Genomic DNA, 72,089 nt, shown 5'->3' with positions numbered 1-72,089 from the left:
ACCATGGCCAAATGTAGCCCTCAGCATAACAATCCACCTAGCTTCAAGTTCTTCAGTTCTTCCTCTGACGTCACTAAACCCATCACTGACAATAGCTTTTGATATTACCATGAACTTGAAGCTATGGTTGGTACCTTTCTCTATAGCATGTTTTGCTAGGGCATTAACCCTAGAGCCTTTGGCAATGTGATAAACATGCTCCCTGATTCTCTCCTTTAACATCCTATCTGTTTTTCCAACATAAAAACTTTGACACAGGGAGCACACCGCAAGATAAACAACATGCTTAGTATAGCAACTAGCATTAACCCTTATATCAAATATTCTTTTGGTGTCAGGATATTGAAAGGAAACTCCCTCTAAAATGTGAGTGCACTGGTTGCATTTACCACATGGTTTAGTACCACTAACTACATCATCCAACCCACATCTTTTAGGTATACACAACCTCCTCTTCAGATTTCTCTTGTTCTTAAAAGTAAACCGGGGCACTTCTATTATGTCTTTCAAAGCCGGATCTGTCAACAGTATATTCCAATGCTCATTAAACACATTGGTGTACTTCCTAACATCTCTAGTGTACGGAATACACATGGCAAGCTTAGTGTCACTACTCAATAAATTCTTCTTCCTCTTATCCCCCACCTGAGAAATAAGGTTTAGCTCTACTAGTTCTTAGTTGCCTAACCTCAGAACTCCTATCCTCCACCAACCTTCCTTCATAACCTCTGCCCCTTAATTCCTCACTGGTGGTTTTAATTTGTTGTTCAAAGTCACTATCCCTAACGTTCAGCCTAGAGGCTCTAAAAAATTGATTCTGTACAATACTGGTAAACACATGCCTCGGATGCATACTATTCCTGCTGAGCAGACTATTAACATAACATTCCTTCCTGTGTAATTTAGTGTAGATATCCCCAGATTCATTCTTCTCTACTAAGACATCAAGAAAACTAATGCTTGACTTAGAGTACCCCAAAGTAAATTTCAAGAAGGTGGTAGTCCCATTCAAATAATTAACAAAAGTTAACAATTCATCCTCAGTGCCTCCCCACAAAATAAAAAGATCATCAACAAATCGCCGATATAAAATAATGTTCTCTTCATATGGACTGGAGTGAATGAATTCCATCTCCCAAGCCAACATGACCCCATTAGCATAACTATTAGAACAGGAACTGCCCATAGCTGCACCATTTTTCTGATGGTATACTTTACCATCAAACATAAAAACATTATTCTCCAAAACAATGTTCAACAAATCCTGTATTAATGCTATATCTTCACCCCTATATAAATCACTAGAAGACAGTAACCTGCTCAAATATTCAAGACCTATAGAATTAGGGATGACAGTAAATAATGAAACCACATCTAGAGTGACTAAAAACACACTATCCATCCTATTAACATTCTCTGTACATACAAATAAATCATTTAAAAAATGTTCAGTGTCCCGTAGTAATGTTTGATGTTTCTCTAGTAGTGGTTTTAATTTAAAATCTAAATAGATTGAAATAGCTTCAGTACACCATCCACCCCCTGAGACAATTGGTCTCATAGGGGGCCTAACTAAATTCTTATGTAGCTTGGGCAGTCCCTGTATCTGAGGTATCACATAATTCTCAAACAAAAAATACTTCTGTAATTCACAATTTAAAAATCCATACTCCCCCATCAACTTCATTTCATTAGTAATAGAAAGTGCCATGGTCTTCACTTTCTGTAAAGTTGTGGGTTCATAAAAACTCACATCTGACAACATTTCTCCCATAAGCTCATTATAAAATTCAGCATCAAACACCACAATCCGGCCACCCTTATCAGCTGGTCGTATAACTAATTTGTCATTCGTCTCTAAATCACGCAAAGCACATGATTCTTGTTTATTAAGATTATTCCTACCAAAAGTTCTCTTATCACATTGTGAATTGTTATATACTTCATAGATGTCAGCGATACATATTTGTTCAAAAGCATTAATGATAGGCAAAAGTATAGGTGTATAGCAACTTGGTTTAACAAACTTAGAGAAGTCAGAAGGCTTATTACCAGCCGCCTGTCTATACATAATTTTTAGCATTATATTTCTCGTAAACAACTTAAAATCTAGAATCAAGTCAACTATATTCATATCTGAAACAGGGATAAAAGTTAGTCCCTTACTCAAAACACTATATTCAGATTCAGTCAAATAATGACTAGACAAATTTGTTACAAATGTCTTACTTGCTGTTGGAAGGCCTTCTTTATGGGCCAAATGTTGTCCATATTTTCTTCATTCTTCCTTTTGTAGCTCGTAGTGCTTCTTCCCCTGTTCTGAACATTCTCCTTCTTCATACCAGTTCTCCCGACGGACCTGTCTCGAACCTGTAAAGGAAAATTTAACTTGTGAATGAGCAGAGCATCAGCTCGCCCATCTGGCTTCCCTTCAATGCCACCTATATCAGCCAATAAGTGATTCGAACCATCACTATGAGGTTCCGAATGAACCTCAGCAACAGTTACCACAGTTCTCTTTTTAGGGATAGCGTCAGGTACCAAAACAACAGAAGGACCTGTTTTATTCAAATTATTCGCTGTATCACTTGGAACTTTCATGTTAACACCATCTCCTCACTTTGGTGAATGAACTCGCTCAAGACGCAGAGAACTGACGTCATTACGTTGTCGAACTGCGTCATTATGCTCATTAACCAGGTTGGAATCTGGTTCACTACCATTAGTTGTAGAAATACGGGGCCATGAGAAGATATGCCCTAATTGAAAATCCTTCCAGTCTCTATGTAATTTACTCATTTTCAATTGCATTAACTTCCGTTTATACGACGAAACATGTCCCATAGTTTCATTCAGTAATTGTTCAAAAATGTCACATTCATACTTAGCTGCCAACTGCTGAAATTTACTATCTATAATGCCAATAAGCGTAATTTCTCTCCTTCTTGCTGCTTCAATCAATAGGTTAAGGTAGCTCAAACTAGTAGAGATATTTAATTTCTGCCACTCAGTCAGTAGTATATCATACCTGAAGAACTTGAAGCTAGGTGGATTGTTATGCTGAGGGCTACATTTGGCCATGGTTTGAATGATAGTATGCCCATGAAGCCAACATTAAAGAAAAGGAAATTACGTAGGTAACTGTTTTTATTAGTTTTATTTATTATTTATTATTTTCTATGTATACTTATTTATGCACTTTATACATTTAGTTATATATATTTATGTGTGTTTTAAATGTATTTTTTGTATTTTATCCTTTAGGCAAGTTTTTTGTGACATGTTGCCTTTAAACTAATTGATCATGTGCTTAGTTGTGTGGTATTTAAACAGGTGCTATTTTAACTTTTTTCATACACCTGAAGAAGCAGCAGTGAAAGCGCTTGTGTTTGGTTCGAATAAAGCAGTGCTGTGTTTTATCAGAATTGAATGTTCCTGTTTCTCCTTGTGGAGCTGTTTTTGAAGACAGTTTTTGTGGATTATTCCTTGAACTACATTGGAAATTGCTGTTGTCTGCCTCCTGGAAGGACTTTTGTTCTCTGGTACTGTAAGTGTGTGTTTTTGGCTGAGGGGGGTTAGTGTGTGTGAGGACAATGTCCCTTTTGGCAACTAGGTGAACAGACTACAGGATACACATTCCCTTTCTAAACACTGTTCATCTGAAGGCCATGGCTCTGGCACAAGTTGTCTGTTTCTATGATGCCCCTTTGGAAGATGCTTGTGTCGGCTGGAGAGTCAATTATGGTGGCCAGTTCGCAGTCATCTGCATATTTGGTCAGCCACAGTCCGTCCGTGTTGGCCTGTACCTCCAATAAATATATACCAAACAAGAGAGGTCCCAGGACTCAGCCTTGTGGGACACAACTCGTAACTGGTTTGGAGTCTGGCATGGCTCCAGCAATTCTAACCATGTGGGTTCTGTCCTTGAGCCACTGTGCAATCCATCTAGTGACAGAGGGGCTTATATTTAAGCTGGTGAGCTTCTCTAGAATGCCTAAGTGGGGTATTGTTGTGAAGGCTTTTGCAAGGTCCAGGTAGGCTGTGTGAACCACCTTCCCCTCGTCAATGGCCTTGGTGACTGTTTCAAAGAAATCAACCAGTTTAAACCTGGTAGTGCTGGTGTGCTCTCAGTAGCCCTGAACCAGGCATCTGTTACTGCACAGATATTGATGTTCTCCATGCCAAGGAGTGTTTTGGGTGCATGCATCTGGAGGTTTAGACTTCTGGCGTTGGGTAGCATTACTCTTAGTTTCTTATCCCTTGTGATACCTATGAAGGTGGGTTTGTCATTTGAGCCTTGCCTAACATAGGCACTATGGGGGTAGCAAGAGCCTTTGCCAATATCTGAAAGCGCAGGGGTGACAGGTGCAGGCCGTCCCTAGTGAAGCAGGTAGTTCAACAGAAGATGAATATATGAAGGTGTAGTGCCTGTGATTAGTTAGCAGTAGCATACATGACTGCTCACGTGGACACATGCCAGGTAAGTCATATGCACTGTGTCACAGGCAATGTACATGTGAACAGGACAAACAGTGACATCCTGCCAAGTGGGACATGGACATACATATAGTAAGCTATGCAGATGGCACTAGGAGTCCACAGAAGCTCTATAACTATGCATTGCAGGTGGGATCAGTATTCCAGGGTAATTGTAAGCAAACATGCATGCAAACAAAGCTACAGTAAACAGGGCTGCATGTAGTCCATTGTACAACAAACAAGCTGTACCAGTTCCAGTAGGTAACACTGCAAATATGCAGGCACTATGCACATGTACATGGAAATACACGGGTCAGATGGCTAGGGTCCAGTCTCAGCGCACACAAGTGTACATACCATGTACTGTAAGGATGTACAATAACTGGATGGAAACCCATGTGCTCATACCTGCAGTAATACACATGTCAAATAACAGACACTGAGCCTTCACTCAGTGGTTCCATACATAGTAGGATGTATGCTACCTGGCCTGCCACCACAGTATCCCTGACATATATGGGGACTCTCCCTCCTGTGACAGTTAGTTATGTGTGTTGGGGCTGTCTAGCATGGTATGAGATGTGAGCATGCAGTGCTAGGGTGCTCCTGTGTGTCCTGTACCAGTCGTGTAGTACTGCACACATATCAACATCCTCAAACATCTGCATTGCAGAGTCCAGTGTGGGCAACATGCCACTTGCAATTTACATGTTCATCATTGTGTATTACTACATTCATTACCTTATCCCCTGTGCTACCTATGTATGTAGCCTTCTGTTGACATCATTACCACCAGTATGCCAACATGTGCAGATGATACACTATGGTACTTACCATGGGTGTAGACAACAGGACATGACAATCACACACTTACTGCATCAGGCATGCTGTGATATACCCACAATTAATTCAGCACACTGTACTGTTAACAACATGATACTATTACTACACATCTATGTGGTCACCCTGTGCATCAGCAACATGTTAACCTGTACCTGCACAGTTGTTACAGATTGCAGGAGGTGGCACAGTTTCATCATATGCATAGGATGTGAACTTGGTATGCCTGAGTCAGCCACCGATACCACCAATTGACATGTATGTGTATGTGTGTTGGTTAGGGACAGCAGTACTAGGTGGGGCAATGTTGATGCAGTGTGTGCGTGTATGCGGTAGCCCTAGGTGTTTTCAATTCGCATGTGTGTATGGATGCACACAGTTCCACCTCATGGCTGCCATATACTGGTGTTTGTGGACAGCCACAGACTGTACCTGCCAGGTCATACAGATCAGTGTCTCTGGCCATGGACACGGTACCTGTGCCTTGCAGGGGTGCTACGGACCATATCCAGTACCAACCCAGACTGGGTACTGTCATCAGAAGCAGGTGTTCGTTGACTGGACACAGATCCCTGTCGGGCCTGGCCAGAGCCACGTGCACGTGGTCTCCTGGGGCAGTCTGATGACAGCACAGACCCAGCATTGCTGGGGCTGCTGCTGGCACTACGGGGGTGGCCGCGGCCCTGCTGTCGTCTGCGACAACTGCCAGCTGCTGCTGTTGCTGGCATACGCCCATGTCGATGCCTCAACCACCCACCATTGCCCTGGCTCATGGACATGTAGTTGTGGAACCGGTCTAATATGTCCCCACAACGTCTGTCTATGACATCGGTGAAATCACGGATGGCAGCCGCAATGTCACGCATACTGTCAGTCATGGCTGTGCGACATGCTGTCAGCTCCCTCAGACCCTGTCTGGTGTACCGTTCCATATGTGACTGTAGCTGCATGACAGCCCGAAACATAGCTGAGGTTGTAAGACCTCTGTGGGCACATCTGACAGGGGCAGTATGCCCACGGATGCTCCCACGAGAACCCCTGGACATCTGTCTGTGTGGTACCATCTCTGGGCCATGCCCATGGCTGCTGTGTGGGGAGGCATGTGCCACAGATACCACATGACCCTGGTCAATGCCCACTGTATGCTGTCCATCACCTAGGGACATTGGTGACAAAGGGTGTATTGGCAGGATAACTGTGCGCATTGATGGGGTCGACAGCTGTGTACTGTCAATCGGCTGACCAATGGCAGACCCTGGCATACTTTCCTGTGCCATTACACAGATGTCATCATTATCAGTACCCACGGCACCTGATTCAGGTTCCCTGCTACATGACACCAGAGCAGCAACAGAACCTGTGGGAGGGAAACAGGAAACGCAGTTTACAATGTCTACACATTACCAGTGATGCACACATGCACAGGTGCACACATGCACAGGTGCACACATGCACACGTGCACACATGCACACGTGCACAGGTGCACACATGCACAGGTGCACACATGCACACATGCACACATGCACAGGTGCACACATGCACACATGCACAGGTGCACACATGCACACATGCACACATGCACAGGTGCACACATGCACAGGTGCACACATGCACACATGCACAGGTGCACACATGCACACATGCACATATGCACAGGTGCACACATGCACACATGCACACATGCACACATGCACAGGTGCACACATGCACACATGCACACATGTACACAGTTTCACACAATTGTACAGTACTCAGAATGCGTGATATCAACACACAGACACAGACACACCTATATGCATACAAAGAGCACTACTAAGTGTGCCAAATAGTACTATTACTATCAACACTATTACAGGAATTGTTAATACACACTCACCAGCATGGATAGGCTGCATTGCTGTTATACCAGAGGGTCTTGCAGACGTGAAGAAACTAATGTCAGTGGGCACAACTGTGCCAGTGTTACTGAGTATGATACAGGTCAGTAGTACAACAGTTGCCTTTCACAGGTCAGCTGCTAATATTGAGGATATCACACTTGCACATTAAATACTATGGTGACAGCTACAAACCAAGGACACACCTCACACATGCATTAACTGCCAGTGTACACAACAGTCAACTATACATATGGCATATTACCTGCACATTCACTGTCTTGCTGCTGCGTGACTCCAGCCTCCATCATAATGCATGTCTGCTGCTGTTGTTGTTGCTGGTGGACTGGAGCCACTACACTCATGAGTAGTCCCTCCAGTCTGGTGAGTGGGGGATGTGTAGCCACCCCACCACCTGTGGTGACCTGTTGTCTGTGGATATCCGATGCACACTGATGGACATGTCTGATTAAATCACTGCAGTGATGTCGTACCTGCTCATATGTCCTATTATGCGTGCCTATGTCATTTACCCGACGGACAAGGTCTTGCCACAGTGCAGCCCTCTCCTGCTGATTCTGGCTGGTGCAGGAAAAGAGTATTGCATAATCCCGCACCAGGCTCTGGTGTATCTCCTCATCCTCAGCTGTGGAGTAGGTGGGATTCCGCTGGTGGGCCATGTACCTGAGAAAGAAAATAACCTGGTATCAGCAATATATGTCAGCAGAATTTGGCACACATACTACACATGCTACTCGACTGTTATGATACAACATATCTCACATATGTAGCATCTGTCTGTCTATTGGTGGATACACATGTAGATGGCCAGGTATCAGTGCTCAGCCAGCAACTGTGCAACAGTACCTGGCACACTCCATACGACATACTACCAAACCCCAGCAGTCAGAACACTGATTCAGGTCAAGAGCACCTCCTCACTCTGGGGGTTTGTATCTAGGTACTGTATGGCCTACATCATCAACTACTGTGAGCTGACCACACACTGATTGTCCTGGATATACATATCCCACCTCCACCACCAGCACAAACAACTATAGTGCATAACATTACAGTTAAAAACGTTACACTTTGTAACAGTGACATGGTATCCTTTCAGCCCACTGGGCCAGTGGCAGATACAACCCACAATGCTGACCCCTACACAATTGCTTTCTACAGACATCTCCGAGAATGCATGGATCATGCAATCCCATATATGACCAAGACACTCTCCACAAAGGGACAGCATCCTGTCTGGTGGACCCCAGCCATAGACAGATTGTATTACAAAAGATGGAAGCTACTGCAAGACAGAGCAGAATTCCATAAAGCGAGGGCATGTCTGAGCAGCACTAGTAAGGATCTATTTTCCATCATACAAAATCCATGGGCAACTTTGAGAGGGAAATCAAGAGGGACACTACAGATAACCAGAAGGCCTTCTTCAGTTATGTTAGCAACCTGGTCAGGATCCATCCTCTATGCCCATAGTTAGTACACAACAACAAATATTTCACTGACACCACAGATATCAACAACATTGTGGCAGACAGGTTCAGTGCAGGTGTCACCCCGCCCTCTCCGCCAAAATAAGACATAGTTATCCCAGCTGACTGTAACCTCCCTGTCATCACAGATGTCCAGGTGAGAGCCACCCTCAGGACAGCAGAATACACAACATGAATGGGACCTGATGGTATCCCCAGTTGCATGCTACATAAACTCTGACAGGAGCTAAACACACATATAGAAGTGCTATGTAACACTAGCCTGACTACAGGATATGTACCTGTACACTGGCGCACAGCAGCAGTGGTTCCACTCCACGAAGGAGGCACCTCAACATACCAATACAATACAACACAATACATTACATTGCAATACAATACTATATAATATGCTATTGCCCCTGGGACTACAGCAGCGTACTGTTCTGCTACCCTGACCATTGTGACACATGTGGTGTGATGGTACCTGCTGCTGTCACACAGTTACACAGGGTGACTCATATGGCATATTACCTATCTGACTAACATTCAGCAGGGGTATGTGTGACATGTACTCATGGGGAGTCTTGCTTCTTAACACTGTGTGGTTTATTGCAGGGTATGTCTTATCTGTGGGTAGGAACTCTTACCTCCACATGTGCAATCTATTGCAGTGGCACGGACGACACACAGCAGACATTTAGGTTGTGGATGGTGTGAGGTGTTACTATGGTTGTTGGACATCTGTCATGGGTGTGACTTACATATGTAAATCCGGGAGTGGTAACCTCTATGTGGGTAGCATATGTGTACTATGTGGTGTTGTCAGTCACTGTGCATTGGTAATGTGTTTGAGTGCATTGTGACAGTGTTGTACATGTCACTGTGTCCTTCTCCATATCTGTAGCTGTCATGTGAGGTCCATACCATGGCATCCATTATGTGGTGTGGAGGGGTACACCGACCTACATGTCCATAGCTGACACACCATGTCCGCTGACATATACCATGTGCAGGTATTCCAGGGATAGTGTGCCACTGTGAATATCATTGGGGCCACTATTGTACACATTTATGACCCTGTTCACCCTTGACACATACAGTGGTGGGCAGCCAATCACATATCTGGTGGTTACTGGTGTAGGTGATCTGGAATGTGGTATGATACTCTGGTTTTGACACTGGTGTTCACTCCATGCCTTTGTCACCAGGCACCTGTTGCAATACATCTGTACACATGTGCCTCACTCAGAATTTATATACATCTCTCTCTCTCTCTCTCTATATATATATATATATATATATATATATATATGTGTGTGTGTGTGTGTGTGTGTGTGTATATAGATATACCTATATGTATAAATATATATATATATATATATATATATATAGATGTCCGTATACATATACACATATATATATTGATGTACATATATTGCTATAGATGTGGAGGGGACACAGAGGGGTGTGAGTGACAGAGGGGGTGGGACAGGCTGTGTTGCAGGTCGTCATATACAGTCATACCTGTAGATAGTCAGATCAGTCTCTCTATGTATATGTATCTACATATATCTATATCTGTATGTGTGCATTACATAGATATGTTTGTACAATATTCTATCTACATCTGTCTATGTATTCCTACATCTCTCTCTCTATGTATGTATACATATATGCATATCATATATATATATATATATATATATATATATATATATATATATATATATATATATATATATATATATATATATATATATATATATACACACACACACACATACATATGTTGACATACATACGTATCCATATGTTAGACAGGTATATCAACATATTTGTCTACCATACTGTATACACACACTAACATACTGCTAAACATACATAACTGTGAAACCTACTTTGTACATGGCACTACAACCTACAATCAACCAACATTGATATGTGCACATAGATGCTCTCACATACAAATGTATGTACAGCCTTCACTGATAGTTGCTGTATGTCCCCTGCCCTTTACACATCTTCATATACATATGGATACAGACCAATGACACATATGGAGGGTTCACAGTATGTAGACCTTTATAGTATTACTTTACATTACCTGTGTTTGTCACAGCTGCTTGTGTTGCTGTCTGGTTCTCTGTCCTGCTGCTCCACTTCCCAGTTGTCAGCTTTCAGGTAGCTGTTGCTGAACAATTTGTTTGTGTCGGCTTAATTGCAGTTTTCTCTGTCTCTGTCTCTCTCTCTCTCTCTGTCTGTCTCTCACGTCCTTCTCAGGGTGCAATGAAAGTATTGCATGTGTGGACTGGGAGTACAGCATACTTTTGTAGGTATCTGCATATGCTCATGTGATGGCCTCTGCACCAATTGTTAGCCAGCATTTGTTAATTGTATGCAGCCAGTTGTGTACTGATTGCAGTTCTCACTGTGATTTCAGAACAGTGCTATAAAAAGGTATGTGAGATAGACGTAGCCCTTTCAGATTTTAAGGGCAGGGACTATGCTGTTATGCTGTGGACAATGTTCTGTGAGTGTAAAGGTTGGTATCTCTCTCATATTTCCAGGTGTGTTGTAGATTAACATTCCTCCATTCATTTCTCCAGTTTCCTGTACTAACTGTGTATGTACACTGACACCTACAACTACTACTACTGTTAATGTGTGTGTGTGTGCTTTTCTTTCACTTTTGCTTGCACTTTGTTGCTAAGGCTTCAATAGTTGCCCTTTACAGTCACTACTTGTATGCCTGCTAGGTGTCTTGACTGTAGTGTGCTGCTGTAGCTTTCCTATTTTCCATGTACATTCACACCTTGGAATGCTTGCTATATCTGCTAGGGTGTTACAGCATGCAGTGTGGTCTGGCCATGGTTTGGGCCTTGACATCTATTAGGGTATTTGAGTATGCTGCTGAGCAGGCCCCATAGACTTTCAGGTTCATCTGTTATGTGCCTCATGGAATGGTACATATCAGTGGGGTACACCCATTAAAATGTCTGGTATGCTGCAGTTGTGACTGTGGGCTAGCATGAGCATATGTATTACTACACATTTTTTTCTGCCATGCAAGTGATGAATACTTTCAGGACTCCATAGTTACCATTGCATGTGTTACACCTTTCTGCCTACTGTTTGTACATTTCACATGGGATCTGTGGGGCATCCCTGTAAGTCATTCATTCACTGTTTCTATGTCTAGGCTCTTAACTATTCAGATATGGTGGTGTCAGACCCATCATGTGTACAGATATTTGCAGGTTGTCCACATTTCTGCCTCATATTTTGGTCAATATCTCATGCACACCTTTTTCTGGCAAGTCACTCTGGGCTCAAGTCAGAATATGGTGACAAACATTCAAGTTTCAGACTGCATACCCTTCCAAACATCCCACAAAGTGCAGACCCTGTTACTCTCTGAACTGTCTGCGTTTGTTGTAACATTATTTGTAATGTGTCCCTGGTTTTGGGCCTTTGCTCCACATATTTTATTACTTGGTCCAGATGTGTTCCTGTAAGAGGTTGTGGGGTATGGGCAGTGCTTATCCTGCTGTAAGTATGTGTGTGTGGCTTGCAAGGTGCTATAGTGACATTATTACCTACTAGCTTCCAACTAGCATGGCTGTTTCTGTTCACACACTACTATTATGGAAATCCACTAGTTTTGATAGTAATTCTAAATGGCATGCTTTGTGTACTACACATCTATATTCCCTTTACATTCATTCCTACTATTACATGAAATATTTATGTTAGCACAATGTTCTTGTATAAGAGTCATGGCTTAGTGGTAAGTCAGGCAGACTACTGTTTCCAAGGTCCTGGGTTCGGAACTCACAGTGGGATTTTATTTTGCTTTTGAACTGAGTACAGGACCTGTCAATCAAAGTGACTAAGGCACTTTTAAGCAGTTGTAACTAGGTTAGCGCTGGTTTGCGCGGAGCTCACGCATGCGCACTGGCGTTTAGCTCTGCACACACAAGCGCACACCCGCTTACAACCGCTTAAACGTGCTTACTCTTGCGCACACCCGCTCTATTTTCTTTGAAAGAAAAGAAAATGGGGAGACAGGAAAGTGGTGAAAAGGGGGTCACAAAGAGGGTAAGACAGTAGGGAAACAAGCTTGGGATGTGCAGGAGGGATGTAGGTAAGGCCCATAGCTGCCCATTTCTTCATCAGCAACAGCTGTGCATATGTATGTAATTTGGTGTGACATTTGAAACCTTCCATTCCTGAGAGAGGTGTCAGGACAACAATAATACTTGTTGTACAGCCAATTGTAATTGATAGGTTCCATGTCCAGTAGACATGTGTGCGGAATGTGCAGCTATGTATGGGGCATAATTTTTTTGTGGGTACAGAGTGCCCTTTTTTTTTCTTTTTTTTTCAGGTGAGAGTGGTATGTCAGGTGAAGGAAGTCGGTACAGCTGGGGAGGTAGGTTGGGTAGGTAAACAGACAAGACAAACAAGACGCATACAGGGGCGGTGTATGACATGTGTGGGGGGGTTACACAATTGACGGGGATGGAGGTTTGGATATCCAGAGCCCATGAGCCCACAAATGGCAACAGTGGAAATGATATCCCCACCCATAGGCAGTTGCCACTGTTCCTTCACTGCCCAGGACGGGCTGTGCTGGGGGCTGTGTAGGTGGGGCAACAGGCACATGCCCGTTAGTTGCGCCACCTGTGCCTTGAGCTGGCATAGGGGCTCGAGAACAGAGTCCCGAATCTCCTTACGCACCACAGTCCGGACGCTACGGAGGGTGAGTGGTGGTTCTCCTCCGGCCACACTTGCAGAGGGGGGGCAAGCCCCATCCCCTGCAGTGCTTCCACCTGCAGGTGGCACAGGGCCACCGGAGGAGGGTCCGGACTCGGCACTAGTGCCAGGTGTACTCGCCAGCTGAGGTGGGAGAGGTGGGTCCGCTGGAACCCGCCTTCCCTGTCGTACTATGTTTTGCATTATGTCATGACAGTTTGGGTTAGTGACATATAATACCATTCACAATTAGTTGTAACAGCATGCATTAGTATTCCCATTAACCAAACACCCAGATATTCACACCATTGAACAGCGTGCATAACACATGCATAATTTGAACAAAAATACACAGTCCAACAACATGCAGGGTTAATTGATGGCAACAGGCCATCAGGTGTGGATGTATGAACAGGGCAGATGCATCAACAGACATGCAAATATATATGACACAACAGGACAAACGTCCAGGGGTGTTAATTGTGATTGCACATACCATTTTCACGTGGAATGGGTTATATGTGGTTATAGGGTGGGGTGAAGAAAGTAATATTAACACCTTGAATAACAATACATATGCTGTACATTTCTAATAGCTACAGTTATATACACACTACTGTTCTAACTACAGTTTCCTATATGATAAGTATTTCAACTTGGTGATAGGACTGTTACTGCAACATCAATATACATTTTATGGTTCTTCATACACATTCATATCTAGCTTTGTTCAGCTACATCATCCTGCTACATTTGCTTTATATAGCTGTAGACAAGTGTGGATGTTTGGTATATCAGACAAACATCCTATCTGCATATTGCAGACTGAGAGCAACATATCCAGATTTTGGGATACACATTCCAGATGCAGCAACACTTTGAATAGATTTTGCTGTTTGGTTTTGAATCTCACATGCATTTCATTCTGTCTTGACTGCAGTATACTTTATTCAGGGGTTATTACTACTGTATTGCTGGATTCATGACACTTTCTCACACTCTCTCACTTGCTTTCATTTTACTATTCAGGATGGTACTTCTAGGCTTTATTGACATGTTTTACCAGTAGTTATTACAGTCCTTTCCAGCAGTCTCACTTCTGTCATGTTTCAGTATTTCCACAGGGATATATTTCACACATGTGATTTCATCATCTTCTGCAGCTATACTTTTCAGCCTGCTGTAGGTTGTGTACTATTTTCTTACAGGCAGGGCATTTTTATTTCAGAATATATGTTGGACAGTTTCATGTTTAGGTTAAACTTACAGGCTGAAACACACTTTTGTAATCAAGCAATACTTGCATACACTTTCACACTGTTACTTGCAGATTTTATTCCTTACTGACTACACTGCACTCTTTTGCTGACTGTCATACTTTTATATTTCTTTACAGTTACTGGTAGTGGATTACTGACCTGCCTGGTGGCACAACCGCACCAGCCTATCGCCATAGGTGCTGCAGTTCGCAGAACGGACACCTGCAGCTGTAATATAAATGAAGTAATATTGGAATACACATCTCCATAATATCAGCTAGTTTAATTTCTTACATACATAATTAAATGTTACTTACTCAGTAGTGGGGCGTTGGGTGTTTGCCGGGCCTCCTGGATCCAAAGGTTAAGTTGGTCCTGCTTGCGTCTCTTCAGGTCCGCATGGTGGTGACGGACCTGCTCACCAGTCCTTGGAATCCCTGTGGCACTGGTGAGATCATGAGCCAACCGGTCCCACGCCTCAGCCCTGTATGCTCCCCAGAGGACCTGGCCCTGCATGAGTTGGGCCTCATGATTATGGACTAGGAGTCAGAGCATGTACCTGGACTCCTCAACACCCCACCTCTGTGCTCAAAAGCGACTACCCTCTCCTACTCCTGTCATTCTGCCTGAAGGTCAGTTCTACAATCGTTTATGCTGTGTATTCCCGCCTATGGGGCTTATATAGTCAGTTTTTCCTGCACATATCTGTGATTGGCCATTTTGGAATTGTATCAACTTCAGTAAACCTGCATTGTCATGCTCTAGTTTGTATTCATTCCTATATATTAGCTATTATTGCATTTACAGGTACTGCTGTCATGGCTTAGTGGTTCTGTACCTTGACTATGGTGTATAGTATCCTGGGTTCGAACCTGGCCACTGCTTTTTATTTTCATGACTGTCTAGACATGCTGAGGGGTGTGTCTGTGTAAAGGCAGTTTTGATATGGCTTGCTCAACGTTGCCCATCGGTTAGCTTGTTTGCGCGCAGCTCCGCATAACGGGTACTGGTTTAAGCCTCATTTGGCTATCGGCACGCATATTACGCTCAGCTCAGTTAGGGGCACATAGATTTAGCGTGTTAAACCACTGCTCAGCTACAGGCACTCATTTTGCGCCAGTTAAACCACTGCTCATCTACGGGCACATGCACTCACTCTGTTAAACTGTAGCTCAGCTATGAGCACATCTGGCATTTTTTCTTCTTTTGTTACCTCACATGTCTTCACTATAAATGGGCTATTTCATTACATTTTACATATATTGGGGTTTTATGTGTACATATTTGTCAGGGACTTGTTTCCTGCTTATTTTGAAAAAAAAAAATTGGTGTTGTGGGGGCTCGAACCATGAATGCCTGCTCTTCAGCCAACATCTCTACCGCTACGCTATTGCTTCCTGGCTTATTTTGCATATTTAGTTCTTATATGCTTTCCCACTGACTGCTAACTGTAGCTGCGATACGGGCACACCCATGCAAACGAGCGCACTCACGGTTAAACATCTTTACAATTTAAAAAAAATATATAACATGTTCATTTATATATATTTTATGTTCATAGTCTGTGGGGGCATGTGTTGTGTTGTGTTTATTCACATTTCCGTGGACTCTGTTGTGGGTGTTTACTTTGGGCACTTTTACACTTCTGGGGGAGTGTCCGCTTGCAGGGCTCAGCCTACGGACACGCCCCCTACTGTCTTACACGGACCTTGTTAGACTTAGGTGTGATTCAGCATGCTCTCATGAATATGCAAAGCATGCTGACATCACTCCGTTTAACTGCAGCCTCCGTGTAAGAGTTATAACTCTTACACGGAGGCTTCGTGAATCCTGGGGAATGTCTTTGTATATCAGCGCCATATTGTTCTTCGATGGATGGTGGTATCCTGCTGCCTTGTTTTGATGTACTGTGCGTGCATATGGGACTTGCATTCCCACACATACCCAGTACATCAATCCTTTGAAAAGGAAGCAACAGTGAAAAGAAAGTCTCCTTTACTCTGTTTTTGTTTTCTTTTTTTTTATTAAAAAAAAAAGTTTCGGCTGCTTTTTGGGTAGGAGAGAGAGACAGAATGGAGGAAATGCAAAGAAAATCAGTAAAGTGTCTTCAGTTTTTAAATAACATACCTGATTTTCTTTGTATTTCCTCCATGCTGCCTCTCTGATATGTCCAGAGTTCGGACTACAGATTTTTTAAAATTTTTGTTAAAAAAAATAAATAAAAGTTATGGAATATATGAAAGAAAAGAAGTCCTAGTGACTGGACCTTTTTCCATTGATATATTCTGGGATTTACAACGGGCACGCTGGTTGGGCTGGACAATCAGCATGCTAATTTTCGAATATTAATAGCCAATCATTGTATAATGTACAATAACTCAGAAATAGTGAACATCTACTTGCCCAGAAATAGTATTATTTGTTGGGGACTACAGTATGGTCAATAGTATCTCTCAGAATGTATTTCTCCCAATTGTAATGCCCCAAATTGTGCACCCCTTGAATGTTTTTGCATTATGCACTGTTGTATAGGTTCATATGTTTATAGATTAGTACTAGGCTAACTGCCCTTATGGACCAGTTTAAGCCTAGCCAATTACCCTATGTGAGAATCAAACCCTGCACCTTGTATCTGTAAGGTAAACACCTTAACTGTTATCCCAACCTTATGAGAGTTTAGTAGTGCAAACATGTATTTTGAACCTTGTAGGGTGTTTCATTTTACTCATAGCCATGCAACTGTGGAGTTATTTTCTATATATATATTATATATATATATATATATATATATATATATATATATATATATATGTATATATATGGTTCCAGTTGAAAACATCGAAATTCATATATTAGAGACCATATCATTGAGTGTTTAGAACATTGATGTTGTCAAGGGGAAGAAAAAGGCAAGTAAAAAAGGGAAAAAGCTAGTGTTTCTGCAGGGCAGCAAGGTCCCCTGCACACTGTGTATGTTAATGTGCCATATCTGTGCTGGCACTGCAGACAGCGACGGAAATCTCCGTTAGTGCTTCTGCATATAGTGTTAAACGGAGATTTCCCTTTACCCCACTGTAGTGCGATCTCGAGTTGGTATATTAAAGTTGGAGTACACGGGGTGAAGCCCCTTGCATAAAATAGTTTTAGAGTTTTTTCTTTTTATGTTCCTTTGAATCTTTGATGGTTTGAAACTTGATATTCTGGTCTCGATGATCAGAATTTTGATGTTTCAAGCTTTCGATGATTCAAAATGGGTCTACTACACATGATCGAAATTTCATTTGACTGAAATTCATTTGACTGAGACCATAATATCGAAATTTCAAAAGGCTGAAAACTCACTTGACTGAAACTCATAAGACTGAAACCTTAACAATGCTATATTTCAGCATACTAAATTATAAACTATAGACATGCAAACTTACAACACCAATGACTAACACTTTCCAGAACTTAAAAACTACTTACGTACATTCTTAACAGAAGCTGGACGATATAAAACCAAACTATGGGGGGGGCTATGCCACCCCCCCCCAATGTGGGGGGTTGTGCCACCCACACACCCCCAATTATATATACTAACTCCATGATCGCAGTGCAGTGGGGAAAAGGGCATATACCTTTTACTTTCCTTACAGTAGTGTACACGCTGCCACTACTATGTTAACATTTAGCATTGCTAAGGTTTCAGTCTAATGAGTTTCAGTGAAGTGAGTTTTCAGTATTTTGAAATTTTGATATTATGGTCTCAGTCAAATGAATTTCAGTCAAATGAAATTTCAGTCATGTGTAGTAGACATATATATATATATATATATATATATATATATATGTTTGGGAGGTATTGTAGCAAAGCTCCCACTGGGTGATTAGAGAGTAGCATGTCCCCCTGCAAAAATGCTCTTGTCTCAGTCACCCATAATTTCAGGGTGTATGGTATTTAATGAGTTTTATTCATCTAGTTTTCTCTCAGTGTGTTATGTGTTGACTTCTCACATGAGATCCTATTTATTTGTAACATTTTGTTCTGGTAAAACAGTCTGTCATCATGCTATTTCATTTCCCAATGTTTACATGCTCTGTTTTGCAGTGAGGTCTATGTGGAATGGTCATGATACCAACAGCAGCAACTCTACAGACACATCTTGTGAGGGCTGGCAAACATTTCATTTTACTCATAACATCTCAGTCTTCCACATGCAGCATAATTTATTATTGTAACAACTCTTCATAATTTTCATTATTTTAATAAAAACGTTTATTCACTTTATTCTTCAGTATTTCCAAAAGATGAGCTTTACAATCCACTTGTATGTCTAGCTAGCTGACAGATTACTAGCTCAATGTGACAACATTCTGAGCAGTATTTTTTCATTTGTTGAAACACACTACATGGCTGAATGCATTTTGTGTCTTTCTGAACCAAGTACAAAGGAAATTATCTACAGATATTTTCAAGGGTGAATGTAGCAATCATTTACTTAATTTCTGAATGCAGTAGTTTTTTAGAAACACCTTGTTTGAGACAGACTGCATTTAATGTTTAGATTTGCCTTTCTGATTTGAATCAATCACATATTTCTTTTTCAGCCCTTAAACCAAAAAATATTTATTTACTAATTTTTTGAATTTGTTTACAGGGGATGAGATCTTATCAATTCTGACCAATTTCAGTCTCAGCCTGGGATCAAAAACTGACCACACATACAAACTAGGCAAGAGTACAGTAAGGTATGTGACAGTAAAACAGTAGCATGGTAGAGTAATGCTTTGGGTACATGGTAAATATAATGCAGTTTACAATATGTATAAAAGTGTCAGAACATATGAGAAATTAGAGTAGAATAGATTAGAAATGTGAACAAGAGCAAATGATCTCAGTGGTTGAGTTAAGATTGGAGAAGAAATAAAGCAGACTTAAGTGATGTGACCTGAGGAGTAACAGGTACATTCTGCTTGATTAACTAAATGTGATTTTAGTAGAGTCAGGAACTTGGAATAAGAGTGGAGTCTTTAATTTTAAATGAGAGGGACTCCCACAATTTGGGACCATGAAACGAGAATGCATGGTCAGAGATATGTAGTTTATATTCTAGGATTTGTGTTTAGGGCCTGAGTGGTTCAGATTTTCTTAGGTTGCATGTGGGTGTATTGTCAGAACAATTAGACTGAAATGTAATACTTTATATTACAACCAATGCATTTGTCTGAAATGTAATACTTTATATTACAGCCAATGCATTTGTCTGAAATGTAATACTTTATATTACAACCAATGCATTTGTCTGAAATGTAATACTTTATATTACAACCAATGCATTTGTCTGAAATGTAATACTTTATATTACAACCAATGCATTTGTATGAAATGTAATACTTTATATTACAACCAATGCATTTGTCTGAAATATAATACGTTATATTACAACCAATGCATTTGTCTGAAATGTAATACTTTGTATTACAACCAATGCATTTGTCTGAAATGTAATACTTTATATTACAACCAATGCATTTGTCTGAAATGTAATACTTTGTATTACAACCAATGCATTTGTCTGAAATGTAATACTTTATATTACAACCAATGCATTTGTCTGAAATGTAATACTTTGTATTACAACCAATGCATTTGTCTGAAATGTAATACTTTATATTACAACCAATGCATTTGTCTGAAATGTAATACTTTATATTACAACCAATGCATTTGTCTGAAATGTAATACTTTATATTACAACCAATGCATTTGTCTGAAATGTAATACTTTATATTACAACCAATGCATTTGTCTGAAATGTAATACTTTATATTACAACCAGTGCATTTGTCTGAAATGTAATACTTTATATTACAACCAATGCATTTGTCTGAAATGTAATACTTTATATTACAACCAATGCATTTGTCTGAAATGAAATACTTTATATTACAATGAATGCATTTGTCTGAAATGTAATACTTTATATTACAACCAATGCATTTGTCTGAAATGTAATACTTTATATTACAACCAATGCATTTGTCTATGGGTAAGAATATGCTAGCTCAACACTTATTTGTCCCCCTTTCCAAATCCTATTGTTCTTGGTTACAATCAAGCCAAAATTAAAACAGTTAACATACACCAAGTTGAATTTTATATAAAAATAAAATTTATTAGCACATAAGAAATGCAGTATGAACTTAATTTCAAGCAGCTTTCAGTCAATAAAAATCAACTTGCTGTACAGCATGAAAGTCATAAAAACATCACATTAGTTATATTAGTTCCTGGCAGTATGGTAAGGCATGCAATATATCAACAAGTCAGTGTTTAGTTTATACTTAAAAGTCTTTTGGTCCTCGAGGACACTGTGAAATAGTTCTGCATTCTCTATCTACTCTCTCTTTCAGAGATCCACAAAACCGTTAATTGCTTGCACTTGATGTTGACTTCATGTAGGCAAAAGTCCTATTCATTTGCAGGGAGTCCAGGTTAAATGCCCATGTCTGGCACACTCCACTTTCCCTCAATGGGAATGGGAATGGGTTTAGTTTTTGGATTTACCAGTCCTAGAATTGGCATGGTGCAATATCACAGTCTTTGGTTCCTTTTCCAGAGTGTGGAAGCTATGGCAGTCCTTCAAAAGGGCTCTTTCAATGTCTGTCTGCTTGCCAGCCATTGCCAGCCTTAGGCATAGGCCAACTAGGTGGCCAACTAGGGCACAGCTCTAGCAGGGGAGCTTTTCCAGTAATCTGGATAGTGTAGGTAGACCAGGACAGGGGCACCGTGTGGTGTTGGGGGCACTGTGGAGACCTTCTGCCTAGGGCACTAGTTGACCAAAGGATCAGCTGGCTGCAAACAGCCTTCCAAGAATGACTTGAGCAAGAATAATAAATAAAATCTGAAGTCTGAATTTTTGCAGATGTCTAAAGCCGCTGACTATTCTCAGTCTGACTCTGCCTTATAGGCCAAACGTCTGACTCAAAATGGCTGACTGAGTTCAGTTCCACTGCAGTATATATCTTTCCCAAGCAGAGAGGGTTTTGGAATTTTCTTGTTTCTGTCTTTGCAGTTCAGCTGTCCTAGTAGGATTTTCCTGACATTTACTCAGTTGCCTGCTACAGCAAAAGCCATGGTTCACTGAGAGCTTAAAAAGCATCAAAGGGATCTCATTATTGAACGGTATCAGTCAGGAGAAGTGTACAAAAACATTCCCACAGTATTGGATATACCATGGAACACAGTGAAGACAGTCATCAAAAAGCGGAGAAAATATGGGACAACAGTGATGTTGCAAAGAACTGGATATTCCTCCAAAACTGATGAAAACTGGTCAGGGAGGCTGCCAAGAGACCTACAGCAACACTGAAGGAGCTGCAGGAATTTCTGGTAAGAACTGGTTGTGTACTACATGTGGCAACAATCTCCCATATTCTCCATATTTCTGGACGGAAGCCTTTTCTTACACAGAAAAACATCCAGGCCCAGCTAAAATTTGCAAAACAATACATCATGTCTCCCAAAAGCATGTAAGAAAATGTGTTATGGTCTGATGAGACCAAGGTAGAACTTTTTGGCCACAATTCCAAAGGTATGTTTGGCACAAAAACAACACATCACCAAAACAATATCAACACCATGGTAAAGCATGGTGGTGGCAGTACCATGCTTTGGGGTTGCTTTTCTTCAGCTGGAACTGGGGCTTTAGTCAAGGTGGAGGGAATTATGAACAGTTCCAAATACCAGTCACTTTTGGCCCAAAACCTTCAGGTGTCTGCTAGAAAGCTGAAGATGAAGAGGAATTTCATCTTTCAGCAAGACAATGACTCCAAGCATGCATCCAAATCAACAAAAGAATGGCTTCACCAGAAGAAAATTAAAGTTTTGGAATGGCCCAGCCAGAGCCCAGACCTAAACCCAATGGAAAATCTGTGGGGTGGTCTGAAGAGGGCTGTGCACAAGAGATGCCCTCACAATCTGATAAGATTTGGAGTGCTTTTGCAAGGAAGAGTGGATAAATATTGCCAAGTCAACATGTGCCATGCTGATAGACTCCTACCTAAGACGACTGTTGTAATGAAATCAAAAGGTGCTTCAACAAAGTATTAGTTTAAGCATGTGCACACTTATGCAACCAGCTTATTGTATGTTTTTTTATTTTTTATATTTTCTCCTAACAGACTTGTTTGTTTTTCAATTGAATTGTACAGGTTATATATCACATTAAAGGTGGGAAATATTTTGAAATTATTTATTGTTGTCTCATTTTTTATATCACAAAAACCTGGCATTTTAACAGGGGTGTGTACACTTTTATATCCACTGTAGCTAAATTATGCAACTTTAGCCTAGATCATAAGAAATATACTTAGCCAACCCAACACGACTGAACAGTTGTCTGGAAATAACTGCAACAATAACTGGTATGCAGCAGGTCATAAAGGTGCTATTCTGAGCTAAGCAATTGTAGTTTAAATGCATCACATATTAAATTACTTGCTTCAAGAGATGGGTGCTGATTATTTAAATGTTAAAAGGAGTCAGTCAGAAGTAGCCACTAACCAAAGATATGAATGGTTGACTGAAGTAGGCTAAATTTATATAGCAAGTTCAGGAAAAGAACGGAAATCACCCTGTTCAGTATCAATGTTAAAGGCTGGCTGATACTTAGTAGAACAAATTAGTTTCAGTACGATTAGTAACAATACATCCTATGAATACTAAGCATGTAGATATTCTTGGGTCAGAACTAAAAGTGGTAATACAGTTAAAAGTGCAGCTAGAGGTTTAGCAAAGTTGGATCAAAGACAAATGGAGCTCTAGGTAGGGTAATAGACCAGCCCCCAGCCATTCTACTATCCTATTACTTGATTGCCTCTACCCAGTTACCTGTTCACACCTGTCAATGTGCATACTATTTTCTTTACTTTTGCAATGATTACAAAGAATTATATTTCATTTAAAAACTTATTTCAACTTTTAGAATACAAACATTGATAGCCAAAAGAGTCTCACACTGAAAACAGACCAAGCATGAGCAGCAGTAAATGTCTCTTCTATTGAAACCCTCATTCACTGAAACTAACATTCACTGAAAATGCATTTGGCCAGTGGTGGACTAAGTGTACCTTGGGCCCCGGGCTGTTTTCAAACCATGTCACCAGCGCACATTTTTAAGACCGTGTATAAATGCATGTTTTGCTTCTCCTTCCTGATTCTTGTTTAATATACCGACATTGTTTAATAAAATAATATTTGTTAGAGTGCTTTACATTTGTAGTTTTGAACATTTTTCCAGTAAGCAGTAAAACAAAATGAACCAATAATGACAAAAGTACCCATTTCAGAACACTACAACCATAAAAGGCCAATCAAATTGCTATAATTCTTAGTGAACAAACCAATGTAGACCACCACAATCCTTCGATAAAACACTAATTTAATATGACAAGGCAAAATTCAACAAGCAGTTTTTAACACAGATAAGCGCTTTTGGGCTATGCCCTTCTTCAGATGAAATAAAAACAATCTTAGTCACATTTAAATACCTAATTCAAAACAGTTTCCAACCAATCAAAATTTATACTGCACCCTCCTATCTTTGAGGGCGGGTTTCATAGGAACAAATTCATTTAGTCCTGGTGTCCTATGGGCTAAATGCTCAATTATCCACTTTGCTTCTTCTCTCTCAGAGGCATCTACTAGGCTACCCTTTCTTATACTAGTAAATACATTTGCAATAGCTCTAAATCTAAACTGATGGTCATTATTTACTTCTATATGTTTATAAAGTGCATTGTGCATATTTCTAGTTCTTATGCATGAAAGATGTTGCAGAATTCTAACTTTAAACATATTATTTGTTTTTCCTACGTAAAATGCTTTGCATTGCTGACACTCAGCTAAATAAATTATATTCTTTGTTCTACAATTGGCTTTTGCTTTAAAATGAAATAATTTCCCTGTTACTGGATGCTTAAAAACAATCTATTTATTAATACAGTGACATACTTTGCATAACCCACATGGTTTTGTACCTACTTGACAAATGGAACTTTTCTTGTGGTTACTCTTTTCTTGTGTTAAAATGTCTTTCAGATTTTTATTTCTTCTAAATCCAAATTTGGGTTCTATCCCTACTATTTCTTTTATTTTATCATCAGATAAAAGTATATGCCAATTTTTCTTAATAATGTCACATACACCATGTATATTACTACTATACGTGAATGTCATTCTATTAAATGTAAATTTATAGCCATGTTGCTCTTCTGATGAAATTGTCTTTAATGAAGATACAGACTTTCTATGTATATTACCCTGACTTAATTCACTTACTATCAACCTCTCATTATAACCTCTATTTTTAAAAATATGTTCCATATTCATCAATTTTTCCTCAAAATCACTATCTTTAGTACAAAGCCTTGAGGCTCTACTTACCTGACCCCTTATTATATTCTTATATGTATGTCTGGGGTGCATACTATCATAAGTAAATAAATTATTTTTCCAGCATTCTTTTCGAAACAAGGAAGTAACAAAGCCAGATCTTTCTTTTTTAATTCTGACATCCAGAAAATCTATAGCTTCATCTGAGCATGTGAGAGAAAATTTGAAAAAAGTTGTGGTATGTTCCAAATATTCTATGAAAAGTACTAGTTCTCTCTTTTCCCCTTCCCATAAAATAAAAACATCGTCCACAAAACGTCTATAAAAAAATAGATGCTTTTTCCATCTGTTTCGGCCCCCTAGCCCTTTGTACTAAAGGGCCACCGGAGGAGGGTCCGGATTCGGCACTAGTGCCAGGTGCACTCGCCAGCTGAGGTGGGAGAGGTGGGTCCGCTGGAACCCGCCTTCCCTGTCGTACTATGTTTTGCATTATGTCATGACAGTTTGGGTTAGTGACATATAATACCATTCACAATTAGTTGTAACAGCATGCATTAGTATTCCCATTAATCAAACACCCAGATATTCACACCATTGAACAGCGTGCATAACACATGCATAATTTGAACAGAAATACACAGTCCAACAACATGCAGGGTTAATTGGTGGCAACAGGCCATCAGGTGTGGATGTATGAACAGGGCAGATGCATCAACAGACATGCAAATATATATGACCCAACAGGACAAACGTCCAGGGGTGTTAATTGTGATTGCACATACCATTTTCACGTGGAATGGGTTTTATGTGGTTATAGGGTGGGGTGAAGAAAGTAATATTAACACCTTCGAATAACAATACATATGCTGTACATTTCTAATAGCTACAGTTATATACACACTGCTGTTCTAACTACAGTTTCCTATATGATAACTATTTCAACTTGGTGATAGGACTGTTACTGCAACATCAATATACATTTTATGGTTCTTCATACACATTCATATCTAGCTTTGTTCAGCTACATCATCCTGCTACATTTGCTTTATATAGCTGTATACAAGTGTGGATGTTTGGTATATCAGATAAACATCCTATCTGCATATTGCAGACTGAGAGCAACATATCCAGATTTTGGGATACACATTCCAGATGCAGAAACACTTTGAACAGATTTTGCTGTTTGGTTTTGAATCTCACATGCATTTCATTCTGTCTTGACTGCAGTATACTTTATTCAGGGGTTATTACTACTGTATTGCTGGATTCATGACACTTTCTCACACTCTCTCACTTGCTTTCATTTTACTATTCAGGATGGTACTTCTAGGCTTTATTGACATGTTTTACCAGTAGTTATTACATTCCTTTCCAGCAGTCTCACTTCTGTCATGTTTCAGTATTTCCACAGGGATATATTTCACACATGTGATTTCATCATCTTCTGCAGCTATACTTTTCAGCCTGCTGCAGGTTGTGTACTATTTTCTTACAGGCAGGGCATTTTTATTTCAGAATATATGTTGGACAGTTTCATGTTTAGGTTAAACTTACAGGCTGAAACACACTTTTGTAATCAAGCAATACTTGCATACACTTTCACACTGTTACTTGCAGATTTTATTCCTTACTGACTACACTGCACTCTTTTGCTGACTGTCATACTTTTATATTTCTTTACAGTTACTGGTAGTGGATTACTGACCTGCCTGGTAGCACAACCGCACCAGCCTATCGCCATAGGCGCTGCGGTTCGCAGAATGGACACCTGCAGCTGTAATATAAATGAAGTAATACTGGAATACACATCTCCATAATATCAGCTAGTTTAATTTCTTACATACATAATTAAATGTTACTTACTCAGTAGTGGGACATTGGGTGTTTGCCGGGCCTCCTGGATCCAAAGGTTAAGTTGGTCCTGCTTGCGTCTCTTCAGGTCCGCATGGTGGTGACGGACCTGCTCACCAGTCCTTGGAATCCCTGTGGCACTGATGAGATCATGAGCCAACCGGTCCCACGCCTCAGCCCTGTATGCTCCCCAGAGGACCTGGCCCTGCATGAGTTGGGCCTCATGATTATGGACTAGGAGCCAGACCATGTACCTGGACTCCTCAACACCCCACCTCTGTGCTCAAAAGTGACTACCCTCTCCTACTCCTGTCATTCTGCCTGCAGGTCAGTTCTACAATTGTTTATGCTGTGTATTCCCGCCTATGGGGCTTATATAGTCAGTTTTTCCTGCACATATCTGTGATTGGCCATTTTGGAATTGTATCAACTTCAGTAAACCTGCATTGTCATGCTCTAGTTTGTATTCATTCCTATATATTAGCTATTATTGCATTTACAGGTACTGCTGTCATGGCTTAGTGGTTCTATGCCTTGACTATGGTGTATAGTATCCGGGGTTCGAACCTGGCCACTGCTTTTTATTTTCATGACTGTCTAGACATGCTGAGGGGTGTGTCTGTGTAAAGGCAGTTTTGATATGGCTTGCTCAACGTTGCCCATCGGTTAGTTTGTTTGCGTGGTGCGCAGCTCCGCGCAAACGGGGTATGCTGGTTTAAGCCTCATTTGGCTATCGGCATGCATATTACGCTCAGCTCAGTTAGGGGCACATAGATTTAGCGTGTTAAACCACTGCTCAGCTACGGGCACTCATTTTGCGCCAGTTAAACCACTGCTCATCTATGGGCACATGCACTCACTCTGTTAAACTGTAGCTCAGCTATGAGCACATCTGGCATTTTTTCTTCTTTTGTTACCTCACATGTCTTCACTATAAATGGGCTATTTCATTACATTTTACATATATTGGGGTTTTATGTGTACATATTTGTCAGGGACTTGTTTCCTGCTTATTTTGAAAAAAAAAAATTGGTGTTGTGGGGGCTCGAACCATGAATGCCTGCTCTTCAGCCAACATCTCTACCGCTACGCTATTGCTTCCTGGCTTATTTTGCATATTTAGTTCTTATATGTTTTCCCACTGACTGCTAACTGTAGCTGCAATACGGGCATGCCCGTGCAAACGAGCGCACTCACGGTTAAACATCTTTACAATTTAAAAAAAATATATAACATGTTCATTTATATATATTTTATGTTCATAGTCTGTGGGGGCATGTGTTCTGTTGTGTTTATTCACATTTCCGTGGACTCTGTTGTGGGTGTTTACTTTGGGCACTTTTACACTTCTGGGGGAGTGTCCGCTTGCAGGGCTCAGCCTACGGACACGCCCCCTACTGTCTTACACGGACTGTGTTAGACTTAGGTGTGATTCAGCATGTTCTCATGAATATGCAAAGCATGCTGACATCACTCCGTTTAACTGCAGCCTCCGTGTAAGAGTTATAACTCTTACACAGAGGCTTCGTGAATCCTGGGGAATGTCTTTGTATATCAGCGCCATATTGTTCTTCGATGGATGGTGGTATCCTGCTGCCTTGTTTTGATGTACTGTGCATGCATATGGGACTTGCATTCCCACACATACCCAGTACATCAATCCTTTGAAAAGGAAGCAACAGAGAAAAGAAAGTCTCCTTTACTCTGTTTTTGTTTTCTTTTTTTTTTATTAAAAAAAAAAGTTTCGGCTGCTTTATGGGTAGGAGAGAGAGACAGAATGGAGGAAATGCAAAGAAAATCAGTAAAGTGTCTTCAGTTTTTAAATAACATACCTGATTTTCTTTGTATTTCCTCCATGCTGCCTCTCTGATATGTCCAGAGTTCGGACTACAGATTTTTTAAAATTTTTGTTAAAAAAAATAAATAAAAGTTATGGAATATATGAAAGAAAAGACGTCCTAGTGATTGGACCTTTTTCCATTGATATATTCTGGGATTTACAATGGGCACGCTGGTTGGGCTGGACAATCAGCATGCTAATTTTCGAATATTAATAGCCAATCATTGTATAATCTACAATAACTCAGAAATAGTGAACATCTACTTGCCCAGAAATAGTATTATTTGTTGGGGACTACAGTTTAGTCAATAGTATCTCACAGAATGTATTTCTCCCAATTGTAATGCCCCAAATTGTGCACCCCTTGAATGTTTTTGCATTATGCACTGTTGTATAGGTTCATATGTTTATAGATTAGTACTAGGCTAACTGCCCTTGTGGACCAGTTTAAGCCTAGCCAATTACCCTATGTGAGAATCAAACCCTGCACCTTGTATCTGTAAGGTAAACACCTTAACTGTTATCCCAACCTTATGAGAGTGTAGTAGTGCAAACATGTGTTTTGAACCTCGTAGGGTGTTTCATTTTACTCATAGCCATGCAACTGTGGAGTTATTTTCTATATATATATTATATATATATATATATATATATATATATATATATATATATATAGATATATATGTATATATATGGTTCCAGTTGAAAACATCGAAATTCATATATTAGAGACCATATCATTGAGTGTTTAGAACATTGATGTTGTCAAGGGGAAGAAAAAGGCAAGTAAAAAAGGGAAAAAGCTAGTGTTTCTGCAGGGCAGCAAGGTGCCCTGCACACTGTGTCTGTGAATGTGCCATTTCTGTGATGGCACTGCAGACAGCGTACGGGAAATCTCCCGTTTAGTGCTTCTGCATATAGTGTTAAAACGGAGATTTCCCTTTACCCCACTGTAGTGCGATCTCGGAGTTGGTATATTAAAGTTGGGAGTACACGGGGGTGAAGCCCCCCCCTTGCATAAAATAGTTTTTAGAGTTTTTTTTTCTTTTTTTATGTTCCCTTTGAATCTTTGATGGTTTGAAACTTGATATTCTGGTCTCGATGATCAGAATTTTGATGTTTCAAGCTTTCGATGATTCAAAATGGGTCTACTACACATGATCGAAATTTCATTTGACTGAAATTCATTTGACTGAGACCATAATATCGAAATTTCAAAAGGCTGAAAACTCACTTGACTGAAACTCATAAGACTGAAACCTTAACAATGCTATATTTCAGCATACTAAATTATAAACTATAGACATGCAAACTTACAACACCAATGACTAACACTTTCCAGAACTTAAAAACTACTTACGTACATTCTTAACAGAAGCTGGACAATATAAAACCAAACTGGGGGGGGGGGGGCTATGCCACTCCCCCCAATGTGGGGGGTTGTGCCACCCACACACCGCCAATTATATATACTAACTCCATGATCGCAGTGCAGTGGGGAAAAGGGCATATACCTTTTACTTTCCTTACAGTAGTGTACACGCTGCCACTACTATGCTAACATTTAGCATTGCTAAGGTTTCAGTCTTATGAGTTTCAGTGAAGTGAGTTTTCAGTATTTTGAAATTTTGATATTACGGTCTCAGTCAAATGAAATTTCAGTCAAATGAAATTTCAGTCATGTGTAGTAGACCTATATATATATATATATATATATATATATATATATATATGTTTAGGAGGTATTGTAGCAAAGCTCCCAATGGGTGATTAGAGAGGAGCATGTCCCCCTGCAAAAATGCTCTTGTCTCAGTCACCCATAATTTCAGGGTGTATGGTATTTAATGAGTTTTATTCATCTAGTTTTCTCTCAGTGTGTTATGTGTTGACTTCTCACATGAGATCCTATTTATTTGTAACATTTTGTTCTGGTAAAACAGTCTGTCATCATGCTATTTCATTTCCCAATGTTTACATGCTCTGTTTTGCAGTGAGTTCTATGTGGAATGGTCATGATACCAACAGCAGCAACTCTACAGACACATCTTGTGAGGGTTGGCAAGCATTTCATTTTACTCATAACATCTCAGTCTTCCACATTCAGCATAATTTATTATTGTAACAACTCTTCATAATTTTCATTATTTTAATAAAAACGTTTATTCACTTTATTCTTCAGTATTTCCAAAAGATGAGCTTTACAATCCACTTGTATGTCTAGCTAGCTGACAGATTACTAGCTCAATGTGACAACATTCTGAGCAGTATTTTTTCATTTGTTGAAACACACTACATGGCTGAATGCATTTTGTGTCTTTCTGAACCAAGTACAAAGGAAATTATCTGCAGATATTTTCAAGGGTGAATGTAGCAATCATTTACTTAATTTCTGAATGCAGTAGTTTTTTAGAAACACCTTGTTTGAGACAGACTGCATTTAATGTTTAGATTTGCCTTTCTGATTTGAATCAATCAAATATTTATTTTTCAGCCCTTAAACCAAAAAATATTTATTTACTAATTTTTTGAATTTGTTTACAGGGGATGAGATCTTATCAATTCTGACCAATTTCAGTCTCGGCCTGGGATCAAAAACTGACCACACATACAAACTAGGCAAGAGTACAGTAAAGTATGTGACAGTAAAACAGTAGCATGGTAGAGTAATGCTTTGGGTACATGGTAAATATAATGCAGTTTACAATATGTATAAAAGTGTCAGAACATATGAGAAATTAGAGTAGAATAGATTAGAAATGTGAACAAGAGCAAATGATCTCAGTGGTTGAGTTAAGATTGGAGAAGAAATAAAGCAGACTTAAGTGATGTGACCTGAGGGGTAACAGGTACATTCTGCTTGATTAACTAAATGTGATTTTAGTAGAGTCAGGAACTTGGAATAAGAGTGGAGTCTTTAATTTTAAATGAGAGGGACTCCCACAATTTGGGACCATGAAACGAGGATGCATGGTCAGAGATATGCAGTTTGTATTCTAGGATTTGTGTTTAGGGCCTGAGTGGTTCAGATTTTCTTAGGTTGTATGTGGGTGTATTGTCAGAACAATTAGACTGAAATGTAATACTTTATATTACAACCAATGCATTTGTCTGAAATGTAATACTTTATATTACAGCCAATGCATTTGTCTGAAATGTAATATAAAGTATTACAACCAATGCATTTGTCTGAAATGTAATACTTTATATTACAACCAATGCATTTGTCTGAAATGTAATACTTTATATTACAACCAATGCATTTGTCTGAAATGTAATACTTTATATTACAACCAATGCATTTGTCTGAAATATAATACTTTATATTACAACCAATGCATTTGTCTGAAATGTAATACTTTATATTACAACCAATGCATTTGTCTGAAATGTAATACTTTATATTACAACCAATGCATTTGTCTGAAATTTAATTCTTTGTATTACAACCAATGCATTTGTCTGAAATGAAATACTTTATATTACAACCAATGCATTTGTCTGAAATGTAATACTTTGTATTACAACCAATGCATTTGTCTGAAATGTAATACTTTATATTACAACCAATGCATTTGTCTGAAATGTAATACTTTATATTACAACCAATGCATTTGTCTGAAATGTAATACTTTATATTACAACCAATGCATTTGTCTGAAATGTAATACTTTATATTACAACCAATGCATTTGTCTGAAATGTAATACTTTATATTACAACCAATGCATTTGTCCAAAATGTAATACTTTATATTACAACCAATGCATTTGTCTGAAATGTAATACTTTATATTACAACCAATGCGTTTGTCTGAAATGTTATACTTTATATTACAACCAATGCGTTTGTCTGAAATGTAATACTTTATATTACAACCAATGCATTTGTCTGAAATGTAATACTTTATATTACAACCAATGCATTTGTCTGAAATGTAATACTTTATATTACAACCAATGCATTTGTCTATGGGTGAGAATAAGCTAGCTCAACACTTATTTGTCCCCCTTTCCAAATCCTATTGTTCTTGGTTACAATCAAGCCAAAATTAAAACAGTTAACATACACCAAGTTGAATTTTATATAAAAATAAAATTTATTAGCACATAAGAAATGCAGTATGAACTTAATTTCAAGCAGCTTTCAGTCAATAAAAATCAACTTGCTGTACAGCATGAAAGTCATAAAAACATCACATTAGTTATATTAGTTCCTGGCAGTATGGTAAGGCATGCAATATATCAACAAGTCAGTGTTTAGTTTATACTTAAAAGTCTTTTGGTCCTCGAGGACACTGTGAAATAGTTCTGCATTCTCTATCTACTCTCTCTTTCAGAGATCCACAAAACCGTTAATTGCTTGCACTTGATGTTGACTTCATGTAGGCAAAAGTCCAATTCATTTGCAGGGAGTCCAGGTTAAATGCCCATGTCTGGCACACTCCACTTTCCCTCAATGGGAATGGGAATGGGTTTAGTTTTTGGATTTACCAGTCCTAGAATTGGCATGGTGCAATATCACAGTCTTTGGTTCCTTTTCCAGAGTGTGGAAGCTATGGCAGTCCTTCAAAAGGGCTCTTTCAATGCCTGTCTGCTTGCCAGCCATTGCCAGCCTTAGGCATAGGCCAACTAGGTGGCCAACTAGGGCACAGCTCTAGCAGGGGAGCTTTTCCAGTAATCTGGATAGTGTAGGAAGACCAGGACAGGGGCACCATGTGGTGTTGGGGGCACTGTGGAGACCTTCTGCCTAGGGCACCAGTTGACCAAAGGATCAGCTGGCTGCAAACAGCCTTCCAAGAATGACTTGAGCAAGAATAATAAATGAAATCTGAAGTCTGAATTTTTGCAGATGTCTAAAGCCGCTGACTATTCTCAGTCTGACTCTGCCTTATAGGCCAAAAGTCTGACTGAGTTCAGTTCCACTGCAGTATATATCTTTCCCAAGCAGAGAGGGTTTTGGAATTTTCTTGTTTCTGTCTTTGCAGTTCAGCTGTCCTAGTAGGATTTTCCTGACATTTACTCAGTTGCCTGCTACAGCAAAAGCCATGGTTCACTGAGAGCTTAAAAAGCATCAAAGGGATCTCATTATTGAACGGTATCAGTCAGGAGAAGTGTACAAAAAAATTCCCACAGTATTGGATATACCATGGAACACAGTGAAGACAGTCATCAAAAAGTGGAGAAAATATGGGACAACAGTGATGTTGCAAAGAACTGGATATTCCTCCAAAACTGATGAAAACTGGTCAGGGAGGCTGCCAAGAGACCTACAGCAACACTGAAGGAGCTGCAGGAATTTCTGGTAAGAACTGGTTGTGAACTACATGTGGCAACAATCTCCCATATTCTCCATATTTCTGGACGGAAGCCTTTTCTTACACAGAAAAACATCCAGGCCCAGCTAAAATTTGCAAAACAATACATCAAGTCTCCCAAAAGCATGTAAGAAAACGTGTTATGGTCTGATGAGACCAAGGTAGAACTTTTTGGCCACAATTCCAAAGGTATGTTTGGCACAAAAACAACACATCACCAAAACAACATCAACACCATGGTAAAGCATGGTGGTGGCAGTACCATGCTTTGGGGTTGCTTTTCTTCAGCTGGAACTGGGGCTTTAGTCAAGGTGGAGGGAATTATGAACAGTTCCAAATACCAGTCACTTTTGGCCCAAAACCTTCAGGTGTCTGCTAGAAAGCTGAAGATGAAGAGGAATTTCATCTTTCAATAAGACAATGACTCCAAGCATGTATCCAAATCAACAAAAGAATGGCTTCACCAGCAGAAAATTAAAGTTTTGGAATGGCCCAGCCAGAGCCCAGACCTAAACCCAATGGAAAATCTGTGGGGTGGTCTGAAGAGGGCTGTGCACAAGAGATGCCCTCACAATCTGATAAGATTTGGAGTGCTTTTGCAAGGAAGAGTGGATAAATATTGCCAAGTCAACATGTGCCATGCTGATAGACTCCTACCTAAGACGACTGTTGTAATGAAATCAAAAGGTGCTTCAACAAAGTATTAGTTTAAGCATGTGCACACTTATGCAACCAGCTTATTGTATGTTTTTTTATTTTTTATATTTTCTCCTAACAGACTTGTTTGTTTTTCAATTGAATTGTACAGGTTATATATCACATTAAAGGTGGGAAATATTTTGAAATTATTTATTGTTGTCTCATTTTTTATATCACAAAAACCTGGCATTTTAACAGGGGTGTGTACACTTTTATATCCACTGTAGCTAAATTATGCAACTTTAGCCTAGATCATAAGAAATATACTTAGCCAACCCAACACGACTGAACAGTTGTCTGGAAATAACTGCAACAATAACTGGTATGCAGCAGGTCATAAAGGTGCTATTCTGAGCTAAGCAATTGTAGTTTAAATGCATCACATATTAAATTACTTGCTTCAAGAGATGGGTGCTGATTATTTAAATGTTAAAAGGAGTCAGTCAGAAGTAGCCACTAACCAAAGATATGAATGGTTGACTGAAGTAGGCTAAATTTATATAGCAAGTTCAGGAAAAGAACGGAAATCACCCTGTTCAGTATCAATGTTAAAGGCTGGCTGATATTTAGTAGAACAAATTAGTTTCAGTACGATTAGTAACAATACATCCTATGAATACTAAGCATGTAGATATTCTTGGGTCAGAACTAAAAGTGGTAATACAGTTAAAAGTGCAGCTAGAGGTTTAGCAAAGTTGGATCAAAGACAAATGGAGCTCTAGGTAGGGTAATAGATCAGCCCCCAGCCATTCTACTATCCTATTACTTGATTGCCTCTACCCAGTTACCTGTTCACACCTGTCAATGTGCATACTATTTTCTTTACTTTTGCAATGATTACAAAGAATTATATTTCATTTAAAAACTTATTTCAACTTTTAGAATACAAACATTGATAGCCAAAAGAGTCTCACACTGAAAACAGACCAAGCATGAGCAACAGTAAATGTCTCTTCCATTGAAACCCTTATTCACTGAAACTAACATTCACTGAAAATGCATTTGGCCAGTGGGGGAAGTGTACCTTGGGCCCCGGGCTGTTTTCAAACCATGTCACCAGCGCACATTTTTAAGACTGTGCATAAATGCATGTTTTGCTTCTCCTTCCTGATTCTTGTTTAATATACCGACATTGTTTAATAAAATAATATTTGTTAGAGTGCTTTACATTTGTAGTTTTGAACATTTTTCCAGTAAGCAGTAAAACAAAATGAACCAATAATGACAAAAGTACCCATTTCAGAACATTACAACCATAAAAGGCCAATCAAATTGCTATAATTCTTAGTGAACAAACCAATGTAGACCACCACAATCCTTCGATAAAACACTAATTTAATATGACAAGGCAAAATTCAACAAGCAGTTTTTAACACAGATAAGCGCTTTCGGGCTATGCCCTTCTTCAGATGAAATAAAAACAATCTTAGTCACATTTAAATACCTAATTCAAAACAGTTTCCAACAAATCAAAATTTATACTGCACCCTCCTATCTTTGAGGGTGGGTTTCATAGGAACAAATTCATTTAGTCCTGGTGTCCTATGGGCTAAAAGCTCAATTATCCACTTTGCTTCTTCTCTCTCAGTGGCATCTACTAGGCTACCCTTTCTTATACTAGGAAATACATTTGCAGTAGCTCTAAATCTAAACTGATGGTCATTATTTACTTCTATATGTTTATAAAGTGCATTGTGCATATTTCTAGTTCTTATGCATGAAAGATGTTGCAGAATTCTAACTTTAAACATATTATTTGTTTTCCCACGTAAAATGCTTTGCATTGCTGACACTCAGCTAAATAAATTATATTCTTTGTTCTACAATTGGCTTTTGCTTTAAAATGAAATAATTTCCCTGTTACTGGATGCTTAAAAACAATCTCTTTATTAATACAGTGACATGCTTTGCATAGCCCACATGGTTTTGTACCTACTTGACAAATGGAACTTTTCTTGTGGTTACTCTTTTCTTGTGTTAAAATGTCTTTCAGATTTGTATTTCTTCTAAATCCAAATTTGGGTTCTATCCCTACTATTTCTTTTATTTTATCATCAGATAAAAGTATATGCCAATTTTTCTTAATAATGTCACATACACCATGTATATTACTACTATACGTGAATGTCATTCTATTAAATGTAAATTTATAGCCATGTTGCTCTTCTGATGAAATTGTCTTTAATGAAGATACAGATTTTCTATGTATATTACCCTGACTTAATTCACTTACTATCAACCTCTCATTATAACCTCTATTTTTAAAAATATGTTCCATATTCATCAATTCTTCCTCAAAATCACTATCTTTAGTACAAAGCCTTGAGGCTCTACTTACCTGACCCCTTATTATATTCTTATATGTATATCTGGGGTGCATACTATCATAAGTAAGTAAATTATTTTTCCAGCATTCTTTTCGAAACAAGGAAGTAACAAAGGCAGATCTTTCTTTTTTAATTCTGACATCCAGAAAATCTATAGCTTCATCTGAGCATGTGAGAGAAAATTTGAAAAAAGTTGTGGTATGTTCCAAATATTCTATGAAAAGTACTAGTTCTCTCTTTTTCCCTTCCAATAAAATAAAAACATCGTCCACAAAATGTCTATAAAGAAATAGTTGCTTTTTCCATCTGTTTCAGCCCCCTAGCCCTTTGTACTAAAGATAGTGATTTTGAGGTAGAATTGATGAATATGGAACATATTTTTAAAAATAGAGATTATAATGAGAGGTTGATAGTAAGTGAATTAAGTCAGGGTAATATACATAGAAAATCTGTATCTTCATTAAAGACAATTTCATCAGAAGAGCAACATGGCCATAAATTTGCATTTAATAGAATGACATTCACGTATAGTAGTAATATACATGGTGTATGTGACATTATTAAGAAAAATTGGCATATACTTTTATCTGATGATAAAATAAAAGAAATAGTAGGGATAGAACCCAAATTTGGATTTAGAAGAAATACAAATCTGAAAGACATTTTAACACAAGAAAAGAGTAACCACAAGAAAAGTTCCATTTGTCAAGTAGGTACAAAACCATGTGGGCTATGCAAAGCATGTCACTGTATTAATAAAGAGATTGTTTTTAAGCATCCAGTAACAGGGAAATTATTTCATTTTAGAACAAATAATTTAATTTTTTTAGCTGAGTGTCAGCAATGCAAAGCATTTTACGTGGGAAAACAAATAATATGTTTAAAGTTAGAATTCTGCAACATCTTTCATGCATAAGAACTAGAAATATGCACAATGCACTTTATAAACATATAGAAGTAAATAATGACCATCAGTTTAGATTTAGAGCTATTGCAAATGTATTTCCTAGTATAAGAAAGGGTAGCCTAGTAGATGCCACTGAGAGAGAAGAAGCAAAGTGGATAATTGAGCGTTTAGCCCATAGGACACCAGGACTAAATTAATTTGTTCTTATGAAACCCACCCTCAAAGATAGGAGGGTGCAGTATAAATTTTGATTGGTTGGAAACTGTTTTGAATTAGGTATTTAAATGTGACTAAGATTGTTTTTATTTCATCTGAAGAAGGGCATAGCCCAAAACCGCTTATCTGAGTTAAAAACTGCTTGTTGAATTTTGCCTTGTCATATTAAATTAGTGTTTTATCGAAGGATTGTGGTGGTCTACATTGGTTTGTTCGCTAAAGTTTTTTTGTACTCTGTGGACCTTCAGTCAGTTTTCTCAATTTGTTTTCTTTGCTGCTGCCTTTGTATTTGGGGAACTGATACACAATGGAACATTCAGAAACTGTTATAAGGGAAGAATCTGGTGCTTCACCTGCTAAATCCATGGGAATGAGAACCTTTTCTATAAAGAGAGACCTAACTAATCAAGGAAATCCGTTGCTGAATTTAGAACTACATGTAGCACCTGAGAGATGTACATTGCATCAAGTGAGTACAAGTAATGATTTAAAATTTGAAGAAATCATAAGAGACTTTACATTTAAAGTTAATAAGTTAAAAAAGTTACAATGGCAGAGAAATCATTTTGAAGCCTGTTTAAAATTTGGCATAGTATCAAGAGGAATGAGGGTGTTTTGTATGCCCTCACAAGGTGAACACTATCCAGAGTTACTAGCCAAATGGCAGCGTATCAACATAAATACAGGCTTTTCATATATGAAATTACTTCTGGAATTTTTTGCACCAGAGGAAGAGAAACTCACAGCAAAAGTGGGTGTTTTACAAATGCAATTAGAGACTGAATTTAAAGGAGAAAGATTCACTAAAAAACTAGACGAGCTATACTGTGCTTTTTCAATGACTGACCAGAGGTTACAACAAACAAAAGTAAAAAAGCTACAGCGCGACTATAAAGATTTCACGACCAGTAACATCTTCATATGGCCGAGAGAGGAAAGAGAAGAAATCCATTCCAATGTCTCTTTAACTGAGACCAACATGTCATATGCGGAAGTGATGCAAGGTAGAACCACGCTGAATAGCGCTCGAAGAGCGCAAGAGACTTTTTGTTTGAACAACAGTAATGAACAATTAGTTAGGTCTAAACAAAGTAACTCGGTGGAAATAGTGAGTTCAAATTTAACTACGGAACCTCTGGGAGAGAGGACTATACAACGTTCTGAATCAGAAGAAACAACAAACGTTTCTTTAGTAACTGCTGTTCCAAATGCAGTAGTTACCCAATCTAAGGACTTGGTTGCAAGGCCCAAGACAAATGAAGCAGTGCAGCAGGGTGAGCGTTTTTTAGCCCAACTGCCAGCTCCAATGAAGAAAAAAGGAGAATGGAAGAGAGCCAGCAGCGAAGGCAGAGGGGCAAAAAAGAGAAGGACATCAAATTGACTGGTGATAATATTGTTTATAATTTATCTAACTATGTTCTTAATGATGATGAATTATTTGTTTTAAACAAAGGTATGTCCTTCGTACCAAGTAAAGAAAGCTGTTTTAATGAAATAGTCATGGATATGATGTTTTATGGTAGAAAAGTAATGTTGCAAAGTTTATTTAACCAACAAAATAGACAGCATATGTTGAGACAACCTAGTACAATCATGCCACCACTCAATTCTACCATGCAACTGTTTCTTAAGGTATGTGAAGCTGATTTATATAAATATTTGGAAGATGGTAAAAATCAGAAATATTTTAATTTAACAAATACACAAAAACAAGCATTAATAAATTTACAGAACAATGATAATATCATAATAAAACAGGCAGATAAAGGTGGAGCGGTTGTTATATTAAATAAGGATGATTATTATTCTAAATTAAATAATTTATTAATAGAAGTTAATACCTACTTGAAAATTAGTCCATTAGAACTTAACAACATCATAATAGGAGTTCATAACAGTATTAAATGTATGTTGGATAACAATACTATAGACCAAGATCTTAGTGAATTTCTATTAATAGAATATCCGGTAACACCTATTTTCAAAGCACTACCCAAGTTACATAAAAATTATAAAGATCCCCCACTGAGACCGATAGTCTCAGGTAGAAAATGGGTAACTGAAAATTATCTATTTGGTTAGAATATACTTTAAAACCATACACAACAAGAATAATAGAAATTTTGAAAGATACACAACAATTTTTGGAAGCCATAAAAATGTTGATATATGTGAAAAAGAAGTATTAATGGTCACCTTAGACATTGTAAATTTGTTTACAGTGATAAAAAATGAATATGGCATGAATGCTGTTTGTGAACTATGCAAAGAAATGGGTGAATCAGATGATAGGAAATTATTTACAATAAGAAAATGCTTGAATTTGGTTTTATCTAACAATGTATTTATATGCAATGACAATGTATATAGACAAACACAGGGGGTAGCCATGGGCACCCCCTGTGCTAATACATATGCAAATTTGGTTTTGTCATTTTGGGAGAGATGTTTTGTGCTAGGGGGCCAAAACAGATGGAAAAAGCATCTATTTCTTTATAGACGTTTTGTGGACAATGTTTTTATTTTATGGGAAGGGGAAAAGAGAGAACTAGTACTTTTCATAGAATATTTGGAACATACCACAACTTTTTTCAAATTTTCTCTCACATGCTCAGATGAAGCTATAGATTTTCTGGATGTCAGAATTAAAAAAGAAAGATCTGGCTTTGTTACTTCCTTGTTTCGAAAAGAATGCTGGAAAAATAATTTACTTACTTATGATAGTATGCACCCCAGACATACATATAAGAATATAATAAGGGGTCAGGTAAGTAGAACATCAAGGCTTTGTACTAAAGATAGTGATTTTGAGGAAGAATTGATGAATATGGAACATATTTTTAAAAATAGAGGTTATAATGAGAGGTTGATAGTAAGTGAATTAAGTCAGGGTAATATACATAGAAAATCTGTATCTTCATTAAAGACAATTTCATCAGAAGAGCAACATGGCCATAAATTTGCATTTAATAGAATGACATTCATGTATAGTAGTAATATACATGGTTTATGTGACATTATTAAGAAAAGTTGGCATATACTTTTATCTGATGATAAAATAAAAGAAATAGTAGGGATAGAACCCAAATTTGGATTTAGAAGAAATAAAAATCTGAAAGACATTTTAACACAAGAAAAGAGTAACCACAAGAAAAGTTCCATTTGTCAAGTAGGTACAAAACCATGTGGGCTATGCAAAGCATGTCACTGTATTAATAAAGAGATTGTTTTTAAGCATCCAGTAACAGGGAAATTATTTCATTTTAAAGCAAAAGCCAATTGTAGAACAAAGAATATAATTTATTTAGCTGAGTGTCAGCAATGCAAAGCATTTTACGTGGGAAAAACAAATAATATGTTTAAAGTTAGAATTCTGCAACATCTTTCATGCATAAGAACTAGAAATATGCACAATGCACTTTATAAACATATAGAAGTAAATAATGACCATCAGTTTAGATTTAGAGCTATTGCAAATGTATTTCCTAGTATAGGAAAGGGTAGCCTAGTAGATGCCACTGAGAGAGAAGAAGCAAAGTGGATAATTGAGCTTTTAGCCCATAGGACACCAGGGCTAAATGAATTTGTTCCTATGAAACCCGCCCTCAAAGATAGGAAGGTGCAGTATAAATTTTGATTGGTTGGAAACTGTTTTGAATTAGGTGTTTAAATGTGACTAAGATTGTTTTTATTTCATCTGAAGAAGGGCATAGCCCGAAAGCGCTTATCTGTGTTAAAAACTGCTTGTTAAATTTTGCCTTGTCATATTAAATTAGTGTTTAATCGAAGGATTGTGGTGGTCTACATTGGTTTGTTCGCTAAAGATTTCTTTGTACTCTGTGGACCTTCAGTCAGTTTTCTCAATTTGTTTTCTTTGAAATTGCTGTAATTGTAATCCAATATCTGAACACAGTAATTAAAGCCACTTTATTAAATGTCAACAAATGTCACTTGTCTAATTGTAATAAAAATGGCCACAATAAAAATATTTCAATTTGCTTTACACAAATGCACACTGCTCCTGCAAAGACAGTGTAATGACAGCTTTTATCAGCTCAGCAGGGTCAGTCAATTTTATGCAAAGATATTCCCCAAACCTAGCAATTATGGCTACATTTTTAATGTCTGTGTAAAAAAAAAAATATAATAATGACCAAAGTCAAATATTTCAAATTTGTTTTAAGTAAACAAACAGTAGCCAAGGTATTCCTACTTAATTCTGATACACACACAGACATTAAAGACCACTTCAAAAATTACCAGATAAGAGCACACAGTACTTTCAACCAGCAGTTATAGCCACTCTGTTGACTATGGATACCTCTTATTTTTATGAAGAAATAAAGTTGTTAGTTTATTGCTATCTTTGGATGAACTACATGAAATTGTATAATGATCACTAACATCATACCATAAGACTCAGCCACGTGCAGCCCAGTTTAAATAGAAGAGCATTTATTAACAAAGAAGAATACATTCTTCTATTATTATTATTATTTTTTATTTAATAATAGACTATAAGAAATATTAACCACCCAATAAAATATGCTAATCCAATGTGCACAACTTCTACAGAAGTAAATGTCTTCTGAATTCACCATTAAAGGAAATTATTATTAATTCAAAGGCTGATACTGGCAAAACATTTTTATTTCAGTGACTCATCCACAAATGTAGTGCTTGCTGCCCTTGAAGAATAAATTGTCTATGTTGCAATAAAACATGGTATACTGGTGATAATGCCATAACATTTCCTGAGCTAGATCAGCAATGCACTAGGGAATGGCTGGCAATGACAAGTTCATAGTTACTAGGCATAGTCCTGGATACCTTTAAGGAGCCTAGCCCAAATTTCCAATTCTTCCAAAGCACTGTCTATGTGACTTGTTCAATGTCACGTAGTAGGTAAAAACCCTACACCCTTGGCAAGTCAGAGCATTAGTTCTCTGTGTCACTTACCAGAGTAACAGTTTTAAATGAACTGTAGAAACTCTTTACAATCTGATCTTGTAGAAAAGACCGTATCACAGTAATATGTGAAGATGATAATGGATGCTGAAGATCAGATGGTTCTGAATAATGTAGACTATCTATGCCTGTCAACTCCTTTGCAGTTACTGGGTGCTATGAAGAAGGCAGTACAAAGCATATTGATAAAATGAAATGTTTAGACTATTAAAATTCAACATGTTTGGAATATATTACACACTCGAGTCCTATTAATGAATTCATTCTTTAGTGAAATAAATAAAGCAAAACAATTAGAGACAATATAAATGCAGCAGCAGCTTTTGTTCAATAACCCACATTGTGGGATTCATATTCAAATACCATAAAGTGAAGTACTAATTAGCACCTAAATGAAGGGTGCAGGAACCTAAAAGCCTGGGACACTCCACTGGACACAAGTGGGCATTTTCAACAGCAGCCCAGGAATACTGTCTGGTGAAGTAACTTGGCTGTATCATCCAGAAAACAAATGAAGGCTGAGGGTATTAAAACATGTACTACAGGAACCAGCCCTTTAACAGCGCATAGCTGTCCTCATCTACTCCAAGTACTAAACAAACTGTTGTAATCCAAACACAGTGCATTTCACACCTGTGTGCATGCAAATAAAAACAAGCCAAGTTGAAATGTGTTCATACTTAAAAATACTAACATTAAAGTTGTAGACTTCATGCTATCCAATTTATTTACAGCTAAATAATAAACACACTGTCAGCATTCAACAGAACAAGGAACTCAATGATGACATCCAACGAACTTGCCATACCAACAAATGGCTGACAATAATCCTCAGTTATTCAAAAAGGAAGTCTGGCAGTTGGTGTGGAGAATTAAGGCTCTTCCCACCAGTACCTAAGGTATAGGGCTTGACTCCACCTATTTGTAATAGTTAGCACCTAGACTGGTGCATTACACACACACACACACACACACACACACACACACACACACACACACACACACACACACACTTGAGTCAGCATGTTAATAATGCAGTAACATCGCCTGTTTGAGAGATAGCAGTACCTCTCTGGTTTCATTGGTGCACCCAATAAAACAAAGACATTTCTCCTGTTTGAGGCTGCAGTATGTTTGAAGAAATATACTCTCCCATTGCAGAGAAATAAACAACTCCCAGTTTAGGACAGTGCTTCCTGCTGCTGCCCCACTTTCAATACTGCAAGAGTTCAAAAGCTTGTGACAATCCCAGATATTTATCCTTTGCTCAGCATGCAGACTAGGATGCACACAGAGCAGAAAATAGTTTATTTTAGAGTGCAGCAGGAAAATTAGTTTTTGAGATCCTATAGATTGGACTTTTTTAATTAATGTTATATAACCAGGCTGGGCCCTCTAGCCACACCTGGTTCTAGGCAGCTGCCTAGGTCACCTAGTGCTGGATCTGGCCCTGGAGGCTAGAAAATCACAAGCTATTTCAAGCTAGAGCTTCAACTTCTTTTTGGTATGATTAATTTAGAATATTTTGTAGTTTTCCTAAATCAAACTAACCAGGGTATTAGGTGTCATAGCTGTATAACAATACTCATGGAGACATACCAACAACCCCAGCTGCTACAGTGAATATGCTCAACACACAGAGCACAAAACTTAAAAGCCTTTGCTTCTTTAAATGACGGTCATGCACGTCTGCTCACTCACTGTCACCCATAGTGAGCAGCTTAAATTAACTGACCAAAAATGACTATGCAGAATCAAATTGGGCTGGCAGCCCAACAGTTCTTTATCTAAACAAGCCTGCTTAAATCATTAAAAATAAAATTGATGTATGTGATTTAAAATGTCTTGAATGTATGGGCAGTGATTTAAAATGTCCTGAATGTATGGGCAATTCCTATTATAAACTGACCCCTTTTCTGAATAATTACAGAAGCCTACCCGAACAGTTAACTGAAAATAATATATTAGGGGTGGTATTCACAGACATTGCATATATACAATGGCTATGTATGTTAGATTGACAGAAGAGCAAGTAAGATGCAATTCAGAGAGATACACTATGCATATGAGGAGTATTTGGAAAGCTACAGAGAACATCATATGCAAAAGACTAGATAATGGAATTTATATGAGAAATGCCATGTGAATGTTACACCTATGGTATTATGATAAGGTGTCCTTCCTGCCTTTTGTGATTTAGGAGATGCAATTTGCTACGCAAATGGAGAGTGTAAACATAGGTCATAACTAGAGAAGCCATGACTTTTCTTCTCACTTTTCAATCAGCAAAGATGCTTGATTTTTCTACTAGCACTGCTATATCCCACTTTCAGCTGCTTGATTCTGCTCTATCACACCCACTGCATGGAGCAGCACTTGGTGGCCTTGGAATAGGAGATATAGGCAAATGGTGACTCATTAAACCGACCATTTTAGAGTGAACATGACATTATAAGGATTTTGGTGAACTGGCATTGCCTTCTTATTCTTCTGTATGCAAAGATATGTGTATATATATATATATATATATATATATATATATGAGAGAGAGAGCAATACATGCAAAGTTATTTATAGCACTCAATATACTTATCACGAGGATCTTTCAGACTGAGGGCACATTTGGTATCTCAGACTTAGGCCTTCAGGATACTGCAGCAACTCCTTTTGGCCCATGTGTATCAGCATAGCTATTTCCCAGCATCACCACAGAACTAAGTCAGTACTATGTGTGCCTTCTGTGGAATGGCACATTTTCCTGCATATTGCATCCATGGTGTTATTAGGGTCCCACCTAGACCACAAGAAAAGAGAAGTACCAAAACAGGAAGAATTACTATTCCATCATCTGCTGGATAGTAGGATGGTAGGAGACCATGTGGACATTAAGTAGCTAAGTGCAACCTAAATAACTTTGTTCCTTAGCTATTCCTCTAAATATTGAATAACCCCCACATCTTCATGTGTCCCATCCCCATTATGTTTTTCAGGTGAAGCAGGCTAACCACTTGAACTTTAACTAATGACACCAGTCCATGATCAGCAGGGAATTGCAGAGGATCGCTTTAGTACTGCCGTATTCCACACAAGAATAGTCACTGAGTGAGTGTTCAACCTGCTGAAAGCCCATTTTTTCTGATTGATTGTGTTGGGAGGGCTGTCAGGATGACCCTGCTGCTGCTTGTAAAATCTTCAGAGTTTGTGGCATTCTGCATAATATTATTCTATGTTACTCTGGAATGCAACTGCCACAATCAGTGACTGATGCTGGGAGTGTATCTCTCACCTTCATCTGATCCACAATTGATGATAATGATGGTTGCCAGCCAACAGCAGCAACATCAGCACAACAGTCATTCAGGCTGTCTCGTACAGAGTGCATAGTAGCACAGGCAAAGTGGCAGCATTTGGTCCACAACTATGTGTCATGACATTCACTATATGACAGTATAAAGTTACAAAGATAACAGTGCATGCAGTATTACCTGCACTTCAGGGATTCCTATACGAGCATAATATCTCATCAAATGTAATTTTGATGAACACAAAAGCAGTGAGTGCTCTCTTCCCTAATTACTTTCATCGACAGTGGAGTTTGCTTTTTTTCTCCACTGTTATGCTTCTTGGAGTTAGTATACATAAGTCCAGGGGGTTGTGGGTGGTGTCTCCCACATGGTTGGTGCCGGGCGGCTTGTCCCACAGCAAAAACAAAATGGTTGAGTTGTTCATCAAAGGTGGTTTTGGTGAACAGTTTTCATTTTTTTTTCTGTTTGCCGAAATTGTCTTTGATGACCAGACAAATCCATTCCTACATACTCCATACATATATGTATAGCTACTGTGGTCATAATTCTCATAATTTTCAGAGTATCCAGTGGGTACCAATGCTAAGTAAACCAGCATGACGTGTAGGGGGTTGTTTTGTAAAAAATGGGCAGGGATATGAGGCAGTGTATACAACCTACCAGAAGCCTTCCTCTGCAGATGAGTGCTGAAGTTTAATGTTGTGATGATGTCATAATAAAGTAAATATGATTTGATCATTACTTATCTTCATTATTTTGGTTTGTTTTGCTTTCATTTTTGTTTATTTTTTTCTTTACCATGGCAGGTAAATGTAAATGTCCTCATTCCTCATCAAGTATATCATATACTGGGTTACTTTAGGTCTGTTTTTTTTTTTTTTTTTTTTTTTTTAGTTGTTTTGCTGCTTGGTGTTAAGATATAAAAAAAAAACGTGAATTTATATTGCGTCATACACAGGGCCGGTAGCATTTTGGGGGCCCCCAGCAAGGTTCAGGTTGGTGGCCCTACTCAAGAGGACATCAAGCGTGACCGCATTGCCATTGCACCTCCTTCCCTGTCAAGCTCATCCAGCATCATTTAACCACTATTGTCACTACATTCAGATCATTAAGAATTGATGTGCCAAGCCAGACTGGCATTTAGTACCAAGGTTATATTACGATAAACTTCTGTACTACAGTATGGTAGCTACTACCAGGTATACACACTGACTGACACTTAATACCAATGTTGCATTAAGACAATCCCCTGTACCACAGCAAGGTAGCTACTCACAGGTGTGCACACACTGACTAGCATTTAGTGCCAATGTTACAATCCTGATAAACCCCTGTACCACAGCAAGGTAACGACTCACAGTTGCACATGATAAGGTAGCAACTCACAGGTGCACACACTGACTGGCATCGAGTACCAATGTGACATTATGAAACCCCTGTACCACAGCAAGGTTGCCACTTACAGATGCAGACACTAACTGCATACTCAAATGCCCAGATTTTCAAAGAATGTCCAGATGTGACTCTTGTTTGGTCTGTTCCTCAATTTAGAGTTTTCTGGATTTTTTGTGGCAAATCATTGATGACTGAATTCATTAAATGACAGGCATATCAGTTTAACTTCATATACCCTTCAGAACATGCATGGTAAGACCTTTTATTCTAATATTTTCAGTTTATAAGAGCAATATTTAAAATTTGCCCAGATCTTTGGGGTTGGAACCCTATTATCTGTGGCTTTGTCCAGATTTTGTGCCATGAGATAAAGAGCCACAACTGGCATTTAGTAGCAATGTTACATTATGACAAGCCTCTGTACCGCATCAAGGTAGCCAGTCCCAAAGAGGTACAGTAAAACACCTACACTGACTCCCCAAAGACACCCACACTGACTGGCATTTAGTAGCAATGTTGTTACATTACGACAGCCTCTGTACCACATCAAGGTAGCGAGTCCCACAGAGATACACAAAGACAGAGACAGAGACACACACAGAGAGACACACAGAGAGACAGACACACACAGAGAGACACACAGACAAACACATACAGAGAGACACACAGAGACAGAGACACAGACAGAGACACACAGAGACACAGAGACACACAGACAGAGACACACACAGAGACAGAAACACACAGACTGGAGACACACACAGAGACACACAGACAGAGAGACACACAGAGACAGAGACACACAGACAGAGAGACACAGAGAGAGAGACACAGACAGAGACACACAGAGAGAGGCACACAGACAGAGAGACACACAGAGACAGAGACACACAGAGACAGAGAGACACACAGAGACAGAGAGACACACAGAGTCACAGACACACACAGACACACACACATGATAAAGACTGCACTACAGCAAGACTGAACATGAACACCCCCACAATTACTGACATGCAGAACAGTCACACTGCAAATGTACACAACACAGCTATGGGACACAGAAAAGACTACAGACAACATACAAGAGAAAGCCATGGGGATTACAGAGCCTGAGGCAGACAGACTCAAACCCAAATAAACACACAAAGACATGGGGATTACTGATCCTGAGGCAGACTCAAACCCATGCAGAAAAGAGTAATGGGGATTAGTAAGTCTGACACAGGCAGACTCAAACCCAGAGAGAAAAAGGTGAAGACCAAAGTGCCATTCATCTTCCATATGCATTTACCTCTTCAGCTTCTGACTGCTGCCACTTGTCTGTTCTTCCTTCGCTTCTGTCCTAGCCCCTGATGAGTCTTGCTGCTCCCAACTGTCCTACCATCCTGATGAGTCCTGCCACTACCCTGCCACTCCACATGAGTCCTTCTGCTCCCGACAAGTCCTGCCACTCCCGACGAGTCCAGCCGCTCCTAGCTGCCTTTGCCTAACATCCTGCTAGTTCCATCATGGTCCTACCTGTTGGAGGTACACAAACAAAAAGTGAATACACAGCATACAAGCCACACTAAAGTACTATCTGAAATTACTGCCTGACAGCATTATAAAAGATTACTGGAAAGGAAATATGAGCACATACCTAATCTACAGTTTTACTGGGATCTTATGAATTTTCTTCCGGACAAAGTCTTCAGTGAGGCTGCCATGTGATACACTTCGTCCCCACTTCATGCTCAATTGAGAGCACAGCTAAGCCTGAAAGTCTTTCCCAACTCATTGACGAACCAGGTATGTCTTTATGAGTTTCAGCTTAGAAAAGCTGCATTCTGCAGTAGCCACTGTAATGGGTGCAGTCAAATAAATGCACAGTGAAACATAAGTATTTATATATATGTCTTGCAAGTGGTTGCGAATAAGGAAATTTAACAGTCAGTGGTGATGATTCATTATCAATCATTCGAGAAAGGCTTTTAAGTTCGTGTCCAAGGTCAGAGTCATCAATATCACAGTGGCCACTTATTCTGTCAGTCAGTTGTTCTTTCAGAGCCTTGCAGTGTTGCAGCAGTGTGTCTTCTGCAACATCACTCAAGGCTTTAATATTTGATAAAAGTCCAAAGGCCTTATCAAACTCGGAAAGCTTCTGAATCCGGTCAGTAAATGATTGGATTGTTGTGTCCAGCAGCACACTGAAGAACTCTACACGTAATTTTACCACTGGATCCTGTACAGTCCATCTTCTCCTTCATAGTCAAAGAACCGTTTTACTTTCCTCCGTCTCTTTTCTTGAAATGTGGTGCCAACATCCAGTTCTTCAACTATCTTGGAGGCTTCACCCATGGCATGTTGAAATCTCATTTCTCTGTAATTTTTTAGAAGGTCCATAGTGGATGCCAGCACTTTGACACATGTCGAAATATCAACAGATGGACTCTGCAGAACTTTGCTTGCATGATTTACCTCTGTCAGCACATCATACCAAACCACTAAACATACAATGAACTGGTATGACATAAGTTCTGATCACAGTCCTCTTGCTTGTTGATATGTTGCCGCATCATTTGTACGTACTGCTTGCCCTATCTCCTGTAATGCCTCAATGACTCCCTTAAACTGAAATCTTACTGCCTTGACAGAGTCTATCCTGCATTCCCAGCGAGTCTCCGACAGTGGCTTCACAGTGACATTTGTGTGCCGTTTTAAGATCTGCCATCGGCTTGTTGATGCTGAACAGAGTATATAAATGTTCTGCAGGCATCCAAAGAACGACACTGCCTATACTGATGAATGTGCTCCATCACCAACTATAAGATTTAAATTATGGCAGGCACACGGCACATAAAAAGCCCTTGAATTCATCTGTTTTATCCGGGCCTGCTGTCCAGCGCATTTCCCCTTCATGTTGCTGCCATTGTCGTATCCTTGTCCTCGACAGTCAATAATGTCCAGTTGATGATTTTGAAGAGTCTGAAGAAGAGCTTCTGCCAGTCCTGCCCCAGTTGTGTCATTCACAGGCACAAATCCCAGAATGTTCAACTGTGGCTGCAGTCTGTGAAATATCCACATACCTAACTACTACAGTCATTTGCTCTTGATTGCTGATGTCTGGCGTGCAATCAAGAATCACAGAAAAGTACCTAGTGTCCTTCACCTTCCCTCCAATGATCCTTAAAATAGCATTTGCAATCAGGTGGATAACTTCATTCTGTATGTCCTTCCCAAGATAGTGATCCATTATCTCCATTATGAATACGATGCAAATGTTCAGCCATGACAGGGTCAAACTGCAACAAAAGTTGCACTTGACCTAAGAAATTGCCATTACCACAGGTGTCCAGGGCATCAGTTGTACCACGGAATGCCATGTTCCATTCTGCCAAGTACTGGACAACAGCAATAATGTGTTCTAACACACCACGCCAGTGAGTTATCTCCTTTTCAACCACTGCTTGCCTCTTATCATCCATAGTCTGCCTACTCTTTATTCTGTTGTCCAGTTCCTTCCACTTCATCATGCATGCCATATGCTCTGGCGCTCTGTCATGGCTGTGTAAAGCTTTAGACATCTCTCTCCATGCTTTGTAACCACCTGACCTGAGAAGATGGTTAGAATGTCCAAACAATTTGCATGGAAAGCAAAACAGTGCATCCTTTGAGACCAATATGTCAGCCAAGTGCGTTTTGCTCTCGCTCCATTAGGCAGCACATGGAAATAGTTTTCAGATGTAAATCTTTTCTGCTCATTGACTGGGAACTGTGGTAACACCACTTGCACAGGTCCATGCTGAATGGCAGCTACCCTAAACTCATCCCTAATCAAGTCTGGCCAAGTCCCTAGATCCTCCAAAGATGTACCTGACACCCCCTGCAACTCATAGGCCACATCTGTCACTATGGAAGTATGGGCTCCTTCTGTATCAAAGTCTGGTGATCCAAGCAACACCTCAGGTGAATCTGCATTTGCTGCTGTGCTTTCACCCATGGTAATGGCTGTAGGTCCACAGGAAGTAGCCTGTGGTGTGACCGCAAGAGAGTGGTCACTTTCTAGTGAAAGGATACTGGCCTCACAGTGGTCAGACTGTAATGCAGAACCATTGTGTTGTACTGAAGGCAGACTTTTTCCTGAATCTCCCCTCTCCGATGAGTCACAGAAAAATTTCATAATGGAACCCTGTCTCTTTGCATCCTCATTCCTCTGCTGCTGAAGCTTTCTTTTTGCTGCTCCTGACAAATATGTGCGCTTCATCTCTAACTGGGAATGGAAGTAAAGCAGAATTACTACACATGCAGAGTCATTTTGTCATACTGTTATTAAAAATGCTTAATGACTTGCATTGACAGTCACTACTGCACTGCAGGCAGAAAGACTGAAAAATGACTAATCGTTAGCCACAAACAAGTAATGAGAGGCCCAGGTTACAGTTTCATGTTAAATATCTAACACTAGAGGTGATCTTCAGCTTTTTCTACACAATTCTTTCCCTGTCATCCCCCTAAACATGTAAAGAGGCCACAAATGATGCAAAAGATCGATATTACAAGCTCTCAGACTAAAGTCTGAAAGAACTAATGACTAGGAGAGGCACAAGTTTGAAGGGGAACACATCAAACTGAGGCAAGACAGATGTTATGGTACAATACAGACTACACATGCCCACTACCTCTCAATCTCTTAGCAGACTTGAACAAATCAAAATCATTGGTTGAACAAAGGAGTGAAATCATGGATTTGCTAGAAAACCTCATTTGTGAGGGATGTAGAAGTGGCACACAGATTGGGAGATGGACATTCCCACAACCCCTCTTAGCACAGGATCCGTGTACAAAAGCATAAATCCAGGGAATGTACCATGCATTACGTGGAGGGTATGAAACAAGAAGTCCATTTCTGTTAGTAGCCTCAGCCCTCGGCATTGTGCTATGCAATCATTTTGAGAGAGAACAGGCTAAAAACCAAAAAACATCTGGACACAATTCTCACAGGCCCCATCAACCTCCTAAAACTGTCAACTTAATTCAGACAGCCAAAAAACTTGGATAGCAGAGCAGTGTTTGCAGTAGTATGCATTAAAGACATCAGTACATTCTGTGGAATTCTTAACCCCTCCCCATCTCGGCACAATTTTGGATGAAGTGAAAAGAAATTACCAATGTGCTTACACAGTCTGTGACCCCCCCCCCCATTACAAAAAAAAAAACTCCAGAAAAACAATGGACACTGCAACATTCTCACAGGCCCTAACCACACTCCCAAACTTTCAATACAATAGCTATGGACCATAAAAATAAGTCATTGCAACAAGGCATATCAAGAACAGTTAGACAGCACTATAAACAGATAGCAGAACAGTGTTTGCATTAGCAGGCATTAAGATATCAGTACATTCTGCGGAATTCTTAAACCCCCCCCCCCCAAGTCTAGGCAGAATTCTGGATGAAGTGAAAACAAAAAGGCATACCATAAACAATGTGCTTACAGTCTGTGACCCCCTATTAAAAATACTCCAAGCAAACAATGGACACTGCAACATTCTCACAGGCCCTAACCACACTCCAAACCTTTCAACACAATAAGTATGGACAACGAAAAAAGTTAAGCCATTGCATCAGAAGTACATTGTTGGTAAACACAATAGTAGCATAACAGGGTTTGCATTAGTATACATTCAAACATCTACACCTTCTGCAACATTCTCACAGCTGCTAACTACCCTCCTGACATTAGGCATGGTAAACAATGCACAAGTCCTCTCAACCTCCAAAGAACAAGGCGTAACATCAGGGATAGTTAAACAGTACTATAAACCTAGACAGCTGAACAGTGTTTACATTAGCATGTATTAAGATATCAGGCCCGATCAACCTCCAAATAGTATAATTCAAACAGCCAAAAATAACTGCAGAACAAGCTGTAACATCTGGGATATTTAAACTGCACTATAAACCTAGACAGCAGAACAGTGCTAATGCATTAAGATATCAGTACATTCTGCGGAATTCTCACACCCCCCAACCAGCCGATGCACAATAATCCTGGATAAAGTGAAAACCAAAAACATAGGCGTAGTATTAACAATGTGCTTATAGTGTGTGTGGCCCCACACTAAAAAACTTCAGGCAAACATTGAACACTGCAACATTCTCACAGCCACTAACTACTCTCCCAACATTGGGCTTTTTAAACAATGTACAGGTGCCAGCATATTCCAAACAGCCAAAAATAACTCAGAACAAGCTGTAATACTAGGGATATTTAAACAGTACTGTAACCCTCGACAGAACAGTATTTGCATTAGCATGCATTAAGATATCAGTACATTCTGCAGAATCCCCCCAGCCGATGCGCAATAATCCTGGATAAAGTGAAAACCAAAAACATAGACGTAGCATTAACAATGTCCTTATACAGGACATGACCCCCATTAAAAAGGCTGCAGTCAAACATTGAACAGTGCAACATTCTCACAGGCCCTAACCACACTCCCAAACTTTCAACACATTAACTACAGACAACGAAAAAGTTGCAGTCATTGCATCAGTGAGTAGAACATTGCAGTTATATACAATAGTAGTGTAACAAGGCTTGCATTAGTATACATTCAAAACATCTATGCCTTCAGCAGCAACATTCTCACAGCTGCAAACTACCCTCCCAACATTATGCATTTTAAGCAACGTACATGCCCCATCAACCTCCTAACCTCTCAGCACAATTCAAACAGCCAGAAAAACTGCAGAACAAGGTGTAACATCAGGGATAGTGTAAAACAATACTATAAACCTAGACAGCAGAACAGTGTTTAACAAATGTGTAAAAAAAACTCAAAACCTACTGCAAATTCAGTTGACAATCTACCAATAGTTTAAAAAAATAGCAGTTGAAACCAGTTCTTATTCTGAATACTTAAAAGATCCATTACTGAGCAGTACACATCCCAACCATCTGGAAAATATACATTATACCCTTGCACAAAGGTGGAAGCTTGAGCAAACTTAAATTATAGGCCAAGAGCAATTTTTCCCCACTACCTAAACCCCTAGAGGAAAGCATTCATTCTCAACCAATAATTTACTTGCCAAATCCCAACACAGCTTCAGGCCTCATGCTGTAACTGCCCTCCTCAGTTATAATAACACAATTTACAAATGATGGTATCTGGCTTTCTCAATCTGTTAAAGACCTTTGTCAGAGTCTCTCAACAAACTACTAACTCTCTCACCAACCTTAATCAGATCCCCCTAGCCATCCACTGGCTCCAAAGCTACCCAAAGGTCATAAACAGCCATAAAATGTTTCCAGTTATTTAACCCCCCTACTTCCACTCACATTAGCAGTCTCACAAGGCTATATCCTTGATCCACTTAAATTTAGTGGATCAACCTCAATACCTCCATATCCCTAGCACTCACAATCCAATATGCTGACATCAATACACTTGTGTTACATCTACCATGCAACAGGTCATGTCCCAACCCAGGCTGAAATAAGCTAATCTTCACCACTTACCCCATACGCCTAAGACTATTGACTTAGACAGCAGCATCTCACAAGACTGCCCACCTATCCCTGATCTAGCCCACAAGACTGCCCACCTATCCCTGCTCTAACCAACTACAATATCCTTCTCTGCCCCATTATTTATCTCCCCTCCTTTTCATCATCCCTATCCCATTCTCTCTACTGTTTACATATACAGCATAGATACTGCCAAAACAAAATCCTCTTGCTCCAAATAACTTATACACTCTCCTAACCAATAGGCAATCAAAATTAAATGTATATTACACTTCACGTTCCCTTATGTTGTCCCTCATATAAACAGAAACCAAATTATTTTACATATTTCTAGCACATGTACTAAAAAGCATTTCGCCCTGGGCAGCCACTGAAAATGGGTTCTATCCCAGACTATCCAGAAAACAAATGTAAAATAAGTAAAGTAAAACTGGTATAACCACAGCCCCTCACCCCCCATCCTCTTACTACCAGCGCACGGACATAAAACAAAACTGGTACAACCACAACTTGACCCCCCCCACCCTCTTAGCACAAAAACTCTACACAAAACCAAAATAAAACTAATACAACCACAGCCCCAAAATAAAACTAGTACCACTACAGTCCTCACCCCCAAACCTCTTAGCACAAAAACTGTACACAAAACCAAAATAAAACTAATGCAACCACAGCCCACACTCCCCCAAACCTCTTAGCACAAGAAATATGCACAAAAAACAATCACCCACCCCCACAAAAAATAAAGTTAAAACTAAACCCAAAACTTACCTTTTTTGCTTTTTACAGAAGGCTGCTTCCAATTCTCTGCTCCCTCTTCACGACTGAAAGCTCACCTGCTCTGCTTGCCTTCCTCAGACCACTCAGTCCCTTTGAAGTTGCCCTTAAAAGGACAGTTTGTCAGACATTTTCAGAAGTTGCCCTTAGAAGGACAGTTTAAAAAGAGTATAATCCAAACACCACGGCCGCTGCAAAGGCTTGATCCACCGCTGATCCGTTCCTGCTGTCCATCCTCACACTGGTCCAAACCCCGCTCGATCACTCTGCTGCTGCTAAGGAACTCTCCTCTGTTGAAAAACAAGAGAAGTGATCCTTATTAGCTGCAGATGCCTTTTTAAAGGCAGTTTGCGCAGGAAGTGATTTGCAAGGACCAATCAGGTCCTTGCTTCATCACTTCCTACTTAAAAAAAAAAAACAAAACAAGGACTTAGTTCGCAGGCTGCTGCAGCCAATCAGATCCCTTGTTTCAGCGAGCGGACTTGATTGAGTGCAGCTTGCCAGCGAATCCAAAAACAAAACCGGAAATGCAGTTTGAATTTCCGTGATGACGGAGCAGCTAGACGTCCATGAGGAGCCAAGCCGAAGCAAAGTAACGCCGGTCGGACCATCGGAGTAACCCGCAGATGCTGAATGGGGGCCCTCATTTGCGGGTAAGTAATCGGGGGCTACCTGCGGCCGCGGGTTTTGCTGGTGCCTAACACCAGCTATGGTCATACACAATGTCCCTTAATGATACTGTTTGGGGATGGACCCATAGAGAGCAGGTGCTTCCATTTGAGCTTGATAATGAGTTCCTTACTACATGCAGGGAATGTTACTGACAGTGACTGAACAGTGCTGCATGATCCAGAGGCCTGCCACATAATATTGAAGCCTAACTTGCTTATTCTTGGGAGAATCCACAACCATGGATGTGGCACTTTCTTGGGACACCCATGGTGTGCAGCCTTCTCATAAACCATGCAAATGTACCTGCCCTCAGCCACATTCACCACTGTCACCAGTATGTGTCTGGTATAATTAAATAGTGGCTGACATGAATGCCTCCACTATTCCCATGTACTGGTGAATTTCCTCATGTATACCCTGCAGCAGACTAAGTATCTTCACCTGACTTGCAGTGGTAGTAACCTAGGCCTGAACTATTTCACAGCACATCTGTTGCTGGGAAGATAAGGCATTGTGTGTTTCTGAAGCCAGCAGTGATTTATGTTTGCCTGCACTCCTGTGTGCAGGCTGCACAGTGGGTGATTGAAACTCAGACGTATTTTTTTCCACAGGTTCAAAATGTCCATAAGAAAAAGGTGTTGAATTATGACAGGATTCCACCTCCATTTCTGCTCTCAACTGTTTTTTTCCATATCACTAGTGATTTCTACATCTCTATTTGAAGCTATTAATGTAAGAAAAGTAGTCATTGTTGCATTGAGTATTATGTTAATTTCTGTTAGTTCTGATGTAAATACTGTACTTTATTTTTATATTATTTTTTCATTTTAAATTCCTTTTGTAATTTTGTATCTTACTACTATTGTTCTGATGTAATTTTTGCATTTTATTATTATAATGTTTTGTAACTGGAGCATTTCTTCCCAGGTCTCCACTGAAAATGGGCAATCCAGCCCAGTCAGACACTACCCGCTAAACAAATGTTAAATAAATAAATCTGGTAATGGCATTTCCTCATAATGCACTATGTGTGAGTGTGCGTCACTAACTATGGAGTTATCAACCTATATGGGAAAGGGGGCCCTGCCAGCATACTTTAAGATTGTCTGCCTCTTTCCTCAGGCTGTGTCAAGATTGTGACTGTAGTAGGCATCATGATTGACAGCCATCCTGCTTCCAGTCTCGGCCTGCTGTGGTGTACCACAGCATAGCATTGGTATCAGTACTGTTACTGTATCTCTGAAAAAATAATATTTCAATAGTCTATGCCTAACTATTCACTAAACAACAAAATACAAAATAAAAATAAAAAAAACACACACAAAGCAAAAGACACCAACTGCAGAAGCATAAAATCCAATACTCCAGTGCCTCGGCTAGCAAGCCTTTCACAGAGTTAACATCACAGTAGCACAAGCTACACTTAAATACCAAATATCGCATCATTAATCAATTAACTAAAACAATTAAACACAAACTAATAATTAAGAGTTAGTGAAGAAAAGCCTCCACTCAAGTTCTTTGTTTAAACCATAAGGCACCAAAGTGCCAAACTTTAAAATACAGACTGCTTCTTTATATAACAGTTTGTTTTTAAGTGCAACATCATCTTTAATCAGAACTTGTTCTAAAATACATACTTTTAAAATGGTACAAGACCCCAAGTGTACTGCATGAAAATCTGATGCCACAGGGCTATCCAAATTTTGTTTCGTAATGTCTCTGACATGCTCTTGTACTCTGATTTTAAACATTCTTTTGGTTTCTCCTATATAGAAGAAACCACAGGGGCATGAGAGACAGTAACCCACTCCCTTAGACACTCAGGAGAAAATAGCCCTAGGCTGAAAAAAATGCCATTTATCTTATCAAAAGTCCTAACCACATGAATACAAATAGAGCATGTACCACAGGGAAATGCACCAGAATTTTGTAAAGGAATAGTTAATGTTTCAGTGGGCATAGAGAACAAATCATGAACAACCATGTCTTTTATATGACAGTCTCTCTTATAAGAGACAGTAAAGGAGTCAGGTAAATTCTTAATCCCAGACTTCCCCTTATGTAAGAATGGCCAGTAGTATCTTAAGATTTTTACTAACTCAGCACTATAGATATTATAAGTAGTGACAAAATATATCTTTTTATCACTAATATTCCCTGAATGACTCCTATATCTATTCACAGACTTCATATAATCTGGAAAATGAACCAAACAAGTGCTGTCCCTCCTCTAGCACAACAATTTATTCAAAGAATTAATAATGAATTCATTACTATAGCCCCTTTGTTTAAAGGCTATACAAGAATGCAGAATCTCTTCCTTGAGAGACTGGATGTGATTACACAGCCTATTTATTCTGAGTAACTCATTATAAGGCAAAGCCTTTAAAATATGAGGGGGTGGCAGCTGTTACTATCTAAAAAATGAGTACCATCATCAAAATTTTTGAGAATCTTTGTAATAATCATGTTATCAACAATATTTAGTATCAAATCTAAAAAAAAAAAAAAACAACAGAAATGCCTTTTTGTACACCATCAAATTGTAAGCCAAAACGGTTTTCCTGAAGAGAAGCTACAAAAGAATCCACTAGCCATGCACCGCCCTTACATAAAAAAATTAAATCATCAATAAATCTATTATAAAGAACAACATACTTATTAAAAAACTCTAACTTATAAAGAAACTCTAACTCAAATAAACCCATTGCCAAACAGATGCAAGAGGGGTTAGAACTAGTGAAGAGAGATAGAAAGGGAAAGGCTAGACCATGGTTCAAAGCCGGTGAGACACAAAGCCATGAGAACAACACAATGATACAAAAAAGTAATAAACATAGGCTTATGCTACAATACAGCAACAATATCAATTGGGTTTACGAAATAATTAAATAAAACTGGAAAATCCTGTTAAGTGAGGATAGACTCAAAAATATAGTGGATAAAGAACCAAGCTTTGGTTTTAGACTCAACAGTAACTTGAAAGACATGTTGTGTAAAGAACCAGGAATGAGACATAAAACTAGGTTAACATCAGGCAGAACAGGTACTTTTCCTTGCAGGCACTGTAATACTTGCTTCATGATTAGTGATAGGAATAGTTCTGTTCACCCCATAAATAAAAAGGAATATATATTTAAACTATATGCAGACTGCCACATGGAAAATATGGTATATTTAGCAATGTGTCAATCATGCCCCAGGAACTATGTAGGGAAAACCAACTGTAAACTGAAAATTAGAATACAACATCATTTGTATAGTATGCATACTGCTAAGAATCCAACACACACCTTTACATTTATGGTTATACAGGTTACTCATATGAGTACAGAGTGGGGGGACATAGTGAATGTCATTGAGTATAAAAAATTACACTGCATTATAGAGGTAACAGCAAATCATCCACCAGGGTTGAATACATGTATACCTTTAAGACCAGCCCTTAGGAAAAGGAGGGCAGTGAGATGATTGGTGGTTGTGTTTTCAAATGTATTTAAATAGACTTCAGGACTGCTGTTTCACTGTGTGATGAAGGGTTATCCCGAAAGCGCTCACATTTTTATTAGCATTTTATCTGTTTTTATGGAATAAAAGTTTGCAGAGCTTGTTTGGACTTGAATGTTTTCTTGGATTTACATTGTTTTTTTGGCAAGCGAGTCCTTAAGGAGAGGAAGAGAGAATTTTTATTCACCGTTTTGTTTTGTTCCTGAGGCTCTTTCCTTTCCACATGGCTGGGCAAAGAGCAGAAGATACTGAACTTGGCTACCACCCTCATAAACTGCAACTGAACACAAGTAAGGATATGTTTAAATTTGAAATGGCGTCAGGCCAGAATCCCTTGCTTAATATTGATTTAAATAATGAAGGAGCCTCCACTAATTTATGTTCTGTGAGTGAGAGAAATGGCTATGAAACCTTTAACAATCTGTTAAGCTCTTTTGATAGCTTGGCATGGAAACTGAAATGGTTACAATGGCAGAGGTTTCATATGGAGGCATGTTTGCAGTTTTAAAATAGTACCAAGAGGCATGAGGGTACTATGTGTGCCAGCACAAGGAGAGAGTTTGCCTGATTTACTTGCACACTGGCAACAGATTAATGTACAGACTAGCTATCGTTATATGCAGCTTTTGATATAATATTTCTCTCCTGTTGAACAATTACTATGCAATGATATAGAGAAAATACAAAAACAACTGGAACAGTATACTACTGCGTTCCATCAAAATAAATATGCAGAAGCTGTTGATACATCAAACTGTTTGAAAATAAGTTGCAGGCAACTAAAATTAAGAAAATCTATAGGGACTACCAGGATTTTCTTAAGGGACAAATCTTTACCTGGCCAAGGGAACCACAAGAAAGAACTGATAACATTCAGCGCCCTCAGGTGGTGGAAGGGAGAAGGTTAACATCTACTCCAGGTCAGGAACAATGAAGTGAGGTGAATAATTCAGATGTGATGCCTACAGAGGCTCTGCCCTCTGTAGAAGCAACAACCAGCATGGTGAATCAGTCGCAGAATGTGGAGCCAGCATGTATAACACAATTAGACAATTTACAGCTAGGAGTGAAACCTAAAACTTCTAACTTGATAGAAATGGAAAAGGGGTTGAATTTTCCCACTTTTCCAGTACCAGTGTGCAAGAAGAATGAACACCAAAGAGGCCACTCCCAACAGAGGGAAGTGAAGAGACAGAAAATAGTGGACTGATTGTTGTTGGTGACTATAATGTATTTAATCTATCTAATGTGGTTTTAACCCCAGAACAGCTACGAGTTTTGGGGAAAGGGCTGACTTTTATACTGAGCAGAGGCTTGAAAGTAAGTGATGTTATTTTAGATTTGCATATGTTTGAGCGCAATATAGCACTGAGGGAAATGTATGGTAATAATATAATGTACAAACAATGTTAAAACATCCAAGCACGTTTGTACCAACAATACACCCCACAATACAAACTTTTTTAAGGACATGTGAATTTGAAATTAGAAATTATTTTGATAAAAGTTATAGTAAATATGATAACTTCAATGCTTCTGAAAAGGAAGCATTAAATTCTTTGATTGAAGATGAATGTATTGTAATTAAGTCAGTGGACAAGGGTGGGGGTGTTGTTGTTTTGAATACTGCAGCATATACCTCAGTACTGAATGATTTACTTAAAGATGCACATACTTATTTAAGTGTTTCTCCTATAATGCTGAGAAATTTAATTTGTAAAGTGATAAGCAAAACTTGAAGAACGTAAGAGACAGGGGTTGTTGGAACAAGATTTGTTAGACTTTTTTCATATAGAGCATGCTGTGACACCAATATTTAAAGTGCTTCCAAAAATCCAGAAAAATGTTATACCACCACCCATGAGACTGATAGTCTCAGGCAGGGGGTGGATAACAGAACAATTATCCATATGGGTGGAAACTAAACTGAAATTAGTGTTGCAGTGTTACCCATGGATATTAAAAGACACAAGACACTTTTTGAGTATGTTATTGGAGGTTGTAGAAAACAAAACAATGACCAATGTATTAATAGTTACTCTTGATGTTAACAACCTCTTTACTGTTATTAGTAATAACTATGGCCTAAATGCGATTCGGAAAATACTAAAAGTAAAGAAAGTGCTTGATGGGAGAACAAACCATTTAATTCTGGAAGTTCTACAGCTTATACTTGAAAAATAATGTATTTATGTGTAATGGTACATACTATAGGGAAAAACAGGGTGTGGCTATGGGCACACCCTGTGCAAACTCATACGCCAACCTAGTGTTGGCATATTGGGAAGAAATGAATGTATGTATTAATGATCAATGATGGAGCAAATATCTACTGCATTATGTTCAATTTGTGGATGATGTTTATATTTTATGGCAACATAGTGAGGATGAATTGACAAGGTTTGTTAAGCATTTGGGGACAAACACTGATTTTTTATGGTTTACAGTAAAAAGTGATTTCAAATCCATAGATTTTTTTGGATGTAAGAATAACTAAAGATGTAGGGACTGGTATGTCAACCTCTCTATATAAGAAAAATTGTTGGAGCAATCACTATTTGGAATTTTCAAGTATGCACCCTAGACGTACTTTTAAGAACATAGTAGTGGTTCAGGGTTTACGTACATCGAGATTATGCACAGAAGAAGCTAACTTTGAAAAAGAGCTGGAGAGTTTGCAGAACCATATGGTACAAAAGGGTTATACAAACAACTTGATGCAAGAGGGGTTAGAACTAGTGAAGAGAGATGGAAAGGGAAAGGCTAGACCATGGTTCAAAGCCAATGAGACACAAAGCCATGAGAAAAACACAATGATACAAAAAAATAATAAACATAGGCTTATGCTACAATATAGCAACAATATCAATGGGGTCTGTGAAATAATTAAACAAAACTGGAAAATCCTGTTAAATATAGATAGACTCAAAAATATAGTGGATAAAGAACCAAGCTTTGGTTTTAGACGCAACAGTGACTTGAAATACATGTTGTGTAAAGAACCAGGAATGAAAAATAAAACTAGGTTAACATCAGATAGAACAGGTACTTTTCCTTGCAGGCACTGTAAGACTTGCTTCATGATTAGTGATGAGAATAGTTTTGTTCACCCCATAAATAAAAAGGAATACATATTTAAACTATATGCAGACTGCCACACGGAAAATGTGGTATATTTAGCAAAGTGTCAATCATGCCCCAGTTACTATGTAGGGAAAATCAACTGTAAATTGAAAATTAGAATACAACATAATTTGTATAGTATTAGACAGAAAGATGAACGTAATGCTCTGTATGGGCATACTTCTAAGAATCCAACACACATTTTTAAATTTATGGTTATACAGGTTACTCATATGAGTAAAAGGGGGGGAACATTGTGAATGTCACTGAGTGTAATGAATTACACTGCATTATAGAGGTAGCAGCAAATTATCCACCAGAGCTGAATACATGTATACCTTTAAGACCAGCCCTTCAGAAAAGGAGGGCAGTGAGATGATTGGTGGTTGTGTTTTTAAATGTATTTAAATAGACTTCATGACTGATGTTTCACTGTCTGATGAAGGGTTATCCTGAAAGCTCTCACAGTTTTATCAGCATTTTATCTGTTTTTATGGAATAAAAGTTAGCACAGCTTGTTTGGACTTGACTGTTTTCTTGGATTTACATTGTTTTTTTTGGCAAGCGAGTCCTTAAGGAGAGGAAGAGAGAATTTTTATTCACACAAATTAGCATACATGGGTGCAAAAGATGCACCCATTGCTGTACCTTGCATCTGTTGATAGATGCAGTTGTTGTATTCAAAAAAGTTATGGTTTAAACTAAAATGTAACAATTCTATAACAAAGGTACTAACCGGGCTAGTGCCTAGGAAAAACCTAAGAGCTTCAAGTCCCACCTGATGTGTAATACTAGTATAAAGGCTTTTGACATCAAGAACCAGCCAGAAAAAAAACGTTTTGACAAGCGATGGACTCAATATCTTCTAGAAAATGAAAAGAATCTCTTATATAAGAGTCTAAACCAACAACATAACTAAACAAATAAGTATGAAGAAACAGACCCATATTGTGTAAAAAAAATAATTCTCAGCTGCCACAAATGGCCTTCCAGGAGGGGGAAAAACTTTCTTATGGATTTTTGGCAGGTAGTAAAATTTTGCCAAATAATTGCTTTCCACTTTAAATTTAACTTCCACATCTTGCTTGGAAAAGTAGCCAAGTCTGTAGCCCTTATGTAACAAATCTTTAAAACTGTCTATAATGGCATAATATTCATGTTCACTAGCCACACAGTATACATTACTGTCAGAAAGATGATCCATACACATATTAAAATATTGCATATAGTGCAGCACAACTATTTTTTGACCTTTGTCTGAGGGCTTGATAACAATATCCCTCCTAGTACTAAGAAATTGCAGTGCATTCCATTCAGCCTTAGTCAAATTATAACATACCCTGTGGTACATGCTCTATTTGCATTCATGTGGTTAGGACTTTTGATAAGATAAATGGCATTTTTTTCAGCCTAAGGCTATTTTCTCCTGAGTGTCTAAGGGAGTGGGTTACTGTCTCTCATGCCCCTGTGGTTTCTTCTATATAGGGGTAACCAAAAGAATGTTTAAAATCAGAGTACAAGAGCATGTTAGAGACATTAAGAATCAAAATTTGGATAGCTCTGTGGTATCACATTTTCATCCAATACACTTGAGGTCTTGTGCCAGTTTGAAAGTATGTATTTTAGAATAGGTTCTGATTAAAGATGATGTTGCAATTAAAAACAAATTGTTATATAAAGAAGCAGTCTGTATTTTAAAGTTTGGCACTTTGGTGCCTTATGGTTTAAACAAAAAACATGAGTGGAAGACTTTTCTGCATTAAGTGTTAATTATAAGTTTGTGTTTAATTGTTTTAGTTAATTGAGTAATGTTGTGATATTTGTTATTTAAGTGTAGCTTGTGCTACTGTGATGTTAACTCTGTGAAAGGCTTGCTAGCCGAAGTGCTGGAGTATTAAGCAATTCTGGATTTTATGCTTCTGCAGTTGGTGTCTTTGTTTTCTCTGTGTTTTTTTATGCCTAACTATTCCCTGGTCATTAAAACCTTTGTGAGTATTACAGATTAGAGTTAATGAAGTCTATATGTCTCGTGTGCTGTTTGTTCCTGTACTGCTGTTAATGATGAATTACCTGATGGAAAAAACTTCGAATTTATAAGCTGTCCTTCAGTATATTAAGGACTACTTGAAATATTAACACATACTACATGGTAACTCTGACTTTCTATACCACCTGTGCATATGTGAAGAAGGTGTACCAAGCAGCCATTGACCAGTGCCCTTGTAGTAACAGTAAGTTCTCCTAATCAGGTGTAAGTTTGGACAATGGAAGGCCCTCCACCTCAGTACTACATGCAAATATACTCTGCTTTGCTTTACTCCTAGCATAGGACACCATATAATTAGTTCTCTTCCTGTGGGTATTTATGTAAGCTAGTACTTTATTCTACACCTTGGCTTGCTTTGTCTATCTTGGACCCCTTTTTCCAGAAAAACATTTTCCATATGATTTAAGTGCATCCATAATGTTATGGTTCTCTTCACTAGTGAAGTTATCTTTCGTGTGCCTTGGTCTCTGATGCTGCAATATGTTTTCCCTATAAGTAACACAATGGGAACTAGTACTATAACCGAGCCCTGAATGTAATGAAGTTTAAGGCTACCTTACCCTACAGTACTTATGTCACATTAGTAAGTATGAATACTGTCCTTAAACACCACTGCAACACTGTTACGTCATTGTATTTTTGCAATTTCCCACATTATTGTGAATCCGCAGTGGTGCAGTGGTAGTGTTGTTGCCTCACAACAAGAGGTTCTCTCATTCGATTCTCGGCTGGAGTATGGGGAGTGCCTTCTGTGTGGAGTCTGCATGTCCTCCCCGTGGTTGGGTGGACATTCGAAAGACATGCGTAAATGGGTGTGCCTTCGCTGAAGGTCGAACATCGAGCTGGCACCTCAGCGTTCGTGAAAATCCACTGCCAATCATTAGCGGACCGGAGTTCCGCTATGGCAACCCCTAACTAGGAAAAGTTGAAAGACCAACAACAACATCATTGTGTGTGTTGAGTGAAATGTATGTTTGTGCCTGCCTATCATGATTTTTTCTGTGCCAAGGTTTTCTAAACAGTGAAGCATCATGCTTAAAAAACTGCAAGATGTGTGACTGCAATGCAGACCTGCCAAACTGTGTCGGAGGGGTGGGAGGAAGAACGTCTCTAGTCTACTTGATGATTGATATTTCACTTCATGAAATGCAGTAGTACCTTTGTAGCTTAGTCCTGTGCATTGCCATTGCCAGGTGCCAGTTACTGTGACCAGGGCTGCCTTAGGTCTACTGGTGCTCTAGGTAGAAGGACTCTGCTGGACTCCTCGACTGCCCATTGCTCCCCCCACGCACACACAGTTCCCACATTTCCAGCCTGCACACATCATTCAGATTACTTTTTTCTTCATTTTTCTCAAATTTTTTTTTTACTCTTCAGTTTTTCTTTTCTGCGTTCATTCATTCATTCAAGACATTTTAAGTAGGCAAGACTGCTCTATGATAACTGTGTAGGAAACAACTACATTAGACCAGTGGTCTGGGGACTGCAGGGTCCCCAGAAGCCATGTGGGTTCTAGATACTCTGAGGTGCATTTTGCATTTATTTAAACAACCCCTTTCATCCAGTGACAGCCTAAACATAAGTCATTTTGAAAGAAAGAAATTCAGCCTTGTCTTCAACTTTGGTTTTCCCTGAATCATTTTAACATGCTCTAACTGACCAAGACCCCACTGTATTAGTATACGCAAAGAAAAGGGGAAAGCGGAGTCCTAAGTGAAAGACCAGCTCTAATGTCTAGAGCAGAAGCCGCTGCTAACAAAAGAGGCAATTAATAGGGCTCCTAAAATATTGCATAAGTATAAGAATCAATGAAGGAGGTTAGAAAAGACTGTGAAGAGAAACTGGAAAAGCAATTTATAAAGGAATATTGGAGGGACATACCAAGTATGTAACAAAAGTCCGGAAGGTTTAGGATTTTTACTTGGAAGTACTTGCATAGGTATTTTTATACCCCAAGTATACTTCAAATAATTTTTTCCTCAAGTAGGCAACAAATGTTGGAGGTGTGATTTGGCAGAAAGAGATAGCTGTGAACATGTTTTTTGGGGAATGTAATGAGCTGGCAGATTTAAAAAAAAAATGCCCCTTTTCCCGTTAAGAACCCCTAAACCTTTTTCATTAATGTCCCTGGTGGGGAAGATATCATGTAAAGAAAATATCAAATATTTGGGTATTAGCTTCTCTACGGATAATAAGGATTTTTATAGTAATAATATTAAACGAGGATGGGAACAAATAGTAGCTGATTGTGGCAGATGGAGGAATTTAAGACTACCGGTATTGGCAAAAGTATCAATAGTGAAAATGAATATATTACCACGAATGTTGTATATCTTTAGGTCTGCTCAAGTATCAATTTCAAAGACAATTTTTAAACAAATTCATAAAGATCTAGCTAAATTTATTTGGGAGCCAAAGAAAACTAGAATATCATATGAGAAACTAATGACCCCGAAGAGTAGAGGAGAACTTGAGTTACCGAATTTTGAAGTATACTATTTAATTGTGAATGCCAACAGGTGTTTAAGAATTGCTAATTACGAGGTAACTAGTACAAAGTGGATACCAACTTGGGTGGTCTTGAATTACAAGCATATTCTAGATCGGAATATAAACCCTAAAGCTTTACCCTTTTTGGGTAAAAGTAGTTTGATAAAGTATGGGATTATGGACCACTTAAAAACATATGTGTTATCGTTGCAAAATTTATTTCAGTCAGTAGACTTTCCATAGGAATCCCAATTTTAAACTAAATAATCAGTTGATTGATCTTAGTAAATTCCCATTAATAGTTAATTTGACTCTGATTGATGTTTTTAATAAATTTAATTTATCGGCTTCGCAAGTTAGACAGGAATTGAACCTTCCTAAGAGTTACATGGTTATCATGAGACAAATCAGAGAACTTGCTCTGAGTCATTTTGAAAACTTTAAACCGGTAGTCGGAATTGTGGATAAATGTTCTGAATTGTGGCAGACTCTCCAACAGGAGGTCAAATTTATAACAACAACAAATAAATTAATTAAGGATTTAGAATTCCAGGATAAAATTCTGTTGTCAGGGTATTGGGTAAATAAAATGACAGTAGCAGATAATCGGGTATTAAAAGCAATTGATTTAACAATAAAATCGGTCTCTTTTCAAAAGTTGATGTATACACAGTTGATGATTTGGAATAATGCTTATTATACGCGTCTTAGGTTACATAAATTTAATCCCAGGAATTCTCCAACTTGTCCATATTGCACAAATCAAACAGCGGATCTTCTTCATATGTTCTGGAGCTGCAAGTGTATATATAAACTTTGGAACTCTCTTAGAACACAACTACAAAAGATGGGTTATCAAAGTTCAACGTTATCATGGGAATTTATGATTCTACATGTTCCTCCAAGAGAGCTCTCTAGATCGCAAACTTTAATATGTATGAATATTTTTTTGCTGATGAAGTTGTATATAGCTACAAATTGGCTAGAACCAGATAAGACATCATGGGATAATTTTAAGCTTGTGGCTATAAAGCATATATTAGCACATAAATTACTCCTGAAGCAAAGTAAAAAAAATATTAATAACCCGACAATATGGGAAAAGGTTTTTAATATTATATTAGCATAATACTGTTATTATGAATATATTAAAGTTTGTATGTATATGTGGAGGAAACAATGTTTTGGAAACATGTATGATATGTATGGATGCAAAGTACTTCTACAAATGTTTTGACTTTGTTTTTTCTTCCCTGGTGTTTTCTTTTTTGGAATAATGATGATTTTTATATGGAAGCATTTCGTGTAGATATTGTATATAGTTTTGATAGTAATAGTAGTGAAGTAGGTGTGTGATTTTATTGTATTTGGAAAATATATATCAATAAAAATTTATTATGGAAAAAAAATGCCCTACAGAGGGGAAAAAATGGCTGTAATAATGGAAATTATTCTTTTGAGATGGGTCATGGGTTATAAATTGCCTAGTCATGGGAAAGATGTATTAAGTATAATGCTACTGGCTCCCAAAATAGCAACCACTAGAAAATGGAAATCAAAATCTAAACCAACTGTAATTAAAATACTTAATATTGTTAAGCAGATAAAAAAATAGAAATGAGATTAGAAAGGGAAGGAGAAAATTACATAGAAATAAATTAAAGTTGTGGGAACAATACATGCAGAAAATGTTCAGAAGGAGGAGTGAGGTTTGAGAAGATTGGAATTGTGCAACATATGTAATGCTGGAGTGTGTGACAGTTTTAAAGACAGAAAACATATATGCAATGCAAAATGCATGAAAAGTGTTAATATGGGTTGTTTTTGCTTCTGTTAACATATGTGTGCCTATCTTGTGATAATAAAGACTACACTATAATAACTAAATTAAGCTGGATGCCCAGGAACTGCTAGGCTCCCAGACACCATGGAGTTATGGATGCTATGGGATGCACTTTAGAGCTTTTTTTTTTCAATTTTTTGATTCAGTGATGGCCTAAACAAAAATATTCAGTAAGGAAAGTATTCCAAGGAAAAATTGATTGCATCCACTGTTTAATGCCTAAAGTTAACCAAATAGCAGTACACAATAAACGTATAAGACAAATGCATGTGGTGATACATAAATCATATATGGAAATAGCACCTGCCTCCGTAAGTTTCCTTAGTAAAGGTAGTCACTTTTTGTGTATCCCTGACTGGTGTTACGTTTGGATGAAAATTAAAGGACAAATGGCTAAAATCATATATTAAAAGTTGCTGATGTCATGCACAAACAGCATGCTTCCCACAAGAGGAGATAACATACTCGATCTCATCATCACGAACATGGGAGCACAATGTTCAACACCGGAAGTATACCCCTCACTGGTGAGATCAGATCACAAACTAATCTCGCTGGAGGTCCTCATCCCACCCCCACCTGAAATAAAAAAGACCACAGTAAAGAACTTCCCAAAAGCCGACTTCACACTTCTAAAGACTAGTGTGGTCTCCTTTAAGGCCCCCGAGCCGGTGGAAAACAGTACTCAAGCCGCTGAATCACTTACAAATGCCTTCTACCAGCACCTGCAGGACTGCATGGATAAGGCAATCCCAAGCAAAACAAAGACTCTTTGTACCAAAGGCAAGCGTCCAGTCTGGTGGACCCCAGCCATAAACAAACTCTACAACAAAAGGAGGAAGCTACTACAAGATAGAGCAAAATCCTTAAAAGGTAAGACACCCTTGATCACTATAAGTAAAAAACTAAGAGCTCTCATAAAATCATCCAAAGCAAATTTCGAGAGAAAAATAGCTAAAGACTCAAAAGACAATCATAAGGCCTTCTTTAGCTATGTTAGAAACCTAGGAGGAAACTCCCAGATATGCTCAGAACTAGTTCAAAATGATGTGAAGATTACTGATCCTACAGACATTGCCAACATACTGGCTGACAGGTTCAGTGCAAACTTCTCACCCCTCCCCAAAAGGAGACATATCTATACCAAATGATTGCAGCCCCCCAAACATCTTCAGCGCCCAAGTGAGAACTGCTCTCTCCAAAGCAAAAACACAGCATCCATGGGACCTGATGGTGTCCCCGGCTGTGTGCTCCATGAACTCAATGAGGAATTAAACCCACAGCTAGGACAGCTGTTTAATCAAAGTCTTACCTCTGGATACGCACTCCAGGAGTGGCGCACTGCAACTGTGGTCCCACTTCACAAAGGCGGTGCCTCCACCGACCCTGGTAATTACCGCCCATTAGCTTGACAAGCCTTATCTGCAAAGCCATGGAGAGGATCATAATGGACCTCATAAATAAAGACATTGGGAATTTGCAGACTTTGGATCCAACCCAGTTTGGCTTTGTCAAAGGCAGATCATGCCTTTTAAACTTGGTTGACTTTTTGAAACAGTCACCAAAGCCATTGATGAGGGAAAGGCAGTCCATACAGCCTACCTCGATCTGGCTAAGGCCTTCGATACAATACCCCACTCGGGTATCATTGAAAAACTCATCAGCTTAAATGTTAACCCATACATCACAAGATGGGTTGCAAACTGGCTGAGTGACAGAACCCACAGGGTCAGAGTTGCTGGCGCCATGTCAGACTCAAAGCCTGTCACAAGTGGTGTCCCACAGGGCTCAGTCCTGGGCCCACTCTTGTTTGGCATCTACTTTTCTGAAGTACAAGCAAACACAGGAGGGTTATGGCTGACAAAGTTTGCAGATGACTGCAAACTGGGCACCATAGTAGAAAACACATCTGACACAGATATCCTTCAGAAGGGTCTCACAGAAACGGATAACTGGTGCCAGAGCCACGGCCTAAAGTTAAATGCCAAAAAATGCATAGTCATACCCTTCGGGAAAAACAAGGTTACCCCTAGCTACCAAATAGGAGGCAATCCACTGAGCACAGAAGAAGTTATCAGGGACCTGGGGACCCAGGTTGATAGTAGTCTGTCGTTCGACACCCATGTAGCTAAAGTAGTTAGGAAGACCTTCTACATTGCCCACCTTATCATGAAGGGATTCTCATCTAGATCAAGGGAGGTTATAGT

Source organism: Protopterus annectens, chromosome 2.part0 (genome assembly GCF_019279795.1).
Source record: "Protopterus annectens isolate FY-2018-M chromosome 2.part0, PAN1.0, whole genome shotgun sequence".
NCBI classification, from domain to species: Eukaryota; Metazoa; Chordata; order Ceratodontiformes; family Protopteridae; genus Protopterus; species Protopterus annectens.
This window is presented reverse-complemented; position numbering follows the sequence as displayed.